This window comes from Equus caballus, chromosome 19 (assembly GCF_041296265.1).
Source record: "Equus caballus isolate H_3958 breed thoroughbred chromosome 19, TB-T2T, whole genome shotgun sequence".
Taxonomy (NCBI): domain Eukaryota; kingdom Metazoa; phylum Chordata; class Mammalia; order Perissodactyla; family Equidae; genus Equus; species Equus caballus.
In genome coordinates this window covers 43,175,144-43,238,580 of record NC_091702.1, presented here as the reverse complement: position 1 = coordinate 43,238,580, position 63,437 = coordinate 43,175,144, and the positions used below count along the sequence as shown (strand labels likewise).

Below are 63,437 nucleotides of genomic sequence, written 5' to 3'. Positions count from 1 at the left end.
TGATAATTCAGAGGATTTATAGAAGGGAGGCTTTGCAGCCCTCTCTGAAGAGCCAACTCATTGCTAGGCTACCTGAGTGAGACTCACCAGGTCGCTTGTTGACAAACTGGTTTCTCGCTCTACGTCACACCTCTGGCCCTGGGGGCTTATTAAATGCAGGCCTTTCACCCCAGGGCCCGTATTAGTTGACAACAATGTGACAAGTTTGCATCCTGGGCTGTGAAACATATAAAAAGGGGCTTCTTGTCCATAAAGCAAAGGGAAAAAGTGTTTAAAAAAATTTTAATATAGGCCTTTAATCTATTAGAATTTATTTTTGTTATTGAGAAAGGAGAAATTTCTTGTTTAAAAAATATGATTACTATGTTATCCTAGTCTTATTAATTGAATAGTTTGTGCTTTCCTCCGTTGATTTGCAATGCGCCATCTGTCGCTTGTCAAGTTTCCTTGATACACGTGGGTCTGTTTCTGGGCTTCCTGTTCTATTCCTTTGGTGGATGTATCTACACACAAGCTAACACTACACACTCTTAGTTATTCTTCCCTTATGATCTGTCTTAGTTTTTGAAAGAACAAGCACCTCAGTCTTGTGATTTTTAAAAATGCTTTCGGCTATTCTTGGCCCTTTGCTCTGCTATATGAATTTTAGACCTAGCTTGTCAAGTTACTTGAAAATTCTGTCGCGATTTGTATCAAAAATAGAACATATAAATCAATATACACATTGAATTAATAAATTTGGGAAGAACTGATGTCTTTATGATAAAGTGCCTTCTCATCCACCATCTTGGCATATCTTACCATCTTTTTTATCTTTCAGTATTATCTTCAAAAGTGCTATAATAAGATAGGCCTCCCCACTTGGGTTTGGAAGAAACTGAGAAATAAAGGAGTAGTATCTGGGAGGCCAAAATTTTACCTTTACTGCTGATAGAAACCGGGTTAGAGGACGCGGCTTTAGGTCAGATAGCCAAGCGCTTGGTAGATCAAGCCAACAAATATTAGTAAGGATTCAAAAGACTCATGCAAACAGTCTAATAGGTATAACTATCTACAGGACACTGTCAGCAGCTTGCTCCCAAGAAGAAGAAAGCGGAACTGAGCCCAGCATTACTGTTACCAAATTTACTGATTATGTAACGTTACTCTGTTTTCCAAGGAGCAGAAGGCATAGAGAGGCAGACAGACTGAGAGGGTCACACCAGTGGAGCTCCTTTCAAAAGGACGGAATCTTACAAACAGGAAAGAAGCATCCTTTCATTACACACACCTGAGGTGTTTGGTTTTCTTAATTGAGAATGGAATTTATTTCCCATTACATTTTTTCATTGGTAATTATGGATATATAGGTGTTGACGAAAATAATCCATAACCAATCTATAAATGAAAATTTGGGTGAATTTATTCTGAGCTAAAATGTGAGGACCACGGCCCGGGGACTTTCTTCCCAAAGGAAGAAAGGGCACCAAAGAAGTGGGGTGCACAGAGTGGTTATATACCCCCAAAGAGGATGTTTCACATATGATTGAAATGTCCCTTTTACAGTAGTCGCGTGACTGCTCTGTCAGCACAGCGATTGATGGGCTCAGCAGGTAGGTCGCTGTCTTGGTGAACACAGCAGAGTGGCAGGTCTGTTGTCCTGAGCTGGGTGGTCACAGGTGAGCTGGGTGGTCAAAGGTGAGCACAGCAATCAGTTCCTAGCCTAAGGAAAGATGCTTATCTTTAAGGAAATGCCAATGTGGGGGGAAGTTGCACCTTTATCCTAAGGCCATTTGTTCTTGCCATAGGAAATGTTTAAAGCAGATACACAATGCCTGCTCAATGGGCACGGTCAGCCCCTTTTGGAAAAAACAAAGTCAGGCCGAATTAGGTTTACACCAAATGGCTTCCTCATATTCTCCAATATATCCTATTGCTTGCCATTTCTATTTCTCATAGGGATTCTTCAGATTTATCTGTATGAACTCATTTTCAGCGAACTTGGAGCAACCTTGTGAGATAGGTACTGTTATCATTCCTCTTTTAGATGAAGAATATGAGGGAATGGAGAGTTTAAGTAACTCAAGGTCACAGACCCAGAAAGCAGTAGAGTCTGGCTCTGGTCTTGGCAGTCTGATTCCACCGTCATCGCTCGAAATCCCCATGCAAACTTCTTTCACACTAATGCATAGTTTCCATCGTATGGATGACCCCTTGCTTATTCATTATTTATAAATGATTGATTGATTTAGTTTCTATTGATGGCCGTTTAGTTTATTCCCAGTCTTTCCTTATTACAGACACACCACATGAATAAACTTGTATATATGTCATTTTAAACACATGTGGGATGAATTTCTAGCATAACCAGATGTCCTAGGTTCATCTTGCACTTTTCCTGCCCCAGACGTGGAATTTGTTGCTTCAGCAAGGAGCCTAGTTTCTTCTAGTGGGGAATGGTGTTTAGAAACCAATATCAAGGCGTTTTAACATATCTTTTAGTGAGGTGCTCTTAACCTTTGAATGTCTAGAAAATGTCTTCATTTTGCCCTCACTCTTGAATAAGTTGACTAGTGAAACAAGTTCTAAGTTAATAGTTCCTTTTCCTTAGAACTTTGAAAATATTACTCCATCATTTTTTGGTGTGAGTGGCTGCTGCTAAGCAGTTTACTATCAGTCTAATTGTCACTCTCTATGGTTAATCTTTTTTCTCTGATAGCTGTTAAAATATTTTCTTCATCCTATTATTCCACGTTTCACTTCAGTGTGCTCAGTTATGAATTTATTTTTATTTATCTTGCTTGGTACTTAGCATGCACTTTTTATATGAGGATTCACATTTTTCTTCAATTCTAGAAAATTTCAACTCATTTTTTATAGCTCTATTGAGATATAATTTACATACCATAAAATTCACCATTGTAAAGTACACAATTCAGTGGTTTTTAGTATATTCACAAAGCTGTGGAAGTATCACCACTATCTAATTCCAGAACATTTTCATCACAGCAAAAGAAAACCCATACCCATTAGCAGTCACTCCCCATTCCCTCCTTCCCCCATTTCTTGGCAACCACTAATGTACTTTCTATCTCAACAGATTTGCCTATTCTGGAAGTTTCATATAAATGGAATCATACAATATGTGACCTTTTATGTCTGACTTCTTTCACTTAGCATAAAATTTTTTAGGTTCATCCATGTTACAGCATGTGTCAATACTTCATTCCTTTTTATGGCTGTATAATATTCCATTGTGTGTCCATACCACATTTCTTTATCCATTCATCAGCTGACAGACATTTGGGTTTCCACTTTTTTGGCTGTTATGGATAATGCTGCTATGAACATTTGTGTCCACACTTTTATATGAACATAAGCATGAACATACGCTTTTAATTTCCTGAGGTGGAATTCCATAGCAGTAGAATTACTGGATCGTATAGTAACCCTATGTTTAAATTTTCAAGGAATCACCAAACTGTTTTCCACAGTGGCTGCAGCATTTTACATTCCCCGCAGCAGCATATGAGGGTTCTAATTTCTCCATATCTTTGCCAATACTTTTTTTTTTTTAATTCTAGCATCCCTAGTGAGTGTAAAGTGGTATCTCATGGTTTTTAATGATGTCAAACATCTTTTTATGTACTTATTGGCATTTATATGTGTTCTTTGGAGAAATGTCTATTCATATCCTTTACCCATTTTTAAATTGGAAAATTTATCTTTTTATTGTTGAATTGTAGGCATTCTTTAGACACTCTAGAATAATGGTGTCCTCTTGAAGTAAAAAAATTTTTAATTTGATGAAATCCAATTTATTTATTTATTATTTTGTCATTTGGACTTTTGGTGTCATATTTAAGAAATCATTGCCTAATCCAAGGTCGTAGAGATTTGCTCCTTTGTTTTCTTCTAAGGGTTTGATAACTGTAGCTCTTACATTCAGGTCTATGGCCATTTAAAGTTAATTTTTGTTTATGGTGTGAGGTAGGGGTCCAACTTCATTCTTTTGCATACAGGTATACACATGAACTATTAATTTTAAAAAAGTCTTCTTCACCACTCTCTCCATTCTTTTCTTATGAGACTTTTAAAAGAGATTAGAGACTATTCTTCATGTCACTTGGCTGCTGTTACATGTTTTTTACTTTAAAAAATTTCTTTGTAGTGTATACTCCTCCATCCTGTTCTAATTCATAAATTTTCTCTTTGCACTTCTATCTGCTGAACTCTTTAAATCATTGAATAAATATTATATTTCCAAAATTTCTAATCTAATTTTTTCTGCTTAAGAAATAACCCATTTAATTAATGTATTATTTTTGAATATACAATATAGGCACATTGCGCAAAATTCAAAAGATATAAAATATAATGAAGAGGTTATTGGGTTTTTTTTATACCTACCTGTTCTTGTTTCATTTTGTCAGTTTTTGTTTCATAATTTTGCATCTGTGTAATGCATGTTACTCATAGAGCTGGAAGAGTGGGAGGGATAAGAGAGAAGCACTGACACTGAAGTGACAAAGGGAAGGAAAGAGGGAGAGTGTGGGAACAGTGAAGCATCCAGTTTGATAGAGGCGCAGCCTATGCAAGGAAGTCTAGTGGGAGGCAAGGCTGAAAAAGTAGGTTGGGGTCAGTCTGTGGACTTTGGAACAAAAGGATAATTGAAGATTCTGTACCTTATTCTCTTAGCCATGTAGTCTTTGCAGATTTTTTCTCCACAGAACAAACACTGTGCTTTACGATTAATCTGTTTCAGATAGGCCAAAGAGAGAAGATGGGCAGCCTTCTGTCTCAGGTGGGTACTCCCCTCTTGCCCTGCCTTGACGTCTTTAATAGGCCTACATGCTGATTATAAGCCAGAGGCTTCAGAAATTTCCTGCAAAGATTAATTTTAGTGTCTGACTATATTTTAAATACTCTGTTTTATTGCCTACTCCTTAGAGTGCCCTCTTCTCCGGCCCCTGCTGTGGACAGGGGTCTCTCCAAAGGCATCCCTCTCCCCTGGGTCCCGCGGTGTTCTCCCAGCAGGGGGCAGCAGCGGCACACTGCAGGTGCTATGGGGAGGGCAGGATGCTGGGGGGTGACCTGTGGGGAGGAGCTTACTGGAGGAAACCCAGAGGGTGGAAAAAGTTAACTAGTTCCTCAGTCCCACTTCAGAGCCAAACCCACACCCTGTGGCGAGTTGAGCCACAAACAGTGTTTTCTGTAAAGCTGACAGAGTCTTTTCTTCTGGAGGTAGGAGGATGCTCTAGAAACTTTTGAGGACATGGCTTTTTGTTCTTTGCTATTTCTTAATTCTTTATCCTCTGCTTTTGCTCATGAAAGTTCTAGTACTTCCAGCTTTCCTCTCCCCATTCTTTCATTTCCTTCATTTTTCCATCACTATGATTATGGGCCAATCTAAACAATCACCTCATTGACGTCCAATCACTCTGGGAATGAGAGATGCAGCGTGATGAAGGGACAAAGCTGCCTGGCTCCCCCAGCTCCTCACCTCTCTCAGAGGCATTACATTTATCCTCGAGACTCTAATCACCTGCATCAAAGGCATCTAGCAATCTCTTACACATCTTCATCTTCCTACTCACTTGCTGGATCCTCTGCCCTGAAAGGATGAGAACAGGGGCACCCACCTGCAATCTGGCCTGTAACTTGGTCTACACCTGCATGCCACGTTGGGGAAGGGCTCCCTGAGGGCAGAACATGTGGGGTTGGGGATCAGAGGGATAGTTTTGCAGGGATCCCAAAAGAATGTGACCCTAGTACCTTCTCTCTTGCTTTTCCCCAAATCGACTGTTACAACACCCTTATGCAATATTCTCTCCCTGGCATATTACAGTAGAGGCGTGTGGTGTAGTGGAAAGCACGTGCGAGTTTATCACTTGGACCTGGTGGGACTAGGACCCAGGCCATGTATTTGATTTGACTGCTGTGTGGTTTTGGGCAAGTCACTAACCTTTGATCCTCCGTTTTCTCATCTGTACATGGATGTTAATAATGCCCTCCATACCTACCTCACAGAAGTGAGCTACTCAAGTAAGAAAATGATATGAAATGGTTTGTATAAACAATAGAATGCTTTCAAAACATCTTGTATCACAACGATTTCTTTTTCAAGAGCACTTTGGCTCCTATTTCATGGGGACAGAATTAGGTTTGGGGACAAATTGGATTCTTGAGGGTTCCAGGGTGACTGAGAGGCAAAACAAGACAGAGCAGAGTAAGACTTTTTCTAGGGACTTGGCTCCCAGCCCTCTGTGGGAGGAGGGGGTTTCTTTCTTTCCCTGGAGCCGAGAGAGACTAATAGGGAGATCTACCTGTAGAATTCTGGGTCTAGACAAGACTACCGAAGGATCATGGTCTTAGGCCATTTCTCTGCCCTCACCTTAGGCTGCATCTAAATACCCCAGATAAATAAGAAAAAATATGGCATATGGTCTCTTCACTGTTTCCCGGGAAATTCCATATCCTCTTCTGGTAAATCAGAACTAAGGATGTTTTACAGTGAGTTCTTTATATTTAATTTTTTGCCTTTTGGCCACAGTTGAAGGTCTTGAATGCTTTGAGGGCAAAGAAAGCATCTAACCATCTTTATATCCCATCCAAGTGGAGCATAACGTGACCCTGGGATCTAGTTTGTTGACCTGAACTGTATTGTTCTGTCCTCACTGGAGCTTGGAAATACACTGGTCATTGTTCTTTGTCGGCTTTAAATACAGTATTTGCAAAGTTCAAAACAAACTTTGCAATAATTTGGCTTGCAGCTTCTCTCCTAATTCTCCTCATCAGGATGGGGGTAGGAACTGTCAAGACCGAGCTCCACATTTCTGCTCAAGGACGGCCCTGTGATGGCTTGGCTTGGGCTCCCCTCCCTTTCCTTATCAAATGAAATCGGCCACTGAAGGAAATTGGCTTCTCCAGATTGCAAGAGACAGGAAGCAGCTCTGAGAAACAGGGTCCGGGGAGGGAAACCAGAGAATTAGCTCAAGGCCCAGTCTTGTCACTGCCTGCCCCCCGCCCTCCCACCTCCTTCCCTGAAATTCTGAATTGTTCTCACCACCTCCGGCCCCACCTATCCTTTTCCTGGGTCCTGGCATATGGGCTGAAAGGGACTGTAGAAGACATCAAGGCCAACACGGCCAAGTCTTCCAGCCCATACTTGATATTTCCAGAGACGGGAATTTTGCTGCTTCCCCAAGAAATCAGCTCCATTTTGCTTTTTATCCAGCTGAAATCTGCCTCCTCCAGCTGTCCCCACCGGCCCACATGGGTCTCTCTCCCTCCCTGACACAGCCTTTCAGATGCCTTAGTCTCCAGGCTGACCCCCCAGGGGAGGTCCTGATACAGGCATGAGTTTCTCAGAAACTTACTAACCCAAAGGGAATCAGGAGGGGAACCCAAGCAGGAAGGAAATGCTGGAACAATGCCGTTAACGGGCCCTTTCCTTGCCAAGCAGACATGAGTGTTTTACCCGATGTTTACCACAACCTTGACATACTGCCTTTTCCCCTTCCTGTGTGCCCAGTGTCTTCCGGAAAGCGGTTTTTCCCCATTCAGCTCACTTTATTAATTTTTGCTAAATAATTTAAGAGTATCTTAAAGACATTGTGACATTCTGTTCCTAAATTCTTCAGTATATATCTTTAAAATATAAGAATATTTTCGTGCAGGGCTGAAATCAAAATATAATACCCAACAAAATTAATTATAATTTCCTGACATCGTTGAATACTTAATCTGTATTCAAAGTCTCCCCAATAGTTCCCAAAATGTCTTTGACTGCTGTTTTGTCCAAACCATGATCCAATCTAGGACCATGCATTGCATCTGGTATTTATTGACTTAAAGTTCTTTTAATTATATTGCTGATGTAAGTGGAAGGGATAAATCCATCTTCTAGATTTATCTGACCTATTCCTTGTTGTAGTGTTCTTCTATGCCCTTCGTTTCCTATAAATGGTGAGTTAGATTTTAGGGTTTAGCTCAATTCAAGTTAAACATTCTTGGCAAGGATATATCCTTGACGATGTTGGGATTTCATGTTGCCTCACATGGGGAGATGCATCTGGTTGTCCTACTACCAGTGATGCTGAGATTAACCTCTGGATTAGGTGTTGACAAGTTTGACCCCTTCATAGTGTTTTTTTCCCCTTGTGACCAGAAAGAAATCTGTGTGGTTGCTGTATTATAGCACCATACAAATGTCAAGTGATGGTGTATTTTAAAGTCACAACTGATCAGAAAAGAAAAAGAAAGGAAGGGCTGAGATGGATGAGTGTCCGTTTCTGCTACTGTGTTCTGTTTGTGTGTAAACCATTTAACACTCAGGGCCTCCGTTCTCCTGTCTGTAAAATAAAGGATTTGAACTAAAAGATCTCTAGGGTTTCTTCCAGCTTTAAACTTTTTTTAAAATTTTCAAGTTTGGTAAAATACACGTAACAAAACTTACCATCGTAACCATTTTTAAGTGTACAGTTCAGAGTTATGTACGTTCACATTGCTGTGCGACCGTTACCACCATCCATTACCAGAAATTTTTTGTCTTGCAGATCTGAAAATCTGTACCCTGTAAACAACTCCACATTCTCCTTCCCCCCAGTCCCTGGGTAGCTACTATTCTACTTTCTGTTTCTATGAGTTTGACTACTTCAAATACCTCAGATGAGTGAAATTGTACAGTATTTTGTTTTTCGTGACTGGCTTATTTCACTTAGCATAACGTCCTCCAGGTTCATCCATATTGTAGCAAGTGTCAGAATTTCCTTCCTTTCTAAGGCTGAATAATATTCCATTGCATGTATAGACCACATTTTGCTTCTCCATTCCTCTGTAGATGGGCACTTGGTTTGCTTCCACCTTTTGGTTATTGTGAGTAGTGCTACTATGAACATGAGTGTAGAAATCTCTCTTAGGGACCTTGCTTTGAGTTATTTTTGCTATTTATCCAGCGTGGTATTGCTGAATCAGATGGTAATTCTGTTTTTAATATTTTGAGGATCTATTTTCCATAGCAGCTGCACCATTTTACATTGCCACCTGCAGAGCACAAGTGTTTCAATTTCTTCACACCCTTGCCAACATTTGTGGTGTTCTGGTTTTTTGACAGAGCCGTCCCAGTGGGTGTGAGATGCTGTCTCATTATGGTTTTGATTTGCATTTCCCTGAATATTAGTGATGTAGAGCATTTTTTCATATACTTGGTCATTTGTATGTCTCCATTGGAGGAATCTCTATTCAAGTCCTTTGCCCTTTTTTTTTTTCCTTAGGAAGATTTTCCCTGAGCTAACATCTGCTACCAATCTTTCTCTTTTTGCTTGAGAAAGATTCGCCCTGAGCTAACATCTGTGCCAATCTTCCTCTATTTTGTGACTGCCGATGAGTGATGTATGTCCACGCCAGGGAACCAAACCCAGGCTGCCAAAGCGGAGCATGCTGAACTCAACCACTAGGCCACGGGGCCAGCCCCCTTTGCCCATTTTTAAATTGGGTTATTTGTGTTTTTTGTTGTTGAGTTGTAGGAGTTCTTTATATATTCTGGATAGTAACCCCTTATCAGATATGCGATTTGCAGATATTTTCTCCCATTCCGTAGTTTGCCTTTTCATTCTGTTGGTTGTGTCCTTTGATGCACATAAATTTCTTTAAGTCTATAAAACGTGAGCTGCAATTCTTCCTCTCCTCTTTGGCCCATAGCTGCTGCCTGAGGACCTTAATTTCTCTCCCCTAAATCAGTGGTATTTCTATCTTACTGCTTTTTTGATGATTCGTATCTCAGAATAGAATTCTAAGTTCTTACAGCTAGAACAGACCTTAGAGGTCTCATCCAACCTCATTTCACCAATGGGCAAACTGGGGCCCATTGTTAGAAACAGAGCTGGCTCTAAAAATGTGGCTCTCCTTCTCTATGCAGTGCTCTTTCTGTTTCATCAGCGTTGTGACTCAGCTCTACGAGTCTACTGGTCACTTTAATGAACTCCTCAGGAAACATAACCAATTATAGGAAAGACAGCCAGGCTATTAAGAGGGAATTTTATTCTATTGAACTCTGCTATGGAGAAATACTCATGTGTTTGTTATATGTAATCTATTTACATATTCAAAAAGCTTTTTACATTCTAAAAGCAATTATCCAAATTTTAGGGTCTTGAGTGCTGTTTTCTGGTAGGTGGGGAGATAGCTTTGAGACCAGGAAGAAGGGCTGCAGATCAGTGGGCTTCTCCACATGAAATGTAACTCGCAGCATTTCCAAGGAACCAGCACTAAACTTGTAGAGAGGATGGCCATTATTTTTGATCTGCCCAGCCTCCATCCCTCTTCTTCTGATAAAAGCAATCTGATTTTCTTTAGGGCCACCACTCCTCCTCCATATTTAGTTCACGTGGTTTGGATAGAACTTCAGGAGTGGCATATGACCCAGTCCACAAACACCAGCACATTCCATCTAACAGCCACAGTGACTGATGAGGGGAGAGACACCTGACTCCACGTTGCACCAAGGAGACTCAGTCCTGGGACGTTTGCTGGGCTGTTTTGAAAGAGCCCCTCTTTCCCCTGGGAGGGCTAAGCTAGTAGGATATTGGCCTGGAACTGCCAGTAGCCTTCCTGGATGCCACCTGGGAAGAGTCTGCCCGATGGTGGAGCCACACAGAGGAGGGCAGGGCTGAGAGCTGGAGAGACAGATTTCCTTTTTTTTTTTTGAGGAAGATTAGCCCTGAGCCAACATCTGCTGCCAATCCTCCTCTTTTTGCTGAGGAAGACTGGCCCTGAGCTAACATCCGTGCCCGTCTTCCTCTACTTTATATGCGGGACGCCCGCCACAGCATGGCTTGACAAGTGGTGCCATGTCCGCACCCGCAACCTGAACTGGCAAATCCTGGGCCGCTGAGAAGCAGAACGTGCGAACTTCTGCTGCGCCACCGGGCCAGCCCCTGGAGAGACAGATTTTTGAAAGCGTTGTGTGAGCACCTGGATCCAGGCTTGCCTTAAATCAGACTTTTTAGGTATATGAGCCAATAAATTCCCCTCTTTGCTTAAGCCTGTTTGAGTTGGATTTCTATTACTAATAATTAAAAGAATCCTGATTATTCCAGATTGTACTTTAAAATACTTGTGTGAATTATCTGGAGGAGGATATAAAAACAATGGGCAAATAGTGAGACCGATATTAAAATCTTTTAGGTAATAAAAGGTCAAACTGATGGGAATAATTCTGTAGGGAAATTGTGTGAAACTATGTTAGTGGTAAGAAAATTGTTAAGTTTAGATTTCAGTGTAAGCAAATGGCTGGTAACACATTTAGGAAACAATCACTTAAATTCTGTTTATACATGACAAGTTACAAGACAAAGACTGAGAGGCCTTAAAGGCTCTTTAAGAACATATTGTGCCAAGGTGCTACCATCTCGGTGATATACTGGGAAAGTGTAATAGAAAAATTAAAAACCCAGTTAACAGTTAACATGATTGATTCCACCCTTGTGTAGAACGACAGTGTGCAGGATTTATTCTGTTTCACTTTCCAGATCCACTCTCCACCCTCGTCCACCCTGCTTTCTGCTCAGGGCAGCTGACCTGTAATGATTACATCAGCAGTCCCGGGTCCTTTGGTTTCTATGCAGGTTCCCTAACAGGGAACCCTGATGAGAGATTAGAGGCAGGAAGGAGAGAACAGTCAGGGTATTTATTCCTCTGGTTTCCTCCTGTCAGAGTTTCCTCAGGTGGCTTTCCTGGGTCGAAGGCCCTCTCCACGTCGCTTCTGAACTCTCACCTCTGGGTTCCGGTCATTGTGGCCTCCCCTCAGACCTGGGGGCACTATCTGCCTTTTGTGGCAGGTCCTGGGTCCCTGCACTACCATGATCACATCATTGTACCTGTCCCTTTAGGAAACCCTCCTCTAACTGCCTAATTTGCACATGCCAAGTCTTTGCTTCTGAGATCCTGTCTTATACAAATAGCATGTCCACACCTGGAAAATTACATTTGGCTCTGATCGCTGAGCCTCAAGAAAAATATAGGGAAAGTAGGAATAGTCTAAAGGAGGGGAACAGAAGTGGTCAGGGGGCTGGGAGTGAGAGCTAGAATAGTCATGTGGGGACAAATCAAAATCTAATGCCTGAGCATGAAATCTTTAAATGAATAACTTACAGATTAGATCATAGAATAGAATAGTAGTATTGGGAGCACATTTTGAACCTAGAGATATGCCTTAAACAAATGAAATGAAGTGTTACTTCATGCAGAGGCCTGTACACTCTCGTGAAATGCATTACCCCAAGAGATGGTATGATTTGAAAGTAGAAATCAATTCCAAAAGTGGTTTAAATACAGAAATTAAGGAATTTAAAATCACGAAGGGAAGCTTGAATTTTCAGGTTAATATCAAGATGTGAGAGAGGGAAATGGGCTAGTTGAAGCAAAGCTAAACAGGAAATTCTTATGTTTAATAATAAAATAAAATTTGAATATGAAAAAAATTTAGCATAACTTTTCATTTTCCACTTTAGTTGACCCTTCTGAAAACAAATACCTTCAATAGTACTATTACCTCTTTTTTAACAATTCCAAACTACCATCTTCTACCCCCTTAGGACTTTTTGACCTGGGGTCCATGGATCCAAGGGGTCTGTGCACAGAACTGTGTTTCAGTATAGTTTATTTCCTTTATAATGCTATGCATTTTATTTTCTACATTTAAAAACATGATTCTGAGGAGTCCATGCACTTTTCCGGAACACCCGAGGGGTGTGTGGCATAAGGAAGGTTAAGACTCCCTTGTGGAGCCAGCCAGCCATTTGGGTTTCCCAGGGTGTAGCTGAGAAGGGGGTTGCCTTGCTTCACAAGTCTTGCAAGGATCCTGGTTACCAGGACACTTCCCTCGGAGAGGCAGGGAGCCCTCTCCATTTTGATCACGTTGCAGAGGGCATAGAGGACGGAGTTGGGGCAGAAACCAGCAAGGAACTTGCAGATAAGGGACCTCTTTAGGCAGCATGAAGCTTGGATGATAGGAGCCATCTTTCAGGCAGAGTAGCAACAGCCACATCCCTTCCCTGGTTGCTGCTAACACAGATTCTCCCTGGCTCCTTTCTCTGATCTCACCTTACAGCACTGCACCCATCTTTGGACCAGTAGACCAATGCTTGGGCCTCTTCATCCTTGCCCTGCCCTTTGGAAGCTACACAGCCCTGAGCCAGCCCACTAGGCCAGTCATTGCTTTGTACTCAGCGCGTAGCCCTTACACTACACAGACCGGTCACCCCGAGACTTTGGATCTCTCGGCTGGTGCTCCTAGTCATGTGGCTTGGGCCCCAAAGCCTCTGCTAAGCTGAGAACCACGCCATATAGTTGTGCTGGATCACTGCAAAAGAGTGCTAAGTAGGGGGGAGGAGGGGAGGCTGAAGTCTAGCCTCTGTTTTACTATGGGCCGGGTCTGACTGGAGGGTCGTCTCTTTTAACTCACACAAGGACATTGTATAGCAGAAACCCTGGACCAGAGCCACTGGGGGTGCTTTCTACCCAGTAATGAACCCCTCCCCAGATATTTCATTGTGCGGTTTAACCTTCACAGAATCGTGGCCTCAGGGTTGGGGGTTCTGAAGTTCTGAATAGTTATTTAATCTAATCCCCACTTCTAATGTCATGTCCAATCCCTTCTGAATAGGCGTGGTATTTTGAGCTCCTTCAACCTTACCCTCCCTGCATACATTTAGGTTCTCACTCTCTCTCCTTCTTTCTTGAATACACATCGCTTGCAATATCCTCAAGGATTAGCCAAGAAATAAAAATAAACTATTTTAAATCTTTTATCTAATTCATAATGAATATCACTGGTAGACACAATCAATGGAAACTAAAACTGACAACTGCTTATATTGAAACATTTAAAATTTTGTTTTTAGTTAAAAATTGAAAAGTAAAAACCTCCTTGACAACATTTAGGCCAGCAAAATTTGAGTGAGAAAACTTGGACCTGATAAAAATAATGGCCATAAAATAAAACTCACAATGGGTGTATCAGTTAAGGCATTTTTAGTTGCAAGGAACAGAAAGCTCAACTAAATTGGGTAAAAAAGGGGAATGGGGAGGGAATTTAATGGCTCCTATAACTGTCAAGTCCATAAATAGCTCTTTGCCATGTAGTTTGATCAGGGCTTCAGTTCAGTTACATGGTGGCCTCTAAGTTCTGCCCTGCTCCGTGTGATGGCTTAGCTCTCAGCCAGCCCTCCCTCGTGGCAGCAAAACAGCTGCAGTGATTCCAGGCTTCACATCTTCATACCACACTAGTCAAAAGAAGACAAGGGGCCTACTCTCCCATAAGCCCCCACCAAAAGTCTCTTTTCAACCTCATTGGCCTGAATTAAATGGTGTCTTTCCCCCTGAAATAGTAGCAGTTCACTAGAGATGGGATTTTGCTGATGAGCCTTGGTCTGAGCCATAGTCCCAGCTCCAGTGGTGGAGTTAGCTTTCCTCAAAGCCCCTGGATTGCCCGGTGGAGATACGGTTCCTGAACAAAAGTTGGGGTAGTCACCAGGAATGAGGAAATGGATGTTGGTGTGGTGTGCGGACAACCACAATGTCACCTAACATGGCAGAAACTTTAGTAAAATTTGATACAGATCTGATACAGATCAAGAAACCAAGCAATGAGACAAAACGTAATTTGAAAATTTAAATGAAAAACCATGGATCCTGGTGAAAAATATTTCAGTTGAATAAAAATAAAAATAGATAAAAATGGAAATGTTTCAAATGAGTGTCATAGAAAGATGATCAAGGAATTAAATTGACTTAGCAGAGTTTGTTCCAGAGAACACATTCTGGATGAAAATTAATGTTGGTATAATTCATTTGAAATGTTTGTATTGAAAACCTCCTTGGGGATGAAATGACAGGGATGATCATGTCCTCCAGCCCCCTACACTGACTCCTCGTGACCACTGCCCTTGGGAGGTACCCACCAGCTGTCTTGTTAATAACCCCTTTTGCGTTCTGGGACTTGCAATAAACACAATGGCTTGTGGTGTATAAAAGTGAATTTCCCCCTGTTTTGAAAATCGTAATAAGTTCCTGCCTTCCAGAGGTCTGTCCCTTAGACAATGCCTCAAGGGAAATTCATTTGCAAGTCTCCCTACGCTCTGGAAAATGATTTGTCTGGTCAGATCCCTGAATTTCATATAAAGACACTGGGGTTGTCTTTTGCAATTTTTCTCCCACCTTGGGTTAACTTTTCCTCTGGGCCTTTCTGTTCTGAGAACGTTCCCTTTGACGGAGAAAACAGAAGCAAAATACAAATTGAGTTCTGCTTTCTCTTTGTCACCCGCCAACATGACAGCATTGACCACAAACAGCGTATCCCTTTTTTGCTCTGAATATGACTTTATGAAGCCCTTTACAGGCCTTGGTTCATGTGAGGCTTTCACTTTCTCAAAAGGACTTTAGGCATCTGTTCCACCTTCTTAGGTTCATCAGTGGTTACGCACCCCTCTGTCCATCTTAGGCTTACTTCCTCTTACAATTAAATAACAAACATATATGTAACTGTATGGTTTCTTTAAGTCCCTTCTCCGTTTTCACTGACTTGAGATTTCCCAGGTAAAAATGAACGTCCTTGAGAAGTTACTAAATTCTTGAGAGTCTTTCTAGAGTCTCAAGCCATGGTATTTTCTTGTAATTGTTAAAATCTGGGGAACACATCTAACTGTGCCCTACCGTTTCTCTCACCGTGACAAACTTCAAGAAGACACAGCTGCTTTCTCCCAAGGTTCCTGTCACTTCCACTCTGCCAACCAATTCCTCCTTTTGGCCAAATTTAGGTTCAGAGTGGCAGTTCCCCTTATTACTTCCTCTACTCTCTGGAAGATGAAATTGTCAGCAAGCAATGTTAATAGCTGAGTTCTACTGAGCTCTTGCTGTGTGAAAGGCACCTTTCCCCATGAGGAAGCTGAGGCCCAGAGAAGCTAAGTATTTGCTCAAGTTTATCCATCTGGCAGATGGTGGAGCATGGATGTTAGAGCCAGATTCTGACTCCAGAGCCCAAGTTCTGTCTCTGGTTAAGAGCTCATCAGGCGGTCTAGCCAGACCCTCTTCCAGCACGCCCCAGGATGTCGAGACCTCCCGTCAGCACCTCCCTGCCTCTGGGCTGCTTTTGTAATGGAGAGGCCGTGGTCCATTTCCTGCACCTGGTTGTGAGAGCTGTGGTCATGCCCACCACAATATCCTTTCTGGATCTCTCCTCTCCTTCCAACCTCAGCTTTTGATCCTTGTGACCTACAACCTGACACCCTCTCCATTCCTAGCAGAGTTTCCTTGGTTCCCTCCCAGATGTCTTCATCCTCTCCCCTGACAGGTCACACAGAGAGGCTTTTCTGAAACACCTTCGCCGCCTCCTGCTCGTGGACCATCGTGTACTCCCTACAGACATGGCAGGCGAAAAGATAATGGTGGCAACCTCTGGGGGCCACTTGAGGTTAGTGGTGGGTTCCCAAGTAGGATGGTTATTCCTTGCGGATCCTCCTCTAAACAGTTGTTATTTTTTTTCCCTAAAGTTAGATAAGTTTCGGGAATGCTGCACCTTTTGGGTTTCTTAAGTAATCTTGTTTGAATTAAATTGCTGCCCGAGCGTGCTTTCTTTTCTATTGTCATTGGGCGTATTCCTGACTTTACCTCAAGTAATAAGAACACCAAGGGCTTACAGGATTAACTATTTAATTTTTCAGAACACTTTTATGAAGTAAGTACTATTATTATGAACATTTTACAAGTGAGGGAACTGAGGCACAGAGCAGCTACACAACTACTGAGTAGCTCATTTCTGCCAGTAATCGTCCACTTTGTACGTAAACTAGAACAAAGCCTCTAAGAATCCGTTTCTTTCACAAACTTTCTGTTAATTATTTTCAGATAATTCGTATGATTGAAAGGATCCTAAGATTGAAAGAAGAATCCTTTCATGAGATGATTTTAATTCAGATGATCAAATTTAACTGATAAATGACTGTGAGCTTAGAAAGTGTTATTTTCCTGTCAATAATTCCAACTGTAACATTAGTTATTATAATTAGAGAGAATTGTAATTTCAGAATGGTTTAAATAGTAATTAGAACCCAAATTGCAAGTATTTATATCACATAATCATAAGCCGATTCATATTCTCACTTCTTATTTTTAAGTTTGGTCTGAGGTTATTTCACCCATAAAAATGTATTGTTTATTCACGTTTCCACTAACATTTTTGGCATGTCTTAAATATTTCAGTTCTTCCCATATTATTCTCAAGTTTTGGCTAACATTTAACTCCTGTTCTTTTGTGTGTTTCCACGCCTAACTTATCCTAAAGCACACCCACCAAAACACATCACTTCAGAATATCAGCTACTACTGTCTGTCTCTGAAAAGAATTCTGTCACTCTGTCACTCAAGTGACTCAGCTCCCTCTAGGGTCGTGGACTGTAATTTTTGACTTGTGCCAATTGAATTGCAGTCCTGGTTTACCCGGGGTCCAGCACGTTTACTCAGAGCTGCAGGTAATGTGGTCTGGCTCTAACAAGACGTTGCTGTCATTGCTTTCTGCTAATTCCAGGAAAAGTCCTATTTTACCTTTTTAAATCACAGTGCCTCCTTACTTCCCCTGCCTGTCCTCCTTTGTCCACCACCTCTTTCAACTCCAAGAGTTTTTTTGTATTTTTCTTTTCCCAGGTGGAGAATGAGTCAGGGATCTTGACTGTAGGCAACAGAACTGATTCTGGCTCACTTGACCAGGAAAGGAATCCTAGGAAGGATAGTAGGTAGACGTCAATGTGAAAGCTGGAGATCCAGTTGGGCAAATGGGCAGCACCAAGGGGAGATGGGCAGCTGTAAGTACAGCCATGGCCTCGCCACGGGGACAGCCTAGTTGAAAGGCTTTGCCACTGTGGCTGCTGAATGCTCTCCCTGGCACTTCTGCCACCACTGCGCCAGATATTAGAGGCTGCTGCTGCCGCCTCTGGAGCAGCCAGCTTCTTTGCATCACTTGCTCCAGATCCGTGGTTCTTAGCACAGATTCAGATGGTTGAGTCTGGATCATGCAATCCTACCCTAATTTCCAAGGGGTGGGGCTCAGTTTCCCACCATGACCATACAAGGAAAGATTCCCCTAAACAGGAAGGGGGTTTGGATGCTGATCACCCCTCAAAAACAACCCAGCTAATATTGACTATTATAGATCCAAGCCCTAGGATAAAAACAAACAGATAAAGGCATTAATTTCTACTCTCAAAGGGTTGTGCGCCCCTTTCTCTATAACTAGGATTACTAGCTGCCCGGAGTTTTCTGATGTATAATAATACATAATTAACATGTATTTAAATTTATAAATATTTATATATTTATATTTTTGTATTTTATTATCTTTATATTATTATTATAAGTATATAACATATAATAATAAAATAGTATAGTTTACAATAATTAATACATGTTAATCATCTCCTTAGCAACCATCTCCAACATAAAATTAAGGGTAATTGTTTTTCATTTTTAAATTTTTTTTAATAGATTTTATTTTTTTTCTTTTTCTCCCCAAAGCCCTCTGGTACATAGTTGTATATTCTTCATTGTGGGTCCTTCTAGTTGTGGTATGTGGGACGCCGCCTCAGCATGGTTTGATAAGCAGTGTCATGTCCGCGCCCAGGATTCAAACCAATGAAACACTGGGCCGCCTGCAGCGGAGCGCGCGAACTCAACCACTCGGCCACGGGGCCAGCCCCGGGTAATTGTATTTTAAATAAGAAACCTATAACTTCAAAATCTTCAAAACATAACATTTAAAAACATTTTAACAGGTTTGATAGAGCGAGTTCAATAGCAGTGAAATATTTTTACTCTGAAAAGCTAAATATATATACATGAAACACTCAACAGCTGTGGAGAAACTGCAAATTCAAGCTATCATGGCCAAAATGCTGTGCCACTCCGTCACTTCGGAGAAGGTTTTCAAGCTTTAAGACGTTGACACTTGCTCTAACATCCCATCTGCTTTAGAGAGCAATGCTTAAGAAACAAGAGGTTTTACATAGAAATATTTCCAGATAACCAGAAAGTATAAATTTAAGCACTAAGTTTTTTCATTCTGATTTTTAAAAACTTCTTAAGCAAATCATCTACTTCCCTTTCTTATACAAGAAACTTAAGTCTACAGATTCCATTTTTTTTCCTGGTTTTATTTATTTTTATTTAAAAGCTTCGTTGAGGTATAACTCACAGGACACACATATTAAGCATATGATTCAATGTCTTTTTTAAAGCATGTGCACAGAGTACAACCATCACCACAATCAATTTTAGAACATTTTCATGACTTCAAAAGGAAACTCCATACCCATTAGCAGTCTCTCCCTAACTTTCCCCAAACCCCCAGACCGAGGGAACCACTAACCTTTCTGTTTCTATAGATTTGCTTACTCTGGACATTTCATATAAATAGAATCATGTAATAAGTGATCTTTTATGACTGGCTCCTTTCACTTAGTGTAACGTTTTCAAGGTTCATCCATGTTGTAGCATGTGTCAGTACTTCATTCCTTTTTACGCCTGAATAATATTCCATTGTATGGATAGACCACATTTTGTTTATCCATTCATCCCTCAATGGATATTGGGGTTGTTTTCATTTTTTGGCTATCATCAATAATGCCACTATGAAATTCGTGTACAAGTTTTTGTGTGGACATGTGTATTCATTTCTTTTGAGTGCCTGGGAATGGAATGGCTGGGTTATATGATAACTCCATGTTTATCCTTTTGAGGAACCATCAGACTATTTTCCAAAGTTTCTGCCCCATTTTACATTCTTGTCAGTGGTATGTGAGGGTCCCACTTTCTCTGCATCTTCGCCAGTACTTGTTATCTGTCTTTTTTATTTTAGCCATCCTTGTGGGTGTGAAGTGGTATCTCATCGTGGTTTTGAGTTGCATTTCCCTGATGACAAATGATGTTGAGCATCTCTTCATGTGCTTATCAGCCATTTGCATGTTTCTTGGAGAAATGTGTGTTCACATCCTTTGCGCTTTTTAATTGGGTTATCTGTCTTTTTATTATTGAGTTCTAAGAACTCTTTACATGAGTTAGTCCATTCTCGATGACTTAGAGCCTTCTTATGAGCATCAGTGGCTGAGGTTCACTGAGATACGGAGGGGCTCTCGTGGGTTATAGACCCGAGCAGGTCTGTCTACCCTATGCTAAAAGGCAACACGATGCTGTCAGGCAGAACTAAAAAGCAGTTATATGAGCATGTCCTCATATGTTTGTGTAGATCTTTTTTCTTACTCTCTGCTATCATCCCTTGTTCTCACAGCTCTAAATATTTCTTATTACTCTAGGTAGAGGCCAAGGATGACTCAGCTTATCCCATGAATGAGGTGCCTGGGCTTTCAGACAGCTTGCTGCAGTGTTTTGGGTAATTATAGTTGCCAGGAATCTGATTTCTGGAAGAATTAGGTGGCATTTTATGTAAGAAGAGATAGTAAATTGAATAAGATGGGATTAATGGGGGCAGGCTTTGAGGAGATGAGTCTTTCATGAAATCCCCAAGAACATAGTTACGATAACCTGGCAGAGAAGAGGAGATTCCTGTTGGAGGGAATTTGCAAGATGTGTGTGGGAAATGCGTCGTTGGTGTGACTGATCTGGTAACTATGGCGAGTGGCAATGAAGAGACAGAATCTCCTTCAGAGCGGTGAAGAGTCTAAATGCAGCCTTTGAACTCAGTGCTAGGCTGATAACAATTGGTTCTGATGGGCCAATCTTCCTCTGGTTTGCTGGTGTGAGAAAAAAAAAAAATCACTCTTCCCCGTTTCTGCCTTACAAGCCTCCCCCACCACCGCAGACTCCACCCTGCTCCCAGCTTGTGGCTAAACTGCCCAACTGCCAATTAAAACCCACACTTCCCAGCATGCCTTGCACCACCCAGAAGCCCCAGTCCCCACCATTCACTCTGCTCCCCAGCTGAGAGCGGCTCTAGCAAGTCACCTTCCAGATCCGGGGCTCCCACCGCAGGGCCACTCGCTCTCAAGGGGCCTCTCCCTCTACCTCCCTTCACTGTGGCTGAACCTGCTACCACTTGACAGCAAACCACACTTGATGCAGGAACAGGAAGGAGAAGGGGGCCCACTGCCCTGGGCCTCTGCAAAATCAACGAGGTTGTGCTCCTTCTCCCACAGCAAGCTGCTTCTGAGCCGTGCACCCTTTTTCTTGTCTCCCAGTGTGTCAGGAAGCCCCACACGGGCCGCTCTGGAGATCTTCCCCTTGACGCGTAGAGCTTCTGAGGGTAGGTGGATCTGAAGTGAATTTGGGAGCTTTTGACTTGTGCTTTGTGGCAGTTTGCACCTCGCCCCACGGCCAAGGCGTCTCTGGTCTCAGTCACCAACACTTCCTCCTCCCTCCTGCACTCCCTCACTTCTTAGGAACCTGCTCCTGGTGCTAGCTGACTCCAGGCCTGCACCCATCCCTGTCGAGGGATCCCACCACCACTTTTTTGCTTCTTTGGCCCCCCTGAGCAGCTAGAACTTTGCCTCATGGTTATGTCTTTCATTCTGCTGCCATTCTAGAATGTCACAGCTGTTGGGAAACACAGTCAGGCTGTGGAACAAGCCAGGCTTCAAAGCCTGATATGAGTCCACAATTCTGAAATCCAACAAGCTCTGAAAACCAAAGGCTTTTTTGGTGAGTTTGGCACAATCTCATTTGGCTGCAAAACCTGACCTGGACTGGCAAAGACCTATTTTGGCCACTCTATCTTTTGCCCACTTAATGTGAACATTTATGTTTGTGGCCAAAATATTAATGTGTTGATTTTGGGGTGTGGTTCTAGATGCTGCTGGAGGAATTATGTAATTTATGGCCTATGTATCAGGTTACCTTTGTAAACCATGAAATATTGTTATTTTTGAAACACTTCTGGCCCCAAACTTTAGGATAAGGGATTTTGGGCCTGTACTATAATGCCATACAAAAGAAGACTGGATAATTAATTATAGGCATCCAAGTGACAGAATAATATAGAGCTAGTCAAAATCATGTCATGAAAATTTAAGGACTTAGGGAAAAAATTCCAATATATTGTTATAAATTATGTATGTAAACTTACAAAAGACTGTGTGAAATCTGATCTTAACTTTATTTTAAAAAAACCCCAAACATATTACATATGCCTAGAAAAACCTTGGAGTGCAATACACCATGATGTTAACAATGAATTTTCTCTGACTTGTGGGTCTGTGGTTGGTTTTCTTCTTTTTACCCTTCTTTTCAGTGTCTATGTAATATTTTTATAATCAGAAATTTTTTTAAAAAACCAGTAACTGTTGCTAAAAACAAGTTGGTACTGACACTTCCTACCGTGTGGCCCTGGGCAAATCTTGTGATCAATCTGAGCCTAATTTTCTGTTCTGCAAATTGAGACTATTAGTACCTACTTAACTGAGTCACTGAGGGATAATGAATGTACCTGGGCTTTGATTAGCTGTGACCATATGTACTGGCCCATGTCAAGGTCTGCTGTCCTCTTCCAGGCCTGGGCTGCCCACTGACATTACACAAGAGTCGGGGACAGCCGAGTCCTCCCCATGTCGCCTGCTGTGCGTCCTTGTAAACACAGATGATCAACAGTCCTTTCAGGTCTGTCTTGCCCCGTCCCCATCACACTGCCTTGATTTCTGCCACATGCGGAAGACTCGCCGAGGCCAACCTCCACTTAAGGACTTGACCCCATCTCTTCTCGTCTCTCCCTGACCTGTTCTGCCAAGGAAAATAGTTTTATTTATACAGCACTGCACAGTTTACAAAGGATACTCACACACTAATCTTTCCCTTCATTACCTTATTTCTTGTGAAAGCAGTTGTTCCTCTCTCTGTTTAATTCTGTAACCCCAGTCACTAATGAACTATCATGTGTCAATACGGCTCCTGACCCCAGCACTCTACCAGAACTGCTATTTTTTTGGCAGGGAAAGATTCACCCTGAGCTAACATCTGTTGCCAACCTTCCTCCTTTTTTTTCCTCCCAAATCCCCAATACATGGTTGTATATCCTTAGTTGTACGTCCTTCTAGTTCTTCTATATGAGCTGCTGCCACAGCATGGCAACTGACAGATGGCTGGTGTGGTTCTGTGACTGGGAAACAAACCCGGGCCACGGAAGTGGTGAGTGCTGAACTTTAACCACTAGACTCACAGGGCTGGCTCTTGAACTGCTCTTTTTTTAAGGTCACTCATTCACTCACTCATATCGTCCACATAAGTTTATAAGCACCTCATGTGTGTCAGGCTCTGGGATAGAGCAGTGAATAAACAAAGTTCTTTCTCTCAGGAGCACACCATCTAGTTGGGGAGGCTGACAATTAGCAAGTAAGTATATAATAAGATATCAGACAGTGACATGAATGAAAAAATTTTGTGAAGAGTGGCCAGCATGCTGGTGTAGTGGTTGTTTATGTACTCCACTTCAGTGACCCAGGATTCAATGGTTCAGATCCCAGGCACGAACCTACACACTGCTTGTCAAGCCATCTAACATCTGTGCCAATCTTCCTCAAGCAAAAAAGAGGAAGATTGGCAGCAAGATGTTAGCTCAGGGTCAATCTTCCTCACCAAAAAAAAAAAAAAAAAAAAAGAAGAATGAAAGAAAGAAAAAGTAAAGCAAGGGAAAAGAAAGTGATGGAGAGGTGCTATTTTAGATGATGTGGTCAGGGGAGCCTTCTTTGAGGAGGTGACATTTGAGCAGAGGCCTAAAGGAAGTTAGGGAGTGAGCTGTATGGATATCTGAGAGAGAGGGAGATCATTCTGGGCCTAGGAAAGAGCAAATGGCAAAAGTCCTGAGACAGAATCCTTCGCTTAACAGAGGAGCTGGAGGAGAACTTCATGCTTTGGGTGGAGTGAGTGAAGAGGAAAGTGGTAGGGAAGTCAGATGGAGCAGAGAGGGGACTAGATCAGGCAGGGCCCTGAGCCCAGGGTAAGGACTCAGATTTATACTCATCAGTTATGAAAAAGGACTTCTCAAGGACCAACAAATGACTTTTCCCAAGTCATTTGGCAAGTGACTTAGACCAGGTGACTCTAGAACAAATGATACTTTAATCTTCATTTTAGAAACCTTTGTTGAGCACTGACGAGGTCATAGACTAGGTTTTGATGGGGATACATACAAATGTTTAAAACCATAGTTCCTGCCTGCCAAGACTCAGTGCCCTTGGGGAAAGACAGAACTGTAACACGTGAATGATGATGGCAGCACTGGGCAGAACTGTGAACAGGTCTTGTGGAGACACAGAGATGCCATCATCTCTCTTACAGGCTCTAGACCTTGACAGGCCTCACCCCAACTCATCATCTTCCTCACCTCTTCTTCAGACTTCGACCCCGCATCCAGGCCCATGTTGTGAGGATCCAGTCAGATGCCACCTCTTCCAGAAAGCTTTCCTGGAAGTCTCCCACTAGTTGTGCGCTCTTCCTCCCATGATTCTCCCAGTACCTCCTTTCTGTTTTTCCATGATTCCCTTCCATTCTGCCCTAACTGGACCACTGTTTGTTGGGTGTGCCCCTTCCTGTCCATTGCCCACAGCCAGTTATGCCTCGATGCTGACAGGTTACGTCTGCAAGCATCTTGTTGTCTCTGCATAACATGAAATCTTTGCTCATATGTTGATACTGTCAGTGTTTCCAGAAAAGGAAGAGGCAGGGTCCCCACAGAGGTCAGTCACTGGAATTAGTGGCTGAGGGAGGCCATCGGCTCATTATCCTGGGAGAGCTTTGTGAACTGCCCAAGTGCCCACCTGCCTGGGCAACAGGAGCAAGAGGAGCTGAGCTCAGGATTGGAGACCCTCCCTCCCCAAGACGGTTAGAGGAGAGGAGGAAACCTGCCAGGAAGGACCTTTAGCCAAGCCACCCTCACTTGCCCTCAGTCTTTGCACTGACCCCTCAGCTTTTCCAGGACGGGCATCATGAGGGGTTGAGCAGTACCAATGTGGGTGGTGGCCTCTCCCCTTTCCGTTTTTGATTTTTGGTTCTTAAAAACTACATTCCAAATGAGGGAAATGAAACTACTGAAGACTCTCCCCCAGCAGCCAGCTGACGTGGGGCAAGAGAACAATTCCTAGTTAAGGCCCCAAAGGAAATCCCCTCCCTGTCATGTGCTGGTGCCGGGAAAAGCGGGGGAGGCGCTCATTCACGGTTGGGCCAGGCCCAGCCATTGAGATGAAGGGCCGGAGGGAAGGGCTGCCCTGTCTGTGGCCAGGGGCTGAGAACCAAGGCAGAGTGGAAAACATCACCGTGAAAGGGAGAGGACCAAGATCTTGGACCTAGGGTGACCTGCCAGTTCCAGAGGCAGACCCCACCACTGCATTGTGGGGACAACGGATTGTCCTCTTCTCTCACAGACCCATCTGGAGGAGGGAAGCCGATCCTTGTTTCTCCCACTGAATCCCTTGCACACTTTGCCCCCCGACTTGGATGTGTCTCCCTTCACAGTCTCTGCTGTAGGTCTCCCCACCCCCTAGTCCTGAATTGTGTCTGGTCATCATGTGGAAAAGCACTGGGAGGGGAGGCAGAAGCCAAAGTTCCTTTGATCTCTTTGGGAGACTGAAAAGTCCTACCGTGACACACCATTATGAAGCTTAGTCTAAGAAAGAAAAAAAACCCTCAGGAGGCCATACCTAGAGAATCAGACAGGTGGGTTTATTGCCTTCCTTTCTTCTTCCTTCTCTTCCCTCCTTCCTTCTTTGAGCAAATATTTACTAAGCCCCTTTGTGTACATGGGGCAATAGACACAGGACCCCTTCCCTCAAGAAGTTTATGGCACAGTTCAGGAAAGAAAACAGAAATCCTAAAAGTTAAATCACAATACAAAAGATGTCATGAGGCCCATGGATATTGTAGATACTTGGTACCACATGTTCAGAGGAAGAGGTGGAGATCTCACCGGGGAGGCTCCACAGAGTGGGGGAGCCCAAGCCACGCCTTCAGGCTGGGGAGAGTTGGGGTAGGCAGAGGAGATGCCACAGAAGCAAGGGAAACTCTGACAGAGCAAGAGTGGGGAGCATTTTTTCTGTGTTTAAGGAAATTGTGAGCAGGTAAGACTGGATGAAACTCACTTCTGGACAACGTGTTGAAATGTGGAGGTAACAATGAAGAGAGGCTGGAGGCAAGATCAAGCTGAATGAGGCATCTAGACTGTCTGCTCCACTGGGAAGTGCCCAGCTCCTTGCTTCCACCTCAGATCTCCTCAGAGAGCAAGATGTGCTGTTTGACACTAAAGTTGGCATTGTTACAGTTGCACGGGGGTGGGTACAAACTCCACAACACGTGGAGCAGGCTCAAAGAAAGAGGCACACAGTCCCCCAGATTCTCACCATCCTGTGAGGGATGTGCTCAGTCAGGACAGGGCTGGATGCACCACGGGTTCTGTTCCAGAGGAAGTTCCCTGATCTCTTTTGCCTTGAGCAGCATGGATGGAAGGGGGTCCAGAGCACCCAACCAAGACAGAGAATCCTGAACTGTGCAGTCAGGGGTGCAACCTGGCTGGCATGAAAAATGTTGTGTTTTCAGCTGCAAATCAGCACTGGTTTCTGCTGGAAGTCTTAGGTCCTCTGTGCTGAGCCAGCTTGCTGCTAGACTAGACAGAGAGCTGTTGGCACCATTTGCCAACAAACCAGCTTGTCTCCACGCATCTATCAAGACCATTAGTTTTCTGTTTTTTGGAGAGGTAGCAGCTGCTTTTCTCAAAAGAAAATCTATAGAGAATGTAAAACATGTAAAAGTGGAATTGCTTGGCCTAAGGAGGGGATGCAGTGCTGGAGTCCCACCCAGGTCCTCAGGCAGCACTGAGGCGCCCCTGAACCTGCTGGACCTGGTTTTAAACTGCTGATCCAGGTAAGAGAGGTGATGGCAGGCCATGGAAGGGCTTTAAGCAGGGAGTGAGATTATCCAATATTTTTAGAAAGATGCCCGTGGCCACTGGATGGAATCTACATTGGAGGCAGGAAGCCCAGTTTAAGGAGGCTTCTGAAATGGCCCAGATATGCATTGATAAAGGATAAAGAGTAGGTTTGGATTCAAGAAACATTAGAATTAGTTAGAATCAGCAGGAATGAGTGACCAATAGGATGTGAGAGGTGGGGTCTGTGAGGCATGCCATAAATAGTGACAGCCAAATGGAGGGAAACCAGCTAGAACAAAGGATAAGAGTTCAGTTTAGGGTATATTGTGTTGTGGCCACTCTGTGACATGTAGGAGTTGACTGACTAGTAAACAGTTAAAAACATAAGTCTGAATCTTCTCTCTTGGGAGAGAATGTTGGAGCTGGAGATTAAAATTTGGGAGTTATCAACATATTGGTAGACATAGAAGATATGGGAGTAAAAAATGTGTATACCATGAGAAGAAAAAGCCCTGAAAGAGAACCTTCATTTTGACAATCTGGCTTTTCTTTTTCTTTTTTCTTTTTTTGTAAGGAAGATTGGCCCTGAGCTAATATCTGTTGCCAATCTTCCTCTTTTCACTTGAGGAAGATGGTTGTTGAGCGAACATCTGTGCTAACTTTCTTCCATTTTATGTGGCACATGGACACAGCATGGCATGACGAGCAGTGCTGGGTCCACACCTGGGATCCAAACCTGTGAACCCTGGGCCACCAAAGTGGAGCACACGAGCTTAACCACTATACCATGGGGCCAGCCCCTGGCTTGCATTTAGTTTTTCCAGTAATGTCAGCATTATCACCATTACGAATGAATATTTTAGGGAGCAGAGACAATGTGCTGGTTGTTCAGAGCAGGAAGGACTTGCTCCTGTCCTCTTAGGATGGACGTGCCATGGATAACAATGCTGGAGAGGTATGAAGAGGGAGGCATAAGCAGACTCTGAAGTCACCTCCTCCCACACACACAACAAATTTACAACTACTCTGGGAAGAATTACTCCTGAGAGAGAACTGAAAACTGGCTAAGAAGAACCCCTGAAACAAGGGACAGTCTTGACTGAGGTGGAAGAGGCAGAAATTCCTTTCTGGAGAGAAAAAAAGCCAGCTTCACAAGCCGTGGCATCTCATGGCTGGCCGGGAGCAATCCTAAGGTATGCAGCCTTCCCTGAAGGAACAGAGGAGCTGAACGGGGGAGTGTTACCACTATAAGCATCATTTGGGCTCAGTACAACCAAGACAAGTCTCATAATATCTGGATTTGCTGGTTACTACAACAATGGGGAATATCCCTAGAAAAGCCATCAGACACAAAGGAAAAAAGCCAGCTCTTAAAGGGCCCATGCACAAAATCACGCATTTCAGAAAGCAACCTAAAATCACCAGAAAGAAAGGTGCACAGTCCTTTGGTGAAAAGAGACTTACCTGATAGGCTCTGGCTGCATCTCAGTAAGAGGTGAGACCTCTCCAGGGACTGAGACATTGGTGGCAGCCATTATCATGACCTAGTACAGGTGAGCTGACACAGACCTGCCAGACAACATTGGAGTTCTTCCCCTGGCCTATTAGCCTGGGGGTCTGCCCCACCCATTAGAAGACTGATTTAATCCAGCTCAGCCAGGGCAGGCAGCCTGCCCTAGAGACTAGCCCCACCCAACAGCAAGCCCTCAGGCAACGTGTGGGCCTCCTTAGGCTGGGTGCCTGGATCCTCTGCAGTCAGGCGAGTGGGTCCACCTCTGTGGGGCAGGGCATGTGTGAGGAGCAGGTGGAGTGTGTGGGGAGCTGGTAGAGTGTGTGGGGCCTCTGCAGTAGGGAGACTGGTTCTGCTTCAGAGGATCAGGGCATGCACATGGGGCAGCCAGTGTGTGTGGCCCTATGGGAGGTGGGGCTTGTCATCTGCAGAAGACTTGTGATTCTTAAATAGCCACATAGGGGGTTGGCCCCACCTTCCAAAGCCTGAAACAATTGGGTACTCCTGTGCCTGAGGCCAGCCCCACTCAGCTGCAATCCTGAGAGAGCTGACAACAGGCTTGCAGGCTGGAAGCCTACAGCAATTGTAAGCCCCTGAGCCTAGCAACCAGCCACACTGGGGGCCTAATCACTTAACAGAAAAACTGCAACAAGATTGTGCTATTAGACCTTGAAGCCAACTGTGCTGGGGTTCCCCACACCCAGTAAAGTGACTGAAGGATCCATAGCAGCCATATACGACTGTGCATTACAACCAGCCAACAAGAAGGACAGCTTAGCCTCCCTGGGCACCTGCAGCAAGAACAACCCTGCCACAACAGAAGGACACATGTAGCCCACACAGGGGTCACTCCTGGAACATTTGGAAATGGTGAAGAGAGGGAAGCACAGTGCTGGGCCTCATAAGGCATCTTGTACATAAGGCCACCTCTCCAAGATCAGGAGACATAGCTGACCCACCTAATATACAGATATAAGCACAGAGAAAGAGGCAAAATTAGGAGGCAAAAGAATATGTTCCAAGTAAAGGAACAGGACAAAAACCCAGAAAAAGACCTAAGTGAAACAGAAACAATCTACTTGACAAAAAATTCAAAAAAGTCATAAGCATGCTCACTGACCTTGAGAGAAGAATGGATGAACTCAGTGAGAACTTCAACAAAGAAGTGGAAAATATAAAAAAGAACTAATCAGAAATGAAGAATACAATACTGGAAATGAAAAATTCACTGGAGGGACTCAATAGCAGAGTAGATGATACAGAAGAACGGATCAGTGAGCTGGGTGAAAGACTAGAGGAAATCACCCACGCTGAACAGATAAAAGAAAAAAGAATTAAAAAGAATGAGAACAATCTAAGGGACCTCTGGGACAACATCAAGCACACTAATATCCGTATTATAGGTGTCCCAGAAGAAGAAGAGAGAGACAAAGGGGCAGAGAATCTATCTGAAGAAATAACAGCTGAAAATTTTCTTAACCTAAGGAAGGAAACAGATGTCCAGGTACAGGAAGCACAGAGAGCACCAAACAAGAGAAACTCAAAGAGGTCCACACCAAGATACATTATAATTAAAATGTCAAGAATTAAAAATAAAGAGAGAAACCTAAAAGCTGCAAGAGAAAGGCAACAAGTTACATACAAAGGAAACCCCATAAGGCTATCAGCTGACTTCTCAGCAGAAAACTCACAGGCTAGAAGGGAGTGGCACGATATATTTAAAGTGCTGAAAGGAAAAAACCTACAGTCAAGAATACTCTACTCAGCAAGGTTATCATTCAGAATGGAAGGAGAGATACAGTTTCCCAGAAGAGCAAAAGTTAAAGGAGTTTATCACCAAGAAACCAGTTTTACAAGAAATGCTAAAGGGACTTGTTTAAGAGGGAAAGAGAAGACCAAAAATAGGAACAAGAAAATTATCCAAAAAAAGGCAATAAAATCACTGATAAAGGCAAAAATACAGTAAACATAACAGATCAATCACCTATGATTACATAAAGGTCAAAAGGCAAAAGTACTAAAATTACCTTTTTCCATGATAAGAGGGTAACAGACACACACACACAAAAACAGAGGTTAGATACAATATCAAAAACATAAAATGTGGGAGGAGGAGAGTAAAAAAAAATAGAGCTTTTAGAAAGAAGTCAAACTAAAGAGACCATCAACTTAATATAGATTTCCATGTATATAGGTTATTATATATGAACCTCATAGTAATCACAAACCAGAAACCTATAATAAATACACAAAAAATTAAGAGAAAGGAACCCAAACATAATACTAAAGAAAGCCATCAAACCACAAGGCAAGAGAGCAAAAGAAGAAAGGAACAGAGAAGAACTAGTAAAACACCCAGAAAAAAGGTAACAAAATGGCAATAAGTACATACTTATCAATAGCTACTTTAAATGTCACTGGGCTAAATGCTCCAATCAAAAGGCATAGGGTGGCAGTTTGGATAAAAAAAAAACACCCATATACATGCTGCATACAAGGGACACACTTCAGACCTAAAGACACTCACAAATTGAAAGTGAAGGGATGGAAAAGATACTCCGTGCAAGTGGCAATGAAAAGAAAGCTGGGGTAGCAACACTTATATCAACAAAATAGACTTTAAAACAAAAACTGTAACAACAGACAAAGAAGGGTACTACATAATGATAAAGGGAGCAATCCATCTTGTAAATATAACACTTGTAAATAACACTTGTAAATATATAGCACTTGTAAATATCTATGCACCCAACACAGGAGCACCTAAATATATAAAGCAATTATTAACAGACATAAAAGAAGAAATAGACAGTAATACAATAATAGTAGGGGACTTTAACACCCCACTTACACGAATGGATGGATCATCCAAACAGAAGATCAATAAGGAAACATTCGCCTTAAATGACACATTAGACCAGATGGACTTAGTAGATGTATAGGGAACATTCCATTCCAAAACCGCAAAATACACGTTCTTTTCAAATGCACATGGAACATTCTCCAGGATTGATCACATATCAGGCCACAAAACAAGTCTCAATAAATTTAAGAAGATTGAAATAATACTAAGCATCTTTTCTGAACATAAAGCTATGAAACTAGAAATCAACTACAGGAAGAGAATCAGAAAAGCAACAAATATGTGGACATTAAACAAAACGCTACTAAAGAACGATTGGGTCAATGAGGAAATCAAAGGAGAAATAAAAAAAAAATACCTGGAGACAAATGAAAATGAAAATACGACATGCCAAAATTTATGGGATAAGGGGAAGGCAGTTCTAGGAGGTAAGTGTATAGCAATACAAGCCTACCTCGACAAACAAGAAAAATCTCAAATAAACAATCTAACAGTGCACCTAAAGGAGCTGGAAAAAGAAGAACAAAGCCCAAAATCAGTAGAAGGAAGAAAATAATAAAAATCAGAGCAGAAATAAATGAAATACAGAATTAAAAAACAATAGAAAAAATCAATGAAACCAAGAGCTGGTTCTCTGAAAAGATAAACAAAATCGACAAATCTCTAGCTAGACTCACCAAGAAAAAAAGAGAAAAAATGAGAAATGAAAGAGGAGAAACTACAACAGACACCTTAGAAATACAGAAGATTATAAGAGAATACTATGAAAAGCTATATGCCGACAAATTGGATAATCTAGAAGAAATGGATAAATTCTTAGACTCATACAACCTTCCAAAACTGAATCAAGAAGGAATAGAGAATTTGAATAGACCAATCACCAGTAAGGAGATGGAAACAACAATCAAAATCTCACCAAAAATAACAGTCCAGGACCAGACAGTTCCCCTGGTGAATTCTACAAAACATTCAAAGAAGACTTAACACCTATCCTTCTCAAACTCTTCCAAGAAACCAAAGAGGAGTGGAAGCTTCCTAACTCATTCTACGAAGCCAACATTACTCTGATACCAAAACCAGACAAGGATAACACAAAACAAGAAAATTACAGGCCAATATCACTGATGAACATCAATGCAAAAATCCTCAACAAAATACTAGCAAATCGAATACAACAATGCATTGATTGAGTGGGATTTATTCCAGAGATGCAGGATGGTTCAACATCTGCAAATCAATCAGTGTGATACACCACATTAACAAAATGAAGGATAAAAATCACAAGATCATCTTGACAGATGCAGAGGAAGCATTTGACAAGATGCAGTATCCATTTATGATAAAAACTGAATAAAATGGGTATGTAAGAAAAGTATCTCAACATAATAAAGGCCATCTATGACAAACCCACAGCTAGTATCATTCTTATTGGAGAAAAACAGAAAACTATCCCTCTAAGAGCAGGACCCAGACAAGGATGCTCATTCTCACCACTCTTATGTAACATAGTATTGGAGGTCCTAGCCAGAGCAATCAGGCAGGAAAAAGAAATAAAAGGGATCCAAATTGGAATGGAAGAAGTGAAACTGTCACTATATGCAGATGACATGATTCTATATGTAGAACACAGTAAATAATCCACTAAAAAACTTTTAGAAATAATAAATGAATACAGTAAGGTTAGTGGATACAAAGTCAACATACAAAATCCATGCATTTCTGTACACTAACAATGAAGTAGTAGAAAGAGAAATTAAGAATACAATCCAATTTACAACTGCAACAAAAGAATAAAATACCTAGGAGTAAACTAACCAAAGAGGTGAAAGATCTGTACACTGAAATCTATAAAACATTGTTGAAAGAAATTGAAGAAGACACAAAGAAATGGAAAGATATTCCATGCTCTTGGATTGGAAAAATTAACATAGTTAAAATGTCATACTTCCTGAAGCAATCTACAGATTCAATGCAATCCCTATCAAAGTTCCAACAACATTTTTCACAGAAATAGAACAAAGAATCCTAAAATTTGTATGGAACAACAAAAGACCTCGAATAGCCAACAGAACCCGGAGAAAAAAGAACAAAGCTGGAGGTATCACACTCCTTGATTTCAAAATATGCTACAAAGCTATAACAACCAAAACAGCCTGGTACTGGCACAAAAACAGTCACACAGATCAATAGGATAGAATTCAGAGCCCAGAAGTAAAACCACACATCTATGGACAGCTAATTTTCGACAAGGGAGCCAAGAACATACAATGGAGAAAGGAAAGTCTCTTCAATAAGTGGCGTTGGGAAAACTGGACAGCCACATGCAAAGAATGAAAGTAAAACGTTATCTTACACCTTACACAAAAATCAACTCAAAATCATCAGGTCTTGCATGTAAGATCTGAAACCATTAAATTTCTAGAAGAAAACACAGGCTGTATGCTCTTTGACATTGGTCTTAGTAGCATATTTTCAAGTACCACGTCTGACTGGGCAAGGGAAACAACAGAAAAAATTAAAAAATGGGACTACATCAAACTAAAAAGCTTCTGCACAGCAAAGAAAACCATCAATGAAACGAAAAGACAACCTGACAATTGGGAGCAGATATTTGCAAACCATATATCTGATAAGGGGTTAATATCTAAAATATACAACGAACTCATAAATCTCAAGAACAGAAAAACTAACAACTCAATTAAAAAATGGGCAAAAGATCTGAACAGGCATTTCTCCAAAGAAGATATACAGATGGCCAACAGGCACATGAAAGGATGTTCAACATCATTAACTACCAGGGAAATGCAAATCAAAACTGCAATGAGATATCACCTCACTCCCGTCACAATGGCTATAATTAACAAGACAGGAAACAGCAAGTGTTGGAGAGGATGTGGAGAGCAGGGAACTTCTCCTGCGCTGCTGGGGGGAGTGCAAACTGGTGCAGCCACTATGGAAAACAGTATGGAGATTCCTCAAAAATTTAAGAATAGATCTACCATATGATCCAGCTATTCCACTGCTGGGTGTTTATCCAAAGAACATGAAAACACGAACGTGTAAAGACACATGCACCCCTGTGTTCACTGCAATTATTCACAATCATTGCAACATTATTCACAATAGCCAAGACTTGGAAGCAACCTAGGTACCCATCAAGGGACGAATGAATAAAGATGATGTGGTATATATACACAATAGAATAGTACTCAGCCATAAGAAACGATGAAATCCAGCCATTTGTGACAACATGGATGGACCTGAGGGTATTATGCCAAGCGAAATAAGTCAGAGGTAGAAAGTCAAATACTGTTATGATCTCACTCATTAAGTAGATGATAAAAACAACAACAAACAATCACATAGAGACAGAGATTGGATTGATGTTTTACCAGAGGAGGACAGGGGGAGATTAGGCACATATGTGTGGTGATGGATGGTAATTAGTCTTTCGGTGGTGAACATGATGTAAGCTACACAGGAATTGAAATATAATGATATACACCTGAAATTTATATAACATAAACTAATGTTACTGCAATAAATAAATAAATAATATAATTTTAAAAAGAGTAATAAAACAAAACAAAATAAGAAAAAAAAGGATAACAGTGCTATACAGAATCACAAATCAACAGGCTACAAGAGATTGGAGCTCATCCTGCAGGACACTTCAGCTCTCCAGATCTGACGGGAAGCAGAACTGGAGATCCCTTCTCTGACTACCCTAGTGTGGTTGTCTGCATTACTCATCTGCATGCAGCAAACACTGCAAATATTTTGCCTTCTCCCCTAGATATAAGCTCCTTGAGAACAAGAGCTATGAGACAATGCATATAAAGCTCTTAGCCTGGTGATTGGCACCCCTTTGATGGTGGCTATGATCAATTCGATTATTCTTTTGAACTCCTGGCAAGAGCTCACAGGGACTATCGTTCACATCCAGTACAAAAAATTCATCCATGCAACCTATGATCAAGAGGTTCATGGCACTCTGACAGTGCACCACAAAGCAATTTCCATTTCTTTTTCTTTTTCTTTTTTTTGATGGGCCGGACACAGAAGAGGAGATTATTCATAAAAACCAGCTGAGTGGATGACTCTCCCAGAAGGTGGACTCTCTCCCAGTTGGAAAACGTGTCCTACTCATTCCCAAAGTCGCAGAGCTCACAGGCAAGAGCCCCCAGCTCGCCATCCCTTGAAATCTCTAAGGCAAGAAAGGTTGGGGAACCTTGGTCAGCACTGCTGGGAGACCATAAACATATCTGACCTCCTTCGAGACTAACCCAGCAGGTGGTCTGGCTGGCCACCCCTTCCTGCCGGCCAGCCCGCCCTCTTCCACCGCCCCAACCCCTCCCCCCCCACCACCCCCGCAGCGCAGTTCCCTCTAAGATGCCTGCTCTCTGTTGAGTGCTGAGCCGCTGAGCCGCTTGCTCTCCATGTGACTTCAGTTTCCGTCCGTTCCTTCCGCAAGTGCTAAAATAATCTGATGCTCCAGAGACAGGAGGCAGCCCAGCCCCGCGTTCGGCTGCTCTCGAGGAGGCCGGAGCCCCGGGAGAGGATGCGCCCCGCGGAGCCGCCTGGGCCTGCAGGAGCCGTGAGTATTTCCTGCGTGGCCGCCTCCCCGCGGGGCAGCCGCGGCCCTCCTGGAGGTGGGCGAGCTCTGAGGGGTTGGGTGGTAGGAGGTCAGCGTGTGTGGCCCACAGCTTGGGGCTGACGGGGAAGTTGTGGCTGCTGCATTCAAGCTCCGCTGCTTTCGTGCTCGGTGCAGGGGTACAGCTCTGGGTGGGGGTGGAAAGTCCTCTCTCTAGGAGCACTTAGCGCTGAGAAAGGTGGCCTGATGTAGTGGAGACAGCTTGGGCTACAGAGTCGAACCTGGGTTTAATTCCCGGCTCCATGGGGAGAATTTCTGAACCTCAGTTTCTTCATCTGCAAAATGGGAACGATCCTGCTCCCTCCCTGGGTGCCCTGGATGTAACGAGGTTACTCTGTGAACGCTCAGCACGCTGAGCGCTTGGGTTTTTTTTTCTTGCTCTGCAACATGAATTGAGAGTCACCATGTCATAGGAAGACAGTGAGACTGATTAACAGCAACACATCGTTGTGGATGCCTTCCACGTGCAGGCGTGTTCACAGGGGCTGGAGACAGAGCTGTGAAGAACGCAGGCGAAGTCCCTTCCCCACAGACCGTTTGTCCTTGGGAGAGTCCCTAGGGGTCTCTTACTTGGACCCACAGTCAGTAAGTACCAGAGGGAGACTAGATCCCCAGCCTCTGTGACCCCTTGTTCAGTGCTTTTCTGTGGCCCTTGCAGCCTCTCCATGTGGGCCAGATTCTAGAGGGTTCAGTGTATATCCCCATGCACTCAGGAGTTAGGCAGATGTAAGGAGCCACTGACCGGCCTCCATGCCGCCCTCAGAACAGGCTGCCAGCTCACTTTTCTCCTGAGAGAAGGTGAACACGTGCCCAGCGGTGGCTGGGACTCTAGAAGGCTGAGGCAGGGTCCTAAGAATGGAGCCCCTGGGTAGGGCTGGTGCCTGGCTGTGCGCTTCCCGGGGGAGTGACGGGACTCCCCTGGAGGTTTCTGCCACGATGGGTGCAACTTACTGGGAGTCTGGACGGTCGAAAGACTCCCGAGTCTATAGAGCTGGCCTTCCAAGAGCTCCCGTGCGCCTTCACCTACTGGCTGTGCTGCTCTCTGTTTCTGTGGATGTGGATGGTTGGCTGGGTTTCATAGCCCTGAGGCTTATTTACTTTCCTCATACACTCCGGAGGTTTGTACATGTATGTCTCAGGGTTCCTAGAGCGGATTATAGAATGATGGGCCTAGAAAAAACCCTCGACTCCTGCCTCTAGGTTAAACGAAAACAAAAACCTGTTTCACAAAGAGAGTGCTTTCATCTAACGGGTGCCCGTTAGATGGGAACTTCGTGAAAACCCATATAAACCTGATCCCACATTGTCCTTAAGCCCGTCATTGAGAACAGGAGCCTCCCAGACAGGAGAGCAGGCTCCTGGTGTCTTTGTCTTGGGGCCTGTGTCGGGAATGCGTGGACCTGTCTCTGGGCTTGTTGAGTTTTTTGGAAGAGTGATGCTGGCACTGATTATAACCTGCATCCCGGCCACAGTGAGCATTCCCATCACAGAGGGGAAACTGGACTCTCGGATGGACAACTTCTTGTGCCTCACATCTTGCTCAGATCACGTTGTGACCACATAAGTGAGGGGAGGGTGGGCTTTCAACCATGACTGAAAAACATCATCTTTCTCAGGACGTGCTTGTATGCTCAATGATGCTCACTCATGTGTCTGCACATCGGTGACAAATATTTTTGCCTTTGGCAGAATTTCTTTATTATACTCATCACCCTCCCTCCCCCGCAAACCATTATTCTCAACTTCATCTTCAAACAAATGTCATGTGTTCAATGTGTGGGGGTTTCTGGGCTAGCTTTAGGTGGTGATCTCTGAAAGCTCAGAGAGGTGAGGAAAGGGAAAAAAGGACATTGATGCTTGGATCTTATTAAGCCTCACAAGCAAGAGTAAACCCAAGTTCAGGGTCTTTTAGTTGCAAATGACGAAAACTCAACTGAGTTTGACTTCAGCAAAAAAAGAAAATTTATTGTTTCAAATAACCAAAAAGTCTATGGGAAATAGCTTCAGGCATGGCTGGATCCAGGTGTTCAAACATTGCCGGGAATCTATCTATCTTCGTTCCTCAGCTTTACTTTCTTCTGCATAGTCTTCATTATCAGGCAGGTCCTCAAGTTGGTGGCAAAGATGGCTGCCTGCAGCTCCAAGCTTAATTTCCACCAGCTTGGCATCTGAAGCAGGAAAAGAAGACCTCCTTCCCAATAGTTCTAACAACCACCCTTGGATTGATGCTCATGAACTTGGCGCCTCTGATGTACCTATTATAAACCAGTTACTATGGGCCCAGTCTTGTTCAGAGGCCCCAACTGGAGCCAGGAGTTGAGATCAGACCCAAAAGAACATGGACTTCTTCAGAAAGGAAGGGGTTTGGTTGCACTACAATGTACATATCCTTCATACTATTGAACGATACACTTAAAAATGGTTAGGGTGATAATTTTTTTTAGTGTATTTTACCACAAATAAAAGTTTTAAAAGTAAAAGAAAGGAAAGGAAGGAAGGGGTGGTTTCCTCAAAGAGGAATTGAGGAGTTGTTACAGAGGAGAAATGCGAGTGGGCAAAAGCAACTGATTTCCAGAGCGAATGGAGTCGGGTGCTGAGGCCACACCACGTGTGTCTTCTCACTTCAGTGCCTGAGTGACTTCACACTGAACAAAGGGAATCAGGAGGAAGTAGAACCCTGTCATGGTTCTCACCAGGGAGGTGGGCATGAGGAGCAGGGCTGGTCCCAGTGATGGGCTAAATGCGGCCACAAAGCCCTCTGAGGACACAGGGACTCCCACCTCCAGCCCCAACCGACAAGGTCTCCTTGATCCGATGCTGTGCCCTGTGCCCCAAGCAGCTTTCTGCTGCCAACTCCAAGAAAGACAGGAGTCAGAAGGGGGTTTCTCCCCTGGAGACAGCACTTGGGGCTCTGCCTTTCCAGCCTGGCTCTTCTCAAGCAGGACCTAAGCGTCTGAGGCAGCCCAGCACCCCAGTGTAGGGGCCCACGTCATTTCTCCAGTAACCTCATGCCACTCCATTTGAGTTGTCGGGCTGGACACTGGCTCCTCCTGATTCTCCCTGATGTCGCCCCTCTTCTGGTCCAGCCCTGATCCTGCAGGTCTCTCCTGCCTTTTCAGTGTTGTCTCCTGGTGGTCCCACCAGACGCCTAGGCTGAGCTCTCTCCCTCTGCCTGCAGGGCCAGTGGCTAGCAGGTCTTTCCTGGCCTGGCCCTGGGCCCCATTCTTCAGCTTCAGACGTGTTAATGGTCATCCTCTCGCTGCCCAGCCTGGCACCCTGAGACCTCCTCATGGGACTCCCCTGATGGCCTTTCTCTTTTCCTAGGCTCTTGCATCCCCAGGTCCCTAACCTGAAGCTTCCACTTTAGCTAATAATACTGACTTCTTATTTCCTTCTAAATTGCCAGTTTTTCCTGGGCTTTCTAACTTCTTTTGCAGAACCTCTGAAGGCCCTCCTCTTTGTCATAGATACACTCCATGGCATCGACAGGTTGCCTCATCCCCACGAAAGACCATGACCCCGTGAACACTCAGGGGTGCTATTCAGATTATCAAACACCACCTGGTACAGGCAGGCACTGGCCAATCAGAATGGACCTTGTCTTTAGAAGCTGGGTCAGGTGTTACCTCCTTGGTTGCTGGATCGTGGCTGGGGCCCTGGGAGTTCTGAGAGGGGCCAGGCAGCTGGAGTGAAGGTTCAAGGGGTAGCTGTTTACGAACAAGTACCTACCGGTGCAACCCAGCTGAACAGTCACTCATCATCTACTCCCCAGACAGGTGCATTGCCAGCACCTCTACCTGGGCCAGAACTCAGCCCAGGTTTTGGCTTCGCTGTCTGCAAGCTATGTGACTTGAGCAGTTCCCTTTGGCCTTTTCAAGTCTTGGATTCCTTTTCTGTAAAGTGGAGATAATAAGCAGAGCCTGGAACATAGGTATTTGCACACTAACGTTCATAGCAGCATTATTCACAATGGCCAAAGGGTGGAAACGACCTAAATGTCGACTGAGGGATGAATGGATAAACAAAATGTGGTATATGCGTACAGTGGAATATTATTCAGCCATAAAAAAGGAATGGAATTCTGATACATGCTATAACATGGCAGGACCTTGAAAACATGCTAAGTGAAATAAATCAGACAAAAAAGGGCAGATATTACATGATTCCAGTTATATGTTTCCACTTATGTGGGGTACCTAGAATAGATAAATATATAGTGAAGAAAGAATAGTGGTTGCCAGGGGCCAAGGGCCAGAGGAATGGGGCATTACTGTTCAATGGGCACAGAGTTTGAATTTGGGAGGGTGGAAAAGCACTGGAGATGGGTAATGGTGAGGTTGTATAACAATGTGAATGTGCTTCATGCTCCTCAAAAGGAGTTAAAATGGTAAATTATATGGATATTTTACCACAAGAAAAGATGGAGATGATAATGCCTACTCTGTAGAACTGTTGCAAGTATTCAGTGAGATCAAATGTCCATCAGAAGCCTTTGTAAACTCAAGTGCTACTATTATTGTAGAATTCCCTAGAAATTATTATTTTGGGGGAAGGAGGGGATTTTTAAAAAAAAAATCCCATTCCTCTGTGAACACAATAAGTTTTAGAGAAAAAAAAAATCAGCCCTAGAACAGGTAGCCACCTTGCAAGTACAATTCAAGAAATTTTGAAAAGGATGAAATTATCTCCCCATCAGCTTGAAACTATACCATGAAAACTTTATTATTTTTCGTCATTACCTGTATAAATTCCCATTGAAGAGCAGTGCAGGAAAGAGGATATCAGTCATTCACACTTTAGTGTAAGCTGCTTTCCTCCTAATTCTGGCTTAGAACACTAAGGCAGTGATTATCTAGTCTTTTTTTTTTTAATAAGACAGACTTTTATCCCCCAAATAGAATAGCTGACTTTGCATTCTCAATCAAGTTGAGATTAAATTAATTAATCTCAGAAGATTGAAAAAGTAGGAACTTTTTTTTCAAGTTAAATCACTGGATATGCTTTCAGTAGTATTTAGGGGGAAGTGTACTGATGACTGCAATCTATTTTGAAATGCATGAAAAATAACTTGGATTGAAGGATAGCTAGATGGATTGATGTGTGATAAAAACAAGTGTAATAAAAAGTTAATAGTTATAGTAGAATCTAGGTGGTGGGTATACCAATGATCACTGTCAAATTCTTCAACTTTGCTGTATGTTAAAAATTTTTCATAATAAAATAGTGGGGAAAAGTTAAATTACTAAGAGTACCTAGTAGCTCCTCACATTCATTTTCATAAACATAAAAACCAAATAATAAAAAACAAAAAACTTCCATAGGAGCTATAACTATGTCTAATATGCTACCATATTATATGGATTATTGCTCAAATAAACCATTAGGATGTGATGAGAAGGTGACACGTGCACTGGGCCTTGAAGGATGAATAGGAGTTCAGTAGGAAAAGATCAGAGAAAGGGCCTTTCCCACAGAGGAAACAGTGTGTGAAAATTTATCATTTAGTGATGGATAGCAAGTATTCCAGGGTGGCTGGGGTTGTGGTATTGAGGTTGAGTTTTGTTGGACCCACAAGACTAGGTTTAAATTGCAGCTCACACATCCTCTAGCTATATGGCCTAATATAATTAGCTCCGTGAGCCTCACTGTACCGTGTGTAAAATGGTGATGATTTTGTGAGGATTATTATATGGAAAGCACCTGGCACAGGACTTATCCTAAGGTCAACACTCAATAAACATTAACTGTTACAGTTAAGCACCTGGAATGCAATCTGGGCGCTTAAATGCTATCCCACTGAGCTGGTCAGTTCTCAGGAATCCATATTGTTTCATTCCTCAGTTTTGCTCTTTCTCAAGGAAACCAAGGTGGAATGGGGGTGGCGTATTTCCACTCTGGTCAGTAAGCCTCAGTTATCACCTGTAACCCCTGCCCATCGTCTCCCAGACTCTGGGTGGCCTCGCCTCTGAACATCCCCAGGTCCACACTTTGCGGCTCCCACAGATGGGAGAAGGGACTGCCACGGCACTATTTCGTTTGTTTCAGCACCAACTCCCTGTTTGCACAGAGGAACTCTGCCTTCCCCGTAATTCCAACACTACCTTGTCTTACCCCAGAAAGTGTCCGCCCCGCTGTGGGAGCTCCCGCGGGCCTTGGAGGAACTGGTTGGGGTCACCCTCCTTCCCACACTTGAAATGAAATCCACAGCATTTCCTTTTGTGGACAAAGCTTTTGCACACACATTCTCTCATTTGGTCTTGACACAACCCTGTGAGGGGGGCGGGGCTGTTGTCACCCATGACCACCATGGGAGTGAAGTGACCTGACAGAATAACCTGCGACACTGAAAGGAAATGACAAGTTGAAGCTAAAGCATTATTGATTGGGTGCCTATCCACCGAGATTGTGTGGGTCTCTTGTATACAAAGGTGACACCATGGAACTACCACCAGCCATGTGAGAGCAAGGTGTTACCTCCCCAGTGGGAGCAGATTTGCATTACTTAAGACCTGTGGCCAGATGCAGCCTGTGGCCGTGGAACTGGACAGAGCGAACTGACCTCTGTTGGTTCTAAAGGGCTGACCCTGACCACACAGGGAAGCAGTGACTCATTTGTAGCCCCGAGGAAACGAAGTTGAGCAGGACAGGGGCTGTAAGTGGAGCTCCACACACCGTCTGCCTGGAGTCTCCGTAGGAAGAACCCAAGGGGAGAAGACCTGCTTTGGTCCTCCAGCTGCCCTCCAGCCAGAGGCAGAGCCTCCACCCTTCCCAGACAAGACTCTTCTACAAGCCAGGGAGCCCTGGCCGACCAGGTGTGCTAGCCCAGGGTGAGAACAAGAGATCTGGGTGTTAAACCAGTGCTTGGAAACCATTGTGCTGTGTTCCCTGTGGCACCTTGTCCGTATCAGTCATCTCTCTGGCCTGAGTGTTCTCACCTCCAAAATCGTGGGGGACAGTCCCTACAGAAACACTACAGTTCTTCTCAAGAGGATGGTCAGTCACTAAATTTGAATGAAAATGCATTTGCCAGAAGAGGCATGTGCAACAGAACTGTCCTCTCTCACGCAGATTCTCAGGACCACACATGCAAGGAGCATCCCGACAAATTCAAAGGACATAACTCCTCACTAACTTGTCCAGGCTTAGTGGGGGATCCAGGCAAATGTAAAGGGGCCCAAATAGTACAACCAGCCGCTTACAAAGCAGTTTGCTCCCACCCTGGGTGTGTTTAAGCACAAGCAGGTTGAACAATCTGCTGGGAACAAGGATGCTGTAATGATGACAAAGACTATTTTTTTAACTTGCTTTAAAACTTGTCATAATCTGGTAACAACCTTGCAACACAGGCGTTTTGATTGCCTTTTTACTGGGGAGGAAATTGAGGCCAGGAAGTTGGGTGATGTACCCAAGTTCAGAGCCAGACTTTGAAGCCATTCCAGCTGGCCCCTTAGCCTGGCTCCTCCTTCATCCTTAAGCGCCTGTCCAGGGGCTGGGCTAAGAACGTGCAACCCCAAATAGAAACTCCTGAACTCTGAAAAAGAAAAGTAATGCCTATAATAAAACATATCTGAGTTATTAGTCCTGATATTTTTCTCCATTTACTTCAAACATGATCGTTTTAAGCACATTCGCGATAATTTCAGTTCTAAGTACCCATAAGGAATTCTCTATTTTAGTGATATTTATTAGGCTCTGGTTATGACATATATTTTAAGTAATAATAGATTGGTTCTACTCTTTTAAAACTTGTCTTAATACAGTAATTGAAGTTGATCCTTGGGAAAACATAAAATACAAAGATGCAAAAATACAGATATGGAAAAAGTAAATATCAGGTGTAATTCCCCCCACTGTTAAGAGGCTAGTGTGTATCCTTTCAAGTATTTTCTGTGCACGTCCAGTTGCCTGCATATTCTTTGGACAAACTTGAGATTGCACTATATATTCTATTTTGTACTCTCCTTTTTTTCTTAATAATATTTTATTATGAACATCTTTCCATGTCAATAAATATATTGCTGCCAAAGCATTTTTAACTGCGGCACATTATTCCTATGATATCGTTGTATCATAATGTATTGAACCAATCTTCCCATTGTTGCACTTTTAGGTGGCTTCCACTTTTTTGTTATTATTGCTAATGTTGCAGGGAATATTTCTGTAAAAATATTTTTACATACATTTTAATTCTTTAGGATTAATCCCTAGAAGTGGAATTACTGAATAAAAATAATCTACATTTTCAAGGTCTTTGATAGATTGTTCTAAATTGTCTTTCAGAAAAAGTGGGCCAATGTGCTCTCCTACCTTTAGGGTGTAAGAGAGTTCCGGGGTGCGAGGGAGATTCAAAAGCCATTGTGTTGCCTATATTTTAACAAATTCATTATTAAGAGAGAAAGACAGAGAAGCAAATCATGAGATCTGAATTCACACATTGCCTTTCTGAGCGCTCTGTTGCCCCAACCCTCAATTTGCAAGTTCTTGTTTAATGCATCCACCATCTAAATATCGATTCTTTGTAAAATTTAGGGTCGTGTTAATTCAACCAAAGAATACAACTGGTTCTTTGCTTTTATAACTATTCTTCCCTTTCTTTCACATGAAATTCCAAAACCAAAATTAAAAAATCTTTGGATTTGAAAGTACACATTTTGGACATTTCTCCAAAGAAGGTATAGAAATACGTCAACGAACTGATGAAAAATGCTCAACATTATTAGTTATAAGGGAAGTGCAAATCAAAACCACAAAGAGAGAGCATTTCACAGCCACCAGAATGGCTATAATAGAAACGGCAGAAAATAAGCGTTGGTAAAGATGAGGAGAAAGTGGAACAGTTATACCCTGCTGGAGGGAATATAAAATGGTGCAGAAACTTTGGAAAACAGTCTGGCAGTTCCTCAAAGTTAAACACAGAGTTACCGAATGACTCAGCAATTTCCCTCCCAGGGTATATACTCAAGAGAGCTGAAAACATATGTCCATACAAAAACTTGTACATGAATATTCATAGAAGTATTATTCATAATAACCAAAGGGTGGGAAAACCCAAATGTCCATCAACTAATGAATGCATAAACAAATGTGGTCTATCCATACAGTAGAATATTATTCAGCCGTAAAAAGGAATGAAATACTGACACATGCTACAACACAGATGAACTTCGAAAACATTGTGCTAAGTGAAAGAAGCCAGACACAAAAAGCCACATGTTGTCTGATTCAATATAAATAAAATGTCCAGAATAGGCAAGTCCATAGGAATAAAAATTAGATTAGTGGTTGCCAAGATGAAGGAAGTGACTGATGGTATAGGGTTTCATTTTGGGGCGATGCAAAGGTTCCGGAATTAGATAGTAGTGATGGTTGCACAACTTTGTGAATATACTAAAAACCATTGAACTGTACACTGTAAAAAGGTGAATTTCATGGTATGTGAATTATATCTCAATTTTAAAAATACACATTTTGGCTTGCCTGTAGGGAAAGTGGGCACAGAGTATCTTTAAAATTTTGTAGACGTCTTTCTTAGATGTCTAGGTAATCAAAGTGATCTTAAATTCACTATTCAAAAGTTGGACAGTTTTCACCTTGAATTTAAAGTTTAAGCCAAAGTGTCATTCTGGCTTTTTTCCTTCGCTCTCTCCCTCCCTCTCTCTCTCTCTCTCCCTATCCTCTCTCTTTTTTTCAGGCTATATTTTAAGCATTAAATACATATTACTCAACTATTTGCTTGGTGTAAGTCCAATTTCTCCAAGCAGAAATCATGCAAATCAAATTAGTTTTATGTGCAGATTCTCATAAAATAGAGATGATGTCTACAATCATCTAACAAAATGATTTGTCAGTACCCAAAAGAAATCAATTTTCCTGTTTCGTGAATCTAATTGTTTTAGAATGCACTTTTTAAAAACAGTTTGTGCCTCTACTTGCTAGTTTTTTGTAACTTTTTATTTTGAAATCATTTGGAACTTACAGAAAAGTTGCAAGAACAATACAAAGAGTTCCCATAAATTCTTCACCCAGATTCACCAATTGTTAACATTTTGTCATATTTGCTTTCTCTCTTTGTTTATATATATATATATGAAATTTCTTTAAATATACATATACACATAATTTTTTCTGAATGATTTGAGGGTAATGTTGCAGACATCATGCCCCTTTATCTCTAAATAATTAGTGCATATTTTCTAAGAACAAGGATAGTCTCTTACAATGACCAAAATCTGGAATTTTAACATTGATATAATACCGTTATTTCATCCATTGTCTGTATTCAGTCTTGCCTGGTGCCCCAGTAAGGGCCCCACAGTAGTGTGATCATTTGGTTAAGGAGGTGTCTGCCAGTTTCTCCACTATAAAGCTGCTAATTTCGTCTTCGTAAAATTAATAAGTAACTTGTAGGGAGATTCTTTAAGACTATGTTAATATCTTGTTTCCCAACAAATTTTCACTCTTTAGCTTTACCATCCCCTGATGATTCTTGCCTGTAGGATGCACTTTGAAAAATACATTCCTGGATTCAGATTTCAGCTACTTTCTCTAATTTTCAGGTAGCATCATAAAGCTTGCTTGTGCTTTTTTGAAATATCATGTCAAATTTCATCATTTGCGTTTAAGCTTATTAAAGAACGCAAGTCCTGTTTTAGTTAGGTCCCTTTTGTTGGCAAAATGCGACACGTGGGCCAGCTACTGGGGCTGGTGGTGGGGGATACCATCATGAGAAAACGAGGAGCTTGGAAATGGACCCGGTGCTGTAAACGGCCATCAGGGACCCCGAGAAACAGCCTTAGAGCCCCTTCTCTCCACCCTCTCTCCCAGCCTGCGTGGTCCGCCCTCTTATTCTTTCTGTTCCATCTTCTCTGATCTCTGCCCTCTGTTGACTGTTCATTCTTTTCTGTTCACATGCCTTGTCGTCTACCTCATAGTGTCTGCTTCCTCATGGTAGGATCCCTCAAAAACTCAGCTTGACCTTCTCTCTCTGTGTCTCTTGACTCCACTTTCCACTGCTAATTACCTAAGTCTCTCCCTTGTCTCTCTGCACGGGGATCACTCACAGGGTGTTGGCCGCATGTAAGGATTGACCTCCTCTGGTCAGGTGCTTCCCCAAGATTCTGTCAGTTTGGTGGAGGTGGAGGTGGTGGTGAGGTCATGTGCTGCTCCTGAGGGCTGCCCCTCCAGAGGGACACTAGGTGTGATGGACAGAGCAGTTGATCTTGACAGTGGAAGTTACATTAGTACATCAACCATATTACTTGAACCACAATCAGGACATGTGATCTAACACTTCTGTGCTCCTTCCAGGTGTGAGAAGCTGTCTGAAAGCTCTAGTTTGAATGTCAAAATGTTAGAATTTTCAAGATATTTTTAAGGTTTATGTGTATATGTATTTTAAACTTAAATGTTTACTGAGCACCTTTCTGTGAAGAATATTTGAAAACTGTACATTCCTGGAAATTTGGGTTAAGAGGTTACCATAATTTCCCCTCTCCTTTTTTTTTTTTTTTTTGGTGAGGAAGATTGGCCCTGAACTAGCATCTCTTGCCAGTCTTCCTCTTTTTACTTGAGGAAGATTGTCGCTGAGCTAGCATCTGTGCCAATCTTCCTCTATTTTGCACGTGGGATGATGCCACAGCATGGCTTGACCAGTGGTGAATAGGTCTGCCCCCAGGATCCCAATGGAACACATGAACTTAACCTCTATGCCACCGGGCTGGCCCCTCCCCTCTCCTTTTAAGAACTCCAACATTTGTTTCATTTTCCCCATTTTTTTAATTTTGAAAAATTTCAAATTTACCGAAGAGTTAAAAGAAAGCACAATGCTAAATTTGCTGGTTTGTAATATTTTTGCTTTAATTTTGTCTCTCTCTCTCTCTATTGAGCTATTTGAAAGTAGGTTACATAAACTGTAGACATCATGAAATTTCACCCGTAACTACTTCTGCATGCATTTTCTAAGAATAAGGACACTTTGGTACATAACCACAGCATCATTATCATGCCTAAGAAAATTAGCAATAATCTGATAATGTATCTGTACATAATACTATCTGAAAACACATCATTCAGTATACATGTAAATTTTCCCAATTGCCTCAAATTTTTCTTTTAGAGTTTTTTTTTTAAATCTAAAATCTCCTCAAGGTACATGCACTGTGCTTGGTTATGATTTTCTTAGTCACTTATGATTAGACCTCTCCCTTCTCCCCTCTCTTGTCTTTCTTTGTTTTTCAAGACTGATTTTTCTGAAGAGTCCAAGCCAGTTGTCTTGTAGGACATCGTGCAGCCTGGATCTGTCAGACTGTCTCCTCATGACAGAGTTCAGGGCAAACATTGCTGGCAAGGGTCCTACCGAGATGGAGCTGTTCACCAGGCACCGCCCCTGGAGGCTCAGGGTGCAGGTGGACTCCCCATGGGAGATGCTAAGTTTCAACGTTTGGTGAAGGTTGAGGTCACTGTAATTTTTTGCCAAGAATCAAAGAGACCCAAGCTGCTTGCCTGAGGCTCTCAAATACTGGGTAGTAGGAATTGTTTGAAGTGGTCACACACTGGGTTTCTGTTCTTTGTTCTCTATTCTCTGTGGTCTGTGACCAGCTGCCCTTCCCTTTCTCCCAGGATCCCAGGTGGGAATTCGCTCTTTTATTTATTTATTTGTGTGAGGTAGATTGTCACTGAGCTGACATATGTGCCAGTCTTCCTCTATTTTATGTGGGGTGCCGCCACAGCGTGGCTTGACAAGCAGTGCTAGGTCCATGCCAAGGATCCAAACCCGTGAACCCAGGGCCACCCAAGCAGAGCGCATGAACTTGACCACTGCGCCACTGGGCCGGCCCCTTGCTCCTTTATTTTAAAGCACACACGCTTTCTGTGGAGCCCTCTAACGAGCACCTGTGCCTTTTGTGTTCATGGTGTCACATTCACACCCCACCCTTGTGCATCCTGTGCTTCTAGAGGTTCCTTCCCCCGAGACCAGTCTGTAAATATTTCTTTCTAACACCAAATACCTCGGAGGGTTATTCACTTTCTCCAAAGACCTCTTTCTTTAAAGCTTTTTCAGCTTATTTGATTGAGAAAATCCTTAATTACATGCTAATATATGTGTAACACTTGCTAATAGCGCCTTTAGCAAAGAGGTTGCGGTCCAGCTCTGGCGGCAGCTGCTGTAGTAGGAGCAGCTGGAGAAGGCGGGGAGGTCAGAGAGTCGGGGAGGGAGGAGCTGATATTCAGGGTGCCCTGAATACTAGAAATCCAGCACCCTCTCCTGAAAGCAATTCAAAAAACCCCAACGAAACAAAACCAAAACTCAGGTCAGAGTTACTCCTTGGTACTCCCAAACCTTGAGTACAAGGAGACCCTTTTGTGGGCAAAAATACCTGTGGCTGGGCCCTTACCTGATGGTTGTATTTTCCTGTCAGCTGATTAAGACATTACATTAACGACAGAAAGCTACTTGGAATTAATAACCCTTAAAAAAAGAAGCTATATTTTATTAATATCGGAAAATGTACATACGTTTGAGAAAAATAGTATATATGTGTGTGTTTGTCAGAGAACCTGATAAAAATAGGGATGCTGCTGCTCTCCTGAACTATGTTGATTCTTGTGATGAGAGGGACATGGAAATTCCAGGACTTCAAGATGCAGAGCCCACTGAAAAGGTTTCACGCACCCTTTCTTCCCTGTCCATTGCAAAAGCAGGCATCAGGCATATGTCCCCTGATTGGAGCCACTCTTAGCCTGCGTGTGGCTGTCATCTTCCATCCAAGCAATCCTGAGCCCAGAACCGATGTGCATTCTTCCTCCTAACTGTTAGTGTTCTCTTGTTTTGGAAAACAGACTCAATTCATGTTGTTTTTGTGAAATGAATCTGTTTTCACCACTTATTTATTATGACCGGATCTAGAGAGAGAAAAGCCAGACAAAAAGCCATATTGTCTTTCTGCCTAAAAAGGAACGCTCTTTATAGAGAAGGGATGGATATGGGGTTGAATCCCAGGTTTCCGTGATAACCAATTAGAATGCATAGTCTCAAGACTAATGGTTACATAGGGAATACCATTAAGCATTTGAGATCTTAATATTTCAAGGGCTTCTTAGAGAAGAACCGGCGAGGACGTTTGTGATGACCGGACGCAAACAGAATAGTTAGAAGATAAAGAAGAAATATAAATGCAATACTAAGAGGACTTCACTTTGACAGGACGTACGATTTATAATCCTATATCTCCAAGTCAGATACGTTACAGACACAGTACAGAATCTTGTCTCTTGATAGCACCTGGTTCAATAGTGTCTTGTCTTTCAAAGCTTTTCGCTAATTAGAGGCTTACAGTCTCTGGCTTTAACCATGATCATGATAACCATGACTGGATAAAAGATGTAGAGAGAATTTATAGAAATTGTTAACTGAACAAAAGAATATACAATGTATAGACTATTTAAAAGAGAATGGAACTTAGCATTTTCTGCCTCCACACTAGGAAGAAACTCTTCAACTTTGTTATCTAGTTTAAGCAGAGTCTGTTAATGCCACCTGCTTCTCATGTCAGGATCTCAGGTCTCATATAAAGTATTTTCCCAGTGGTCACCCAGACCAGTAGGAGACCTAGTACTTACTGAGACCCTCTTGGAACTGGGTTGACTTGCAGTTCCATCGTGTCAACCCTGTGGCCCCCGCAGTGGTTCACAGTCCATGAAATGGGAACCGTTGATCCGAGCCCTTTTAATTCTAATGAGGGGAGCTTCCAGGTTACCTCCTTTAAATTATTAATGTCATACTGCCGTGTGTGCCTTCCATCATAAGTGTTTTTCATTCACTTCCCTTTCTCCACCAAAAATGTATCTAAGATGATTTGGCTTAAAAAATGGATGTATTTTTCAGAAGATGCCAGAGAGATTGGAGTAAAGTGGGACAGTTACTTATTTACACACTTAGATGCTCTCTTTCAGCTGGAGCACTGTTGCGTGGTCCTTACCCAGCTGGAGGGGAAGTAGCCCTATGCACACACGAGAGGGTTCATTGGATTTTCCAAGGAGATTTGGCATCCAACTGTCTATCTTGTACTCTTTGCAGTGCCATGGCTCTGAGGAAGCCTCCTGCAGCTGCACACTCCAGGAATGGTGTTTCTCAGCCTGAATGGTTATTCTTTTGAAAGTCCTTTATTTCTTTTCAGAGTCATTACAGATCTTTTTTTTTTAATACTGCTCCAAGGCCATTCTCACTTACATCATTGTGTCAGTCAGGGTCCAACCAGGAAACAGAGAAACCCAGATTATTTAAAACAGGAAATTTAATGCAGGAAATTGGCTACACATGATGGAAAAGGCTGAGAAATCAACCAGAGAATAGACAGTCAACCCAGAAATTAGCAACTTCTGGAAGCTGCGACCTCCCCTAAGTATGGGAAGGATAAGAGGAAGAATGGTGTTACCAGAGCCTATGTAGCTGTTGAATTACCTTGGAGATTACACATAGAAATAACAACCACGTTACCGGCTCATTGGTGTTTGGAACTCATAAATACTAATTATGTTATTAACTACCTTCATAGTTAATGAAGCACTTTCGCATATACTATTTGATTCCCATAAAAATTCTGAATAGTTATTATTATCTCATTTTATAGAAGGATTATCTGAGCCTTGGAGACTTTATGTGAATTTCTCAAGGACGAACAGCAAATACTGGAGCTGGAATTCAAACCCTGGTCTGTCCGGTTCCAAATCCTCTCATTTTCCCATGCTGCCTCATGGAGAAGGAGTTGCCCAGAGGGCATAGCAAGAGTTTTTCTGGGCTGGTTGGCTGAGTTTAGGAGGAAGGAGAAAATATGTTTTAAATTTGCAAACGTTTTCTTGTTGACCCAGAAATGAAAATTACACTCTGGGTGTGACACCAGGCCTATCTAGCATTCCAATCTGAAGAGTTACAATCTCCCTGAGGAAGTCGCACTCTTGCCCTGCACACATCTAGATTCAGTATTTCAGTATATGGGCTGGCTGTTCTAGAAGGGTCAGTGTCACAGCAGTGGGTACCATCCCAAGCCCAATAGTGGGGTGAGAGAGGAAGGGAGGGAGCAGGTCCATGGTTCCTATCTCCCTGTCTCTCTTCAATAAAATACAGGACACTCAGTGAAATTTGAATGTCAGATAAACAATGATTTTTTTTATTATATGCCCCAAATATTGAATGGGACATGTTTACACTAAAAAATTATCTGTCGTTTTCCTGACCTTCAAATGGCATCCTGTAATTTGCTAAGTCTGGCGACCTTATCTCAAAGTGGGCAGATGATCCCAAGGTTTTGTGTGTGTGTGTGTATTTGTGTGTGTGTTGGGAGGATACTGAGGAAGGAGCCCATATGGCTCTCGTTTTGCCATCTGTCCCTGTGCATGCCATGAGGGAATAATTCCTGCACAGGTGCAGAAGCGGAAGGAGGGTCTGGCAGGGGATTCCCAGTGTCCGACAAATACTGATGAATTCTGAATTGGAGGTTCCCGCTGTGGTAAGGAGACCTAGCCTGACCCGAAGTGAAGGCTAAAGTTGATTTACCTGGTTTCACTTAGCTTTTCTGTTAGTCTGTGGTGAGTAGTCACTGGTGAGTATTCAAATCTGACTAGTAAGTTAAAATTAGCCTTAGAGATGTGTAAACTTATTCAAAGAAAGAGAAAGAGGAAGGGGCCCAAGATGGCCTGGACGTGTCAGGCAGAAAGGTCTGAGGGTCCCGCGGAACAGGTGAGGAGGCTCACGTTATTGCTGCTGCTGCTGGCCTCAGAGAAAACCACAGAGCAGACCCTGAGGTCCTTCTCTGGTGGACATCAAGGAGAAGATGGGGCAGGAGGAAGGCCGGGACCAGGCGTTTGCCTCTGATTCTGAGGAATGCGGAGCGAGCACGGGATGCCACTGGGCTATAAACTCTCCCAACAGGAGGGTAGTCAATTCAACAGCACCTGCAGGGAGAGAAATTACCCTGGTTACTCAGGCTCAGGGAGGGAGTCCTGGGGGTTGCTCCCAGCCCTACCACTAAATCATCTGGAATCTTGAGTAAGCCATTATTGTCTCTGGGCCTTTCTGTGTTCACCTGGAAAAATGTGATGGTGGAGAATTTATTACATTTCCATTATAGTTTGTCTTAGTTCTAAAGTTCTGTTGGTAGATGCATAGTTTTAAGCCTTCTCATGACTCCTGTTCTGTGCTCACTGGCCAGGCAAGAGGGCTGGTAACCACACTTCATCAATAATCCTCATTTTATCTGAAGATTGCCTTTCATTTTCCCTTAGTTTTTTCTCTCACCTAGGAAAAATATCAACATCCTTTTTCAAAGGGCTATATTCAAATAAGTTAACCAATGAGATCAACTCTTTTCTAAAAGCTTCATGTCAACACAGCACTTAGTAGCTCTATGGGACCAGAGGCTACAATTAATATTTCAAACCCAGTTCACATTCATTCGGCAAATATTTATTGAGCTCAGGCGATGAATCAGGCAGATTCGAGCTTTGGGAGGAAAACTTCAACAGAACTGCAAAACATGGCAAACCCTAGGTGACCTGAGACCTGGTTCCTCAAATCCTTTGCTTCTCTCTTCCATTGCTGGACTCCTGGGAGTTTCAGTGTTCAGCCACTTGTCCATCAAATGGTAGAGGCGAAAGGAAAATGAGTTCTTGTTGACAGTTGCAGTGAAAGGTTGAAAGTGTTGGCTACCTTGAGGTATTTGAATAATCTGTGGGTTTCCACCTCCCTGTCGCCAGGCCCCCAAGACCAGACATCACTGGGAACTGGCTCCTTCTACTGAGAATGCAAAGCAGCCTTCTAGGATGTCCTTCTCTTACTCGCTTCTTCCTTGTCCTCTGTCCACAGTGCTGCACTTGAGATGGAGTTACTGCTCCTCTGGCTCTGCCTGGGTTTTCACTCCTTGACAGTGGAATGGAGGAACCGAAGTGGAATGGCCACAGCAGCTTCCCAGGGGGGCTGTGAGTTGGTGAGTTTTCCTGGGAACTCTGAGTTATCTGTTGCTCCTGTCTTGACAAGGTTTGGTCCATTTGGAAAGCTGATGGATTGTCAATCAAGGAGAGCTGGGAATGAATCAGTCTGAATCACTGTACCTGCCTAGCATGATACCATGTGCAAGCTGCTCTTTAACCGAAAGTTAAGATGATGCCTGGGAAAAGCCAGGCACTCCCTGCCCCTCCTTTTTCACACCTGCTGAAGACAGGGGGCCCCAGAGACAGGCCTAGGTCAGCTACCTGGAACAAGAATACCTCCTTAAAAATCTGGATGATTGAGTCCCACTAATGGTATCAGAATGTCTGGGTGGAGTTGGAGAAGCCTCGCCTGAGAGTTTGTGTATGAGCCAATAGCAAATGCTTAACTGTACTGAAGAGAACGCTGCTCACACTGCCCTGCAGAACAACATCCCGGACCACGCTCAGGATCAAGAGCATCCAGGAGTGGATCCCTGAGCTTTTATTGTTTACCATCTCCAGGGCTTTCAGTCTGTGTGTGGAAACAGACTTGGCTCTTAACAACTGAGCACATTTCTAGAAATTTTCTCCTTTGCCTGCAACTCAGTGATATCAAAAGTCTGCTTGAGAAATATACATTAATAAACATCCCTTGAATCCTGTTATATACTAGGCACTGGGAAGACAAATTGGATGTCGGGGTTAATACTTACATCCAAAAACTTGTTCTTAAAGCTGATGAATCTTAACTACCCAGCTGATCATGGTTCTTAACCCCTTTTAGTAACCACTAACCACTATTCTGCAGTGTACTCCAGTATGGGATAGGAGTTATGAGCCAGATCAGGTTTAAACCCGTTTACCTGCTGGTGACATTGGGGCCACTCTGTGCCTCTGTTTCCTCATCTGTAAAACATGGTGGTAATAATAGTACCAACCAATAATACCATACCCTGGGTTGTTATGATGATTCAATGCGTTAATGTATACAAAGCACTCAAAACAGTATCTTGTGTGTAGTAAATGCTATGTGTTTTATCTATTGTTATTATTATTGTTATTGTTGTTGTTAGTCTCTGCTACACATACTTCCATTATTCACTCACATGAAAGATTAACTTCACCATAACTAATTCAGGAGTTACCAGGCACAGGAAGAGGAGGGGATAAAGCGAGAGTCCTTCCACAGCCTTTCAGGGTTCAGGCTAGACTCCTTGCCTGACCCTTCCAGCCTGGTGGGCAGGAATAGGGACTTGGCTGTAAGTGGACTCAAAGAGTGGATTTCTGTGGCTCTTTTGAATTGAGGGCTGAGAGTGTGAGAGTCCAGGTCCCCTCCATTGCCCCTCCTTGCATTAGCCATGAGATGTTATCATACAGCGGACATGGTGAGGTTTTCTTGGACTCTGGCGGCTGTGTGGTCCTTTTGTGGCACTTCAGTGGGGCCGTAGGGAATTGCAGAGATGTGGCCCCCACGCCTGCAGCAGCTGCGGTGAAACAGGGTCTCACCGCTCGAGGAAAGCCCCTAACCACAGCGTTCTCCAGAGAGTCACTGTCGGAGGGAGACCCACACTTACTCAAATAAAGAAATACACCTTATTTCTGCATGGGGACATTCACTTTTGTAAAGCTGTCAGTTCTTCCCCACATTAGCCCATAATCATAATGCAATCCTAATCAAAACTCCCAAGACTTTGGGGGCGGGGGTGATGTGTAGAAGGAACTTGACAAATTCATTCTAATGTTCATCTGGAAACTAGAAAAAACTCAAATGCTCAACAATAGGAGATGAATTAATTAGATGATGCTAATCATTATAGCTAACTTTTAATTAAGCATTTATGTGCCAGCTTCTGCATTGTTTTACATAAACACATCGAAACCTCAAAAAAAAAAACCTTTGAGAAAATTACAAGTATAATTTCCATTTTACAGGTAGAGTAATGTAGGTCCAATTGGTTGGGTAACTAGCCCAAGGTCACCCATTTGATAAAAAGCAGAACCAACATGGACGGACCCTAGAACTCCTGCCCTTAACCACTGTGCTATTCACGGGACGAACTAATATGCAGTTGCTAAAAAGAATGTGATCGAATTTATTTTGATTGCTGAGGCAATATATCTATCACATAATATTGAGGGGAAAAAAGTAGATTAATGAACATTTGTAGAGTGTAGTCTTATTTAAGAAAAAGAAATTTTAAAGATAGATAATATCTTTAGGAACGAGTCCAGAAGGAGGTGTAACCAAAGGTTAGTGGCATTTCTTTGAGGGGAAGGCTGAGGTTACTAAGGGTTTAATTTTCTGTATCAATTTTTAATTATTAGGAGGTTTTATTTTAACAATCAGATAAAGAACTTGGGGCTTCAAGAGCTTAATTCCTTGCCCAGGGTCCAAAGCTCTTAAGTGGCAGAGCCGAGATTCAGACTTGAGTCTGTCATCTCTTCAAACCCGTCCTTCCCCCTCTGTCAGGATTTTCCTCCCTGTCCCACCACTCCTCTTCCCCCTGAGATTGGGCCCACAATTTTAGGCAATCCCTGGCCTTGTCCTCCTGACCAATCTGTGGAAAGGAATGCCATTGCTCCTCTATCTTATCACTTAAAACTTTTTTCCTGGGCACCTAATGACATCCTGCGGCTGATTGTTTTTTTCCAGTCTCGTAAAATATTGGGCTGAGTTCAAGTATCCTAAGGCTTGTGTGATTTCTGCAGCAAGAACAGGGTCACCCCATCCCTCCTGCTTCCTCCCACTGCAGTCACGGCAGAACAGCATCCAGGAAAAGTACTGAATGGGGCATGAAGAGCTCTGGGCCCCAGTCCCAGCTCTGCCATTGGCTCTTCACTTCTCCTCTGCAGACTCCATTTCTCTGTACCATTCAGGGTGGTAATGAGCTCTAAAGTCCTTTAAGCTGTAATATTTTTCAATCTGGAGTGTAGAGGAGAGACTCAGGCAGAATCCCTTTGGGAGAAATGAAGATGCCACAGCACTGCTGATTGTTTGGCGGTGTCCCTGTTAGACACACAGGTGCCATAATAGTGATAACAGTGCCATCGTGACCATGGCACTGATAGTGCCCCCGGTGTGTCAGGCACGGCGCAGCCTCTCGTCTAATCTCATGGCCGTCCTCTGATGTAGGCCCTCTCTTTATTCCATTCTTCAGAGGAAATAACAGATTGAGGCTAAATCATTTCCCAGAGGTCACACAGGGAATAAATGGCAGAGGTGACATTCAGACCCAGGTAGAGACCTGGTCCTCCATCCCTCTCAAAGTTGAAAACAAATGCAGGTCCAATTGGCCCCACTCAGCACCTGATGGACAGGTGCTCGGATCTTCTCTAACACGCTGTGTGTTTTCAGTGGCGCCTGGAAGTCAGCCCCCAGCTGACTATTTCAGTGTGAAGCTAAAGCACAAATTGTTCTACATTTTCCTATCCTTTTTAAAAATTCTCATCTCCAGAGCATTCCCAGCAGATCCAGGAATAGTCTGATGAATGAACTAAGTTTCTGTACATAAACCTGTGCCTCCGAGGCCTCCTCCCTGCTCACCAGTGTCTTTTGGACCTAGGTGGATGGAGTCGCTGACTGTCGAGGGCGGAACCTTGCTTCAGTGCCCAGCAATCTCCCGCCCGACTCCCAGACGCTCATCCTGGATACCAACCCCCTGAAGACCCTGTGGAATCATTCCCTCCAGCACTACCCTCTCCTGGAGAGCCTCAGTCTGCACAGCTGCCACCTGGAGCGCATCAGCCGCGGCGCCTTCCAGGAGCAGGCCCGCCTGCACAGCCTGGAGCTGCCTGACAACTCCCTCTCGGAGAGCTACAAGGAGACGGCAGCTGCCCTCCACGGCCTGCAGAGTCTGCGGAGGCTGGACTTGTCAGGGAACGCCCTGACGGAAGACATGGCAGCCCTCATGCTCCAGAATCTCTCTTCCCTGGAGTCTGTGTTCCTGGCGAGGAACACCATCATGAGGCTGGATGATTCAGTCTTTGAGGGCCTGGGGCACCTCAAGGAGCTGGATTTGCAGAGGAACTACATCTTTGAGATTGAAGGGGGTGCTTTTGATGGCTTAACTGAGCTGAGACACCTCAACCTGGCCTATAACAACCTCCCTTGCATTGTGGACTTTAGCCTCACACAGCTACAGTTCCTCAACGTCAGCTACAACGCCCTGGAGTGGTTCCTGGCGTCAGGTGGAGAGGCGGCCTTTGAGCTGGAGATGCTGGACCTCTCTCACAACCAGCTGCTGTTTTTCCCACTCCTGCCCCAGTGCAGCAAGTTACACACCCTCCTGCTGCGGGACAACAACATGGGCTTCTACAGGGACCTGTACAACACCTCGTCACCACGGGAGATGGTGGCCCAGTTCCTTCTTGTGGATGGCAACGTGACCAACATCACCACCGTCAACCTCTGGGAAGAGTTTGCTTCCAGTGACCTCTCAGAGCTACGCTTCCTGGATATGAGCCAGAACCAGTTCCAATACCTGCCAGACGGCTTCCTAAAGAAAATGCCTTCCCTCTCCCGCCTGAACCTCAACCAGAACTGCCTGATGACGCTCCACATCCGGGAGCATGAGCCCCCAGGGGCGCTCACGGAGCTGGACCTGAGCCAGAACCAGCTGTCAGAGCTGCACTTGGCTCCGGGGCTTCCCGGCTGCCTGAGGAGCCTCCGGTGGTTCAACCTGAGCTTCAACCAGCTCTTGGGTGTCCCCGCTGGTCTTTTCGCTGATGCCAGGAACATCACTACAGTTGACATGAGCCACAATCAGATCTCACTTTGTCCCCAGCCGCCTGGCTTAGACCACGTGGACACCCCCAGCTGTGTGGATTTCAGGAATGTGGCATCTTTGAGGAGCCTCTCTCTGGAGGGCTGTGGGCTGGAGGTCTTACAAGACTGCACATTCCAGGGGACCGCCCTCACCCACTTGGACCTGTCTGGCAATCGGGGGGTTCTGAATGGGAGCATTGCCCCTCTCAGGGGTATTGCCCCCACGTTACAGGTCCTGTCTCTTAGGAATGTGGGCCTCAGTTCCGGCTTCACAGAGTTGGACTTCTCTGGATTTGGCAGTCTGAGGGACTTGGATCTGTCAGGAAATTTCTTGACCAGTTTCCCCAGGTTCAGGGACAGCCTGGCCCTGCAAACCCTGGATCTCCGCAGAAACTTGCTCACAGCTCTTCCCCAGGGGGCTGTGTCTGAGCAGCTCATGAGAAGTCTGCACACCGTCTACCTCAGTCAGAATCCGTATGACTGCTGTAGGGTGGAGGGCTGGGGGGCCCTGCGGAGCCTGCACACCATCGTCGACTTGGCCATGGTCACTTGCAACCTCTCCTCCAAGGTGATTCGCCTGATGGAGCTGCCTGAAGGTGTGCCTCAGGACTGTAAGTGGGAGCAGGTAGACATGGGCCTGCTGTACCTCGTGCTCATTCTTCCCAGCTGCCTCACCCTGCTGGTGGCCTGCACCATCATATTCCTCACTTTTAGGCAGCCTCTGCTTCAGGTAATTAAGAGCCGCTGCCACTGGTCCTCCATATACTGACCTGGCCACGTGCCACGGTTAGAAATCTGGTCTGTGCGTGTAAAGACACTTTCTCTGCCAGATCTCAAGATCTGATGCAGAGGACCTATCTGACGAATTGAGATTTAAATTAAAGTTTGGAATGTTTCCATCCTTTAATCACCCAAGTTCTTCCTCCATCATTATGATTCATCCTCATTATCCTGGGAAAATATTTATTAAGTGACATTCTATGAAAATAAAAAATGTGTCTCAAATGTTTTTTAAATCAAAGAAAGTTTGTGTTTTTTCTTTCTTTAATGTTTTTTGATAGTTTCACTTAGATTATTCTTCTGTGCCCTTCCTTTGGTGACATCCATGGAGCTAGTGAGAAAGGGTAGCGATGCTGTGCTACCCTCCAGTGTAAACAACTCCGGGAGCAGGTCCTGGGGATGGTGAGAGTCAGTGCCCTGAGGGTGTACCAGGGACAAGAATTTCAGAGCCAAGCTGGAGAGTCTGGGATGGGAACTCTCACCTCCTGTCTTGGCTCGCATGCCACTGCAGCCAGAGTGGGCCTGCAGTAAGGTCCTCTCTGGGTGTCCTGAGGTCCCACGTGGGGTCTCTAGAGGGCAAACGTGACCCTTCCATGGGAAACTTAAGGGAACAATGACTGGGCCCTGAGTTTATTCATGCAGTAAACCAAATACCAGGCACAGTCCTTGTTCTCAAGGAAAGTAAAGAGGACTGCAGAAAGGAGTGAATTCAGGGGCCGGTCCGGTGGTACAGCAGTTAAGTGCAAGCATTCCGCTTCAGCGGCCCGGGGTTCGCCGGTTCGGATCCCGGGTGAGGACATGGCACCACTTGTCAAGCCATGCTGTGGCAGGTGTCCCACATATAAAGTGGAGAAAGATGGGCACAGATGTTAGCTCAGGGCCAGTCTTCCTTAGCAAAAAAGAGGAGGATTGGCAGCAGATGTTAGCTCAGGTCTAATCGCCTTAAAAAAAAAAAGAAAAAGAAAGGAGTGAATTCTGCTGACTTGTGGACTACTCCTACTCTTCACAAAAAAACACAAACAGCTTCTCAGAAGATGGTCAGTATCTGTGTTCCCTATATTCCTGTTTCCTGTCTGCACTGACTCTCAAACCACTGCTCTTCCCACTGCGCAGTGATGTCTCTATGTCAGTGTTTCTGAACCCTCTTCTGATGGAACACGTGGACCCTCCCTCCCTTTCCTCCGTGAATAGTGAGCAATTTCTGTGCTCCTCTCTGGAGCAAAAGGTAATAAAGACACAGCCCTTGTCCTTTCGGTAGTTTAGACTTGACGCTGTCCTTGCACTTTTTGTCCCTGCTTATTAAGTCTTAGAGGGTTCACCTGCAGGGCTGGGGGTGAGGGTGGGGTGGGGAGAGGATGGAAATCCCTCAAACTGATTACTATTACCATGGAGACTAAACGTCAGAGAAATGTTTAAGCAAATCAAAGAGATAAAGTCAGTGGTCTTACCGTGATAAGGCAGAAACTTCCCTTTGACTCTCCACAAGGGTATAATGAAGGCCATTGCAGTGAGGCTCCACTCTCAGTAGCCTTGGTGTCAGCCCGTGTTAGCGACTGCCCCTATTGCACCTCCACCTTTCCTGTCAACATGTCCCTCTGCTTCCTGCCTGCCCCTCCCTGGTGTCCTGGATGTCCCTCAGGTTGACTTGAAGCCTCTGTCCAGTGTCCTTTTGGGAAAGCCCCATCAGTCAATGTCCATGAGACCAGACTCTCTTGATTTCCTCCCCCATCAACAAAAACTCTTTCCTAGGGGCCTGCCGTTTCCCAAGGTGACAAATAGCTACTTAGACTAGTGAATCTAGCTGTGGCTGGTACATTTACGGCTTCTCTTGAGTTAATGTGTCACCCCTTGCATTGGTCAGTGTTCTTAGTTTCTTGCAACTGAAGATTACCGCCTGATTTAAGCATCCTGGGGATTTAGTAAAAGGATATTGGGAAGCTCCAGACTCCCTTGGAAGGCTGAGGCACATGCTTGGGAAATGGGCAGGAACAGGGGATGCTATGTGCCGTGGGGACCACAGCCCAAATCATGCCACAAACGGTAATTGTGAGAACACGACTGTAGCCAACCCTTACTCCTGGACACCACAGTTTGCACTGCTGCCACCACCAGTTCTGGACAGAGCCAATGCCCCAAGGATCACTGCTGCAGTTGCCACCCAGTGCCAAAATGAACACTCTCCTGAATTCTGTTATCTTGTGTCGCTAGCTCCTGATGCACAGTCTGGAGCAATTGGACCAGTTGGTTGACCTGAGGTCATGTGCCACTGCCCTGGCTACAAGAAGGGCTGGGACAATAAGTGCTGTACCTTCTGGTAAAGTGTCTTTATGTAGAAAATGGGCTCTCTTCCTACAAATACTCGAAATACTCAAAACAGGAAGGCAAGTTTGACACTGAGAAGGCAAAAAGAAAAAGGCAAATGTGCACCACACCCTTTTAGGCAGCATGTGCCTTTTAGCAAAGGACTTCCTGAAGCAAGTTCTTAGCATAAAAGAATGACTTGAATGATGGAAACTTCAGACAGACTCTCAGGCCAGCAAGGGAGATAGTCTGGGGTCAGGCAAGCCTTGTGAAGCCCCTCAAGTCATACCACAGAGCTCCCCACCCGCTCTACCTGTTCTTAGGGCCCAGCCTTGCAGAATGTCAAATTGAGAAGCCGTTAGGACTATAGCAGGCTGTGGGCTTTTCTCAGTTGGTTTGTCCATCCCTAGGATCCAAAGGCTATTTCCCAGGTTTCTTTCAGTATGGTGAGAAGCATGGGGAGAGCAGATGGAGTTCTGCTTCCAGTCCTGAGCTGTGGTTTCTCCAGCAAATTCTATACCTCTGTACTGCTTTGCCCACCCCTACCTCCACCTGCAGGAGAAGAGTTAACTCTAATGTCCACTCTGAAAGTGATAGACAGGGGAGGTCCCTCAGAGCCTGCTCCCAGAGTTCCCTGCTGGGACCACAGTGGCGTCTGCCTAGGGCCTTCCATACAGCTGATTTCTTCCTCAGTGGGTGAGAAGTGGCCACCCCCAGTGGCCACATGCCAGAATATTCAAACAAGAGAATTTTCAGAACCAAAGATAAATGATGTCAGAGACTGGACTGTTAACATGAGTAACAGTAATCCAGATTTTGAGAATCTAGTCATAAAATAAAAGCTGAAGGGTTTTTAGAGGCACAAAATAAGTTATTAGGAGTAAACTGATTTTTTTAAGGACTCCAGTCCTAAAGAATTGAATAAACTACAATCTTTGGTTCATATCGTTGTTCATCTTTGGTCATCATTGATCCGTGCATGGCCCACCTTTATTTATTTACTATGCCAGATATCTTCCACTTGCCCCTCCAGATCCACTCTCCACTATTCTCTGTCCTGCTCTAGGAGGCTGACCTCAACGGGCTCCCCTTGTCCTCTGGCTTCCAATAGTATTTGGCTAAGAAGGAGCCTTGGCAGATTAGAGAGAAGGAGGAAAATGAGGTCAGGATGTTTATTTTCCTGACTCTTCCCTATGGATTTGTCTCAAACTGGCTGCATTTACAATCAAAAGTCACACTCCTCTCAAGGTGGCCCTTTCTATACAAATCTCTGCCTTAAGGTTCTAGGAACCACGCACTCCATGGGTCCCTCCTCTCTGGGCCGAGAGATGGGTAACAGCTCTGTTTGCCAGCCCCACGTAATTGCATTATCCCTTGTGGTTTGCCTTTCTCTGGCCACCCCTTTGTAACAGGAGGATCTATAAATCCTCCTTGAGTTATCCTTGTGTGAATGTGGCTCTTATATTCACCCATCTTGTTTCTGCTGGGACCCTGAGAGGTGCAGTTGGTTATTTATTTAGTAATGCTGAGTGGAGAAATCCCAGTACTTGTATCAGGGAGCCACAGAAGGCTAAGAATGCAGCAAGAGGTGTAAAGGCAAATCCTTTGGAGATGGTTGTCCCTCTGATTCGTTATGGGTGGACATGAAGAAGAAGCTGGACATGAATAAGATGGCACACCTCATCATCTTACAAATATATTCAGATTTTA

At 43.7% G+C, this 63,437-nt stretch overlaps 1 protein-coding gene and 1 long non-coding RNA gene across 5 annotated transcripts; one reads left to right on the top strand and one right to left on the bottom strand.

Moving 5' to 3' along the window:
- Positions 1-19,196: 19,196 nt before the first annotated feature.
- On the bottom strand, positions 19,197-22,755 carry LOC102149969 (uncharacterized). Its single transcript, XR_288792.4, has 3 exons — positions 22,466-22,755; positions 20,989-21,296; positions 19,197-20,777 (listed from the first exon to the last, which is right to left on the bottom strand). It is a non-coding gene; the product is annotated as an uncharacterized lncRNA (long non-coding RNA).
- NRROS (negative regulator of reactive oxygen species) lies at positions 21,546-59,671 on the top strand. 4 transcript variants are annotated; one of them, XM_070243520.1, is made up of 5 exons: positions 21,546-21,681; positions 35,326-35,436; positions 35,738-35,860; positions 53,778-53,898; positions 57,445-59,671. In XM_070243520.1, exons 4-5 carry the CDS (start codon positions 53,791-53,793, stop codon positions 59,413-59,415), a joined length of 2,079 nt encoding a protein of 692 aa, XP_070099621.1. In that variant the 5' UTR covers positions 21,546-21,681; positions 35,326-35,436; positions 35,738-35,860; positions 53,778-53,790; the 3' UTR covers positions 59,416-59,671. The 4 variants fall into 4 exon arrangements, with proteins under 4 accessions (XP_070099621.1, XP_070099622.1, XP_005601959.1 ...); XM_070243521.1 differs by having other exon boundaries at positions 35,326-35,475; XM_005601902.4 differs by lacking the exons at positions 21,546-21,681; positions 35,326-35,436 and having other exon boundaries at positions 35,630-36,502.
- The last annotated feature ends 3,766 nt before the right edge of the window (positions 59,672-63,437 follow it).

Excerpts from the sequence above, each read along its gene's own strand:
- NRROS (XM_070243520.1), top strand. The coding sequence starts at position 53,791 with ATGGAGTTACTGCTCCTCTGGCTCTGCCTGGGTTTTCACTCCTTGACA. Across the intron at positions 53,899-57,444 it reads CCCAGGGGGGCTGTGAGTTG|GTGGATGGAGTCGCTGACTG; the intron begins GTGAGTTTTCCT and ends TTTTGGACCTAG.